This window comes from Equus caballus, chromosome 15, assembly GCF_041296265.1.
Source record: "Equus caballus isolate H_3958 breed thoroughbred chromosome 15, TB-T2T, whole genome shotgun sequence".
NCBI classification, from domain to species: domain Eukaryota; kingdom Metazoa; phylum Chordata; class Mammalia; order Perissodactyla; family Equidae; genus Equus; species Equus caballus.
This window is the reverse complement of record NC_091698.1, coordinates 51,548,271-51,620,359: the sequence shown is the minus strand read 5'-3', so window position 1 is coordinate 51,620,359 and position 72,089 is coordinate 51,548,271. Positions and strand designations below refer to the sequence as shown.

Sequence of the window (72,089 nt, the reverse complement as noted above, 5' to 3'; positions counted from 1 at the left end):
CAACGAGGAGGGCTGCCCATATGGGAGGGGTGCGGCAGCATTTCAAAAGCCTTCTAAAAGGAAACACAACCATTTCTGATGACCGAGGTTGAGAGGCACGATCTCAACATAACCCTAAGTTCAGCACACAGTGAACTTGAAACCGGGGTCAATAGAGCAAGCGGATCTTTTGAGCACAGTGGTTCAGCCTCACATCTGCTTTCTTCCCTTACATGAAGACTGTCTTGACTAGTGGAAATGATGGATGCAAATTCTCTCAAGTGGCCGTGAGGGTACAACGTTCCAGGTCCTATAAAAAATCCAGTCCCTTGGACATCCTTGTGCAGGCTCTCATTACAAGGCGGGCTGCCTCTCTTCAGGATTTGGAGGTCTGAAAGCACGAACATCATTTGCAGAGGTGGGAACGTCTCTGTACGAGCGGAGGGGGTTCCCCTGACTGGATCGTGGACCACAGAGGACAGAGACTTGCTGGAATAGACGTTCCATGAGGATGGGGATTTTGTCTGTTTTGTTCACTTCTTCATCCCTAATGCCTAGAACAGGGACCAGCACATAGCGAGCCCTCACTAAATATTTAGTGAAAGAAAGAATGAAGGAATATCTTCTTTCTTTTTTCTGTTCACCTTCTCCTGATTTATCCCCTAAGGAGGAGTGAATAGTGGTAAGCAGTAAGTATGGCTGACTCTGAGCACTCATGACAAAACTGCCAAAATTCTTCCTGGCCACGAATTTCAGGACACTTAGCATGAAGATTTAGGCAAGCTAGTATTCAAGGGCTGACTTGGCATGGTTTGCGAGGCAGAATAGAATGGGAGAAAGAATTCAGACTTTGGCCACAGACAGACCTGAGTTTGGGGCTGGAATATGTCTCTTTCTTGCTCTGTGACATTGGGTAAATTAATTAGCCTCTTTGATACACAATTTCTTCTTGTATAAAGTGGGAATAATGACAGGTATCCTACAGATTTTTATATTAGAGATTTTATAGCTAAAGCCTGGCATAGGATAGAAGCGACATAAATGATTATTATTATTGTTGTATTATCATTACTATGCTATCAATACTATTACAATACACAGTATTATTATTGTTACTTCTTTCTCACACTCACTGGCCACCAAGGAATTAATTCCCTGTGAACTACAACATTTTGTGACAGAAACTGCCCAGGATTTGATGGGTTCTAGTCCTATCCACCCTTAGCTAGTTGTGTAACCCAGGGTAAGCCACTTAACTTTTGAATCTCACTTTCCTTATCTGTAAAGTAAGGGAAATAATTATGCTAATTCTAACTGGGCGGGAGCACCCAAGAAAGCAGAGCTATGAGAATGATTACCTTGCGAAGTTTTTGTAGCCTTGGATAATTCATGTGACGCTGCTTGGTCAACTGTTAAATATCACACAAATGTCAGTTGTTAGTTCATTTGAGCTCCACACATGCTTATTGAATATCTGCGATGTGCCAGACACTATGCTAAGTACAAGTAGGAACAGAAAAACAAGACACAACTCCTGCTTCTGAGGAGCTTTTAATCTGATGGAGGAGATGGTCCTGTGAACAGAGCACGATGATGGGGAAGTTCGTGCTTCTTCATTTTGCTCATTGTTCCATGTTGGCACCTTAAAGAAAGGATTTGGTGGACGTAGAAGTTGGGACACCTGGTGAGGGGTTTTCTCCTCCCCTTGCATTTGTACAGAGAGTTGGCAGCACGTTGTGCTACCTAATTTCTCCAATTGCATTAGAACCGTTGTAGGAGACTCATGAAGTCAGTGCCTCCACCGTCTCTTGCTTTTGCTCAGGAAAGTGGCCGTGAACTGCAGTCTCCTCTTCCAAGTCTCTCCATAGTCTCAGCATCCACCACGATGTCGTGGGGACACTGCTTGGAAGGAGCTCCAGTGTAGCTTATGATGAATGGATGGAGATTGCTTTGGAGACAGTGTCCATGTCTTCTCCATTTATACATCCTCAGTATCAAGCACATGGCATGGCACTTGGAAGGACTATAGTCAATTGCTGAATGAATGAATGATATAAACAGAACTGACCTTAGCTCTCTGAAGTTCCCTCTCTTCCAAACCTTTCTACTTTACCTCCTAAAATCCCCCTTTTGGGATGAGTTCTTTCTTACACAATCTCTAAACTGCCATCCACTTCCTAGTTAGCTGAAAACGTGGCTTTCCCCTGAGCACATGGCTTTTTCTGCAGCTGGTTTCTGCCACCTACATAACATGACTCCCATCTGGGAGATACCATCAATATCTTCCTGACTCCTTCAGGATCCCTTTAAGACTATGACCTTGCCACTATTATTACATATAAAATCACTTTTGCTTCCTTGTGGCTCATGCTATCCAATTATACTACCCTCTGCCTCTCCTTATTGTAATTTTTCACCCTCTGCCTCATTCCTTCTTTGATATTGAAGATACTGGTATCTGGCTCAATCTTCTTTTCTATCCCCAAATTAAGATCTTCCATCATCCAGGGTGAAAACATCATCCACGTGATGACCCAGTAACACCTTGGCCGCTCAGTTCCTTGATCACTTCAGTTCCTAATTTTAGCTTCCACTTGGCTTCATCCATCTACTCCCATGGCTACTCTCTAAACTTTGGTGTTACCCAACCTCTTTGTTGATGAAACCACTGGCATTCTAAAATCTAAACTTCTCTTCCTGACCTTCTAGGGCCTCTCAAAGCCCCTCCCATTCAGGTCACTTAGCATTTTCCAGCTCTCCAGCTCTCTGGTTTTCTTCACTTTCTTCTTTACTCATGCATCCCATTGTCCATTTTCAACTATTTTTTGAAAGCTTCTTCAACTTCTTGGGCTCATTATCCTTTTAACTCATATGCCAAGTAAGACCTCCAACCATGAGTTCTTGACCCACTGTCTTCTCCAGGCCAGCTGCTGAGCAAATGAGGCTGCTAAAAATTCGAGTTCTCCACTCTCACTGAGTTTGGCAGTCCTTTTTCTATGTTCCCAGTCAGCTCTTTATCTGTTTATCTTATTTTTCATGACAGCTGTAACAAATCTCTTCTACCATCTTTACATGTCTTAGCCAACCATTTTCTCATTTATCTTTGTAGATGACCTTGTCTCTGACTTCACAGAGAAAGTGGAAGGCATAAGATGGTAACTCCCTCAGGTTCCTGCACCCAAATTTATCTGTCTGCAACCGTGCCTCCCTAGCCCCCACCAAGCCTTCCTCCTCAGTGCTGCCAGGGAAATGCTTCTAAAGTTCAAAGATGATCACACTGCTGTCTGCCTAATGCTGTTCAAAACCTCCCCTTCTGCCCGTAGAAAATCTCCAGGCTTCTCCATTAGACTTAAAATTGTTCTTAATGATTTAGCGCCGGTTTGCCTTTCCAGCTTCATTTATTACTAATCCACGATCCCACCTCTACTTTCCAACTGCACACACTTTTTGAAATTCTATGCACTCTCTTACTTCCTGGCCTTTGCACATATTATGCCTGCTGCCTAGAATTCTCTCTTCTACCCCTCACCACCCTTGTCCAGCTAACTCCCACTCATCTTTGATGTCCCAGCTGAGACCCTTCTTCCTCAAGAAAGCTTCCCTGACTGTACCAAGCCTTCCAGTGATGTGTGCTCTTCATCTGTCCATCTGCTCCTGATTTTAGTGCTTATTACTGTCGGTTTGAATAACCTGCTTTGCTGTAAAATACAATAAGATCCTTGAAGGCAGAGTGGTTACTTGTTTACCTTTGTCTCCCGAGCACCTGGAAGAGCACTCGCTGCACGGAAGATACTCAATAAATATTTGGAGAATTTGTACCGAATGAACAAGATAATGTCTTGGCTGAACCTTGAAAGATTGCAACTTGAAAGACAGCCACAAGAAGAACTATGGAAAGGGCACGCCTGGCAGAAGGAGCTGAGTGAGCGAGGCAGCTCAGGGATCATGTCTCAGGAGAGGGCAGAAATGTGGTGAGACGGATAGGTAGGAACCTAGAGGATTTTTGAGATTTATAGGATCAGAGCTTCTAGAGGCAGTTGAACAGAATTTGACAATCATTTCAGTGAACCCACAACGGATGGTTGATTGGATTGGTGAGTCGTCTAATTAATTGGTCAGTTCAATGAAATAGCACATTGACTATGAACCTTAGATTGTAAAGCTCAGTGATGACCCAACAAATGCCCCATCAACATTCTTAAAATAAGAAAGAGTTAGGAAGAAGAGTATTAAATCTCGCTCACAACCAAGTCTTTCTTTAATTTGGGAAATTCTTACTTATTGTCTGTTCAAGTATAGCTTCTGTGTCGTTTCCTTCTTTCCTTAACCTGGGAGGTTAGAGCAGAGATCTGCAAACTTTTCTGTGAAGGGCCATATAGAAAATGTAAATAAGCTGTGTGGGCCCTTCTGTTCTCATTGCAGTAGTTCCCCCTTATCTACAGTTTTCCTTTCTGAGGTTTTAGTTATCTGTAGTCAAACATGGTCCAAAAATATTAGGTGGAAAATTCCAGAAATAAACAATTTACAAGTTTTAAATTGCATGCCATTCTGAGTAGTGTGATGTCACGCTATCCAACTCTGTCCTGCCCAGATGCGAATCATCTCTTTGTCCAGAGTATCCACATGGTATGTGCTACCTGCCCGTTGGTCACTTAGTAGCTATCTCAGTTATCAGATCGACCATTGCCATATCACACTGCTTGTGTACAAACAACTCTTATGTTACTTAATAATGGCCCCAAAGCACAAGAGTGGTGATGCTGGCAGTTTGGATATGCCAAAGAGAAGCCGTAAGGTGCTTCTTTTACAAGAAAAAGTGAAAATTCGACTTAATAAGAAAAGAAAAAAATCATATGCTGAGGTTGCTGAGATCTATAGTAACTGTTATTACAGTATATTGTTATAACTGTTCTATTTTATTGTTAGTTGTTGTTAATCTCTTACTGTGCCTAATTTATAAATTAAGCTTTATCATAGGTATGTATGAATGTATAGGAAAAAATAGTATATCTATAGAGTTCAGTAACATCCACGGTTTCAGGCATCCACTGGGCATCTTGGAACAGCCTCCAGCCCCTTGGATAAGGGAGACTGCACTCAATTCTACCACTGTAGTCTGAAAGCAGTCAGAAACTGTGTGGCTGTGTTCCAAATCAACTTTATTTATGGATTCTGAAAATTAAATTTTTATGTAATTTTCATGTGTCACAAAATAGTATTATTTTTTTGATTTCTTCCAATCAGTCAAAACTGTGAAAACCATTCTTAGCTCACAGGCTGTGCAAACACAGGCAGAAGGCTGGACTTGGCCTGTGGGTCCTAGTTTGCTGATCTCGGTGTAGAGTATCTCAGTCTAGAATCTGTATCTCTTAGCTATTCTTTCATGTTGTTACATTGGTCTCTCTGTGCTTTGCTCTGGACAAATTCCTCTATAATATCTCTAATTCCAGAATTCTGTTCTAGATTGTATCTGGTCTAGATTTTAACTTCCTTATATAATGACTACATTTTGTATTTTTAATATTTCTAATGGGTTCTTTTTCAGACTCACATATTCTTATATTGTATCTATTCTTGTTTCACAATTTTTTGTTCTCTTTTAAACAAAGACTGTTATTTTATTTTTAATTGAGTACCTTAAATATACTTATTTTAAAGTTTTCATCATGCTGTTCTATAAAATCAATTTTATCTGGCATGAATTCACACTCCTAGTGCTAATGTTTCCAGATGTCTTTCTTAGCACTAGACTATCTCATATGTTTTGGGATTCTGTTATATAGGCTCATTTTGGGGGAGGTGGGTCCCCAACTATATTTCTCTCCCTCATTGATCACCTTTCCTTGCCTGGTGGGTTTGTGGTTACCTCTACTTTACTCTTTGCTCCTTCTGCCCCGAGTTCAGGATCAGGTCTTATAATAGCATTTTGTATTCCTTCTTAAGATGATATTAGGAATATGACCGATCCAGGCACTGAGTCAATGGATGGTTTAGCTCAGTCCTTGTTGATGAAGCTGGATATGCCCCTGCCCTTTGCCTGAGGTCTCTAGCCACAGAGCTAGGCAAAATAGGGAAGTATTCTCCCACTCCCACTCTCAGTTTCATCTCATCCAAGGGGAGCCTCAGTTCAGTCCCTAATTTCAACCTCTCGTTTTACAGGGAGCTGACTTCCGGGCTCCAGTATTTCCTTCCAGACCTGGAACCGAGTTGGCCCGTTGCTCCAGCCAAGCTCACCTCTTTGCATTTCTGGTTCAGGACTGGTTAACTATTGAGCTCAGTTGTGACTTAGTATTATCCCTGCAGATTTGGAGAAAGGGATTGCATCAAAATGCTGTCACTCTTTACCATCTTTACTAGAAATAAATTTTCTCATATACCCTTTGGTTTAACTGACAGAATGTAAGCAACTTGAGGGAGGGCCACTGTCCATCCTGTTGACCACTATATTACCAGTGCTAATCACAGAGTAACTGCTAAATTAATGTTTATGGAAAGAATAGCCATTGAAGAAGTGATATAGAAAATGACAAATGAACAATCTAGATATTCATTAAAATCAAATCTTGTTCTTTATACAAATTGCACTTTTATCTGATGACAAGCCTAATTAGCACCACACTCACCTATCCATTTATTCCATGTATCCAATCCTTTGGAGGTATTTGTGGAAGTCAGGCACGGCCGTGTATTTGTAAGTTATTCTTCTGCTTCCCATTAGCATTAGTCTTTGCACCTGTGAGCAAAAATAAATAGAGCTATGTAAATACAAGTATTATCATCACTTTTATTACAACATTATTATGCTACAAGTGGTATCTACTGTAAGGTAAAAATAAAGGGAGTTGAAGCAATGACAGAGGCATTTCTTGATGTCCAGTTTGGCTGTTTTTGCCATATGGGAGGCATACACCAATATACCAGTGGAGACCTTCACTGAAGTTCCAGCACTTCTGTGGCTTCCTAAAGCTGCTTTCTGCTTTAGTTCAAAAGTGTTTGTGGAATACACATAGCCAGGGCCTAATCCCTACTTCAAGACTTCTAGGAGTGTAGAAGCTCTAACTGTCTACTTGGGTAAATGGTCTCCAACCTTGCGGGAGCCTAGGGACTAGAAGCCTGGTAGGCTGGCCAGGGAAGATCACACATTAGTAAGTCAAAGACTCTCCATGGTCCCTTGTCTAATTTGACAAGGTTCCAGAGACCACAGCTCCATCTTCTGAATTCTACTTTCTGTGGGACCCAGAGAACAAGGACTTGCCACTTCTGCCAAGACCTTCCTGGCAAGTTGAGAGGCAGCTGTATCCTTGGGGAAGGTGGACAACGTGTCGACTGCTCCTATCTCTGTTGGAAGTGCACGGAGCTTGTTGAGCCCATCACAGGGAGATTTTTCTGACAGAGAGGCAGCGAATATGTGTTAGGTATTATTATTAAGAGCTAGTATGCTCCCATTCCAAACCATGTTAAGTGCTGGAGAACAATTTATATTGCCAGCTAGCATAGTAATATTGGGAGCTTACTGAGATGACAGAGTAATCTTGTTAGCTAGACTACTTTTCTATATTGAAAACATAAAGTATTCTGCATCAAATCATATAATCTACATTTTCCCTTTCTCTCTTTAATTTGATTATGAACTATTACTGTGCTTTGCCATAAAATATGAAACTTTTACATTTTGATAGTTTTTCAAATGCTGATTTTACTTTCTGTGCAAATACTTCATATCTTTTCAGCATAATTATTTAGCAGCCTTTTCGGGTTAATTATTGTCATTAACAATATGAGTCCTGTGAGGGAATATCAATTAAAATATGCACAGCTGAACTTTCAAATGAGTAAATAATTTAGTTTTGGAAAATGACTGGAAACAGCAGGGTAACAGTCAAAAGGGGAACAATTATTTTAATGCTTATTTGACAAATGAGTCATTTTTACAGCAAATTAGATTCTTATCATAGCACCCCTACTGGTTACCACAGGAAAGCTGTTAACATGAGTTTTTAAAATAAAAGCTGTTAAGTTATGCATGCAAAGTTAAAGAAATCATTTGTATGAAGAAAAGGTGATTAGGATATGCATTGTTAGCTGATGGAATACTGCCACTGGGATCTAATTAGGGCCATAAATCACACAAAATGATGTGTGTATATAGGATTTGAAGCATCGGAGTGATGCATGCCATCGACAGTGAGATGGATGGTTCCCCCACCCTGACTTTCATGGCTGTCCTTGCCTTTGTGCTGGCCAGATCCTAAAGTCCTACTCAAAGACAGGGTGGAGTGGGGATCTGAGCCCCAGGAGCTTACCACTGTAATGGATGCTGGGAAAATTCCAAGATGGACCTCCATTCCTTCCCATTAAGGGAAAGCTCAGGAAAAACAGAATGGTGGCCTTGAGGATGAATAAACTTGAGAGGAGCTCCAACTTGTATTTTGTCAATTTAAGTGAGTTTGTTTTCTATTTTTAATTTAGTAATTCCAGAAGTAAAGAGAAAGGAAAAAAGGAAGGAAGAAAGGAACGAAGATAGATATTTATAGAAATCGTGTATCATTTCTAAGATATGAAGAGCACCTGCTCTAGAGCCCATATCATTCAGCATAGGGTTGAGGCAAAGCCTGTTTGTAGATTTTTGGAGTTCTGAAAGCAGGTAAGCACATGCATCACTTCCCCAGATCTTTCGCTGGTGTGTTTTGAATTGCTTCCTTGACTCTCCTTACACCATTATGCCATGGACCTCATTCTACTGGCCACAGAATTGGTACCACATTCCTCAACCTGTGTGGGAAGGTGCTCCCTCTCTTCCCTGGACAGAGTAAGTTGAACTGGGGTAGCCTACCAGTCATAAAAATGGACCCCAAGAAATGATCTAGGCCATTCCCAGGTCTGCTGCATCAGCATTACCTGGGAAAGTTAGAATTGCAAATTCTCGGGCCCCACTCCAGATGTACTGAGTCAGAATCTCTGGGGTTGGGGCCCAGCAATCTGTGTTTTCACAGGTCCTTCAGGGGGCTCTGACACATGTTCAGGTTTGAGAGGCACCGAACTAGGCTAGGGCCTGGAAGAACTAAACTGACACTAATTCTTTCAGGTGATTACCAAAACGATTCCAAGAAGTCTCCAGGATTTAAGAGCCCTTATAAGACATCAACCACTACTCGTCCAGAGGAGTGAACGCAGAAGTGGAATGAAGCAAGTGAGTCCACTGGGTGACCCCCATCTGTGGTGGATGATCTGTGTATGTGAGTTAAACCAACAGTTTCTGAACAAGAATCAAACTTTGTTCCTATCGGGAGCTTCATACTGGTTGGTCCCCTTTAGATCCTGGGAATTCCTGGAATACCACTTTCATAATCCCAAACATGACACATCCATGTTCCCAATACATTTTGGAATAATGACACCCAGAGTCAGCCTAATGCTCCTCCAACTCTTAAATCACTTTCTTTTAGCAGCTTCCCCTCCCCTCCTCTAGCTCTTTCTGGTTCTCAGTTTCTTCATGTCCTTGCCAGCCAGAGCCTCCACTGGCAGGTTATAATTAGCCCTAGAGCCCTTACCAGTGACTCCTAGTCAATCAAAACTTACCTGTCTTACATTCCTTCCCCTCAAAGCCCTGAGGGGTAACTATAATCAACACGACACATCAATCACCATGAGCTGTTAATGCCTGATTGCCATGTGTTAACTACACACTACATTTTAGGGAAGTGCTGCGGCAGATTCCCTGACAATCTAGGGGAGAAGAGATCGTCAGCATGCAAAGGCCTTCCTACAATGTCAGAATTATAGAGTCCACTGTCTGGGCTGCCATATTATTCTATCTAATTGCTAGGACTGACCCCCATGATGCACTGTTCTTTGCTGGTTTCATTACTTGCTGATGGCACCTGTTTTAATGTAAGAGTCAAAGCAATTTCAACTTTGCCTTGTTAGGAAGGTTTTTGAAGGATGTCAGAGCAGTCTTGGATGTAGCTGACAACCTCCATGGAGCCTGGCTGTTCACATTGACTATGCCTCTGAATATGGCCCCAGATTTTCCAATGTATATGACATTTGGGATGGGTTGGGGTGTCCTTGATTTGGTGCTCTGGGGAAAGTGAGAGGTCGTCTATGTTTCTAGTGTATATGGCACCTCTTACTGATTTTGAGTCAATAGTTACATTCTCACACAGGGAAACAAGTAGATTCATCAGAAATTTCAGAATCTGTAGCAAGAAGGCATACTGAGAGTGCATGGACTAGGAATAGAAGCTAAATGAAAATTAATTATTGGTCACTGCCAAGGTCATTTTTCTTATCCTTTCAATCTATCATCAATCAATGATTCAAACAGTCTATGCATCTTGATTGCACACATTTCATTAAACTCAAGGTGCTGTGGTAAACCATCTGAAAGCGAAAAATAAGTATCAGATGCTGTCCTTGCCCTCAAGGATCTCACAGTTTGATCAGCACAGGTATTCCCAAAGCAGTGTGGTATGAGACGGGGTAAAAGAGGGGTGGGCACTCATGAGAATCGTCTGGAGAGATTTTTCAAAATCGAATTGCCTTGCTATCACCCTATATCTTCTGGATAAAGTCACTGGGAGCAAAGCCACCCCAACATCTGCACTTTGAAAGCACTTCTGCAGGTAATTCTGATGCATGGCTCTGTTTAAGGACCCTGGGTTAATGAGATAAGGCACACAATCACACGAAGGATCAAATAGCAACATGGGCCATAGGAAAGATTTCCTAGTGGCACGTGAAGGCGAGCCGAGTACAAGGCAAGAGCAGTGTGCACTGGAGGGGTCCGAGGGCCTTACAGATGTGAAGTCTGAGTTAGGCTTGAAGGACAGGTAGGTTTGAACAGAAGAAGATAGAACAAGGGTGTTTCTTCTTCCTTACTGGTCATCCTTCTCACCCAAATTGGATGAGTCATTAAAACTACATTTTATACTTATGAAAAGGCAAATCCTCAAACCTTATCCTAGAGCTAAAGGATCATGTTTTCTTGCAGCAGATCTAGGGAAAAAGTATTTTGAACAACTGGCCCAGGTAACTCCAATAGGCAAACAATTTTGTCAAAAACCGCACTCTGTCTTGACTTCACAGATCTTGCTGGGATTTTCACATTGTGAAGCAGGAAGTGAAACAATATGGTACTAATGCTTCACTTGAGAATGGTGGGGAATGATGATGGGAAGGTTGTTAGGGTTCACAATACGGCAAGCCTTCGATGCCAATTCATAAATTTTGGATTTTATAAATTTTGAATTTTATAAGTACGAGAGTGCCTTTAAGCTTTTTTGAGTAGCAGAAATCCAAAATAATATATTATTTTTCAATAGAGGTTGAGTGCACTATCCAGCCTGATGGAGCAGTTCCAAGGGAAGGGGTGGGGAGGCAGTGAAAGCAGCTTAGCTAGCCAGAGTCCATGCGGGGAAGCTTCTGTTTTAGTATGAACTCAAGAGCCTGAGAAAAACTACAAATGTTATAAGACACAGGTTGGAACTTATACATAGAGGGTCAACAGTGGCATAAACATGATTGCTTTCACTTGCTATTCCACGGAGATGCCCATGGGGGGCTGAGCACAGCTGGACACTGCGGGTCATACTCTAGGAGAGGAACTCTGCTCTCCTGTTTCCCTCTCTTTTGATAGGTATTTTGGGAGTTGGGGGGCCTCTGACCAAGAGTATGAGAATGAGGGCTTTTGCTGTCATGAGCATGTCCTGCTGGGGAGGATAGACATCTTGCAGCCAATGTTAGCTGCTCCAGAAGGAGTGACATAGCTGTGCTGATGGCACCTGGAAACTTAGTGGGAAGATGAGACTGTTCAGGGCAGGAGGAGCCATCGGACTAGCTAGCTTTTTGCCAGGCAATCCAGAAAGGACTGCCAGCGTCGGCCGGTGTCAACCTCGTTATTCTTCGTGGAGCACTCACCCAAGGTTGGGAGGGGAGGGCGGGTTGGGAATGGAAGGTGTACTTTTTCCCTAATGCCTGTCCTTCATCTAAATGCTGTGCAATCCTGTAAAGGAACAATTAAAGAAGAAAACTTTCCAGGGAATCATTCAATGAAAGCCCCTTCTCCCTCTTACGTCATGGGTGTTTCCACGGGCAGGACAGTCTCTGAGAGTTTTTAATTAGAGGAGGCGGCACGCTCAGGTAAGCCACTCTTCAGATTCCTTCCCAAGCAAACTCATCACTCTATAAATAAACCTGTAGTCACTTTTACATGAGCGTATTTAGTATATTGGCATCGTCTCTGAAGATCAGGGCAAAAGAAAATAGGATTTCGTTCTGTCAGTTAGGATTTTGTTCATCTGCGTGCTACAGAAAGCTGGATTTTGGTGGCTTTGACAAACTAGGAGTCTGTTATTCTCCCATAACAAGAAGGTCAGAAGTAAGTGATTGCTGAAGTTGGTTCAGAGGCTCAACAATGTCAAGGCTGACACCTCTGGGGTCCTCTTGGTTGCCCTTTCTCTTATGGGCTGTGGCAAGAAGCACATTAGGCACACTCATGTCTTTTTCTCAGAATAATAAAAGCATTACAGAAGCCTCTTCCTCTGCCCTAGCTGACCTCTGACCTTTGTCCCAGACTTGGGAACACAGATACCCTTAGCTTTAACAAAAGTTGAGAAAATGAGGCATTTCTCCTTCCAGCCTTCATGGAAGAGAGTGGCAAGGGAGAAGGGCATTAGAAATGACTTTTGGGTTCCCAAATATCAGCGTCTGCCTTACTACTCAGACTCATTAAAGCATAGCTGTGATTCTCAACCTTGCTCGCACATTATAATCAGCCAAGGGAGCTTTAAAAATCCAGAAGCCTGGACCACTCCGTAGGCCAATTTCATTCAGATCTCTGGGGCTGGGACACGGGTATCAGTGTTTTTTAAAGCTGCTCAGGCCACGTCAGGTGCAGTGAAGGTTGAGAACTACTGATGTAGCCCACTCCTTAGGATATTTTTTTTCACAGCTTCCCCAGGTAATGTTGATGCAGATGACTCATAAATCCTTTAGAAAGACACCATTAAACTCTGATTCATTGACACATTTACTTATTTATTAATTCAGAAGTATCTACTGGATGCCTCCCAGGTTGATATGTACAGGAGAAAAGTAGGAATGGATTTATACCCTTCAGTTACTTCCAATGCCTTCTGATCATATAGGGATTTACGATTTAAAAAGAAAGCCACTTTTATATACACTATCTCATTTAAACCTCAGAGGAAGGCTTTCAGATATTATTATTTCAGTTTAAGAGCCAAAGAAACTTGATACTCAAGAAGGTGAAGTGAGCTGCTCCAAGTGACTTAGCATTGGATTGGCGTGTGGCAGAAGCGTCACTGGGAAAGAGGTTTTCAATCTCTATATTTGGTTGTCTGTCTAATGGAAGATAAAACCCACATATGTATCACAGCTAAGTCACTGTGCAAACTGGAATACATTTTGCAGATGTGCCCAAAGTGAGAGACTCAGGAATATGGCAAATGTTGATTGACCAATTACTTTCTAGAAGCATCATTCTTAGTGCTATGTTGCCTGCATTCACTCATTAGATCTTTATAACAAGCCTATTTGAATGTTACTATTATTTGCACATTACTTACAAGGAAACTGGGGATTTAATTACTTGTCTAAGGTGATAGTGTGAGTAAGGAGATAGGACTTGAACCCCCGCATCTGGTTCCAGACCTGTGCTCTTAACTCAAAGCTGCCTTGTACAGTTTAGCAGGTTTTTCACCGCATACAGGGGCCCAGCCAAGAGGGCTAGTGTGAGATGAAATAAAGCCTAAGCTCAGTTCACCAAGCCTCCACCCTGGCACAGAGTTGTCTGGTCCCAGAGGGACACTGTTTCTGTAATTCCTGTTCAGGTAACATGTGGACTGTGTGTGTCCCAGTCTTAACCACTACCCATTGCCTTTTTGACATGGCTTCATTGCATTCATTCCTCTAGTCACTCACCCACCCACTTATTCCCAAATATCTATAGAGGGCCTTCGGTTCTAGGGAATCTCTGGGAAACATTGACCAATATAGACTCCAGGCCTTTCCTGCTGATATATATGCATATTGCTCATTAGAGCATTCCATAGCCACACACCAGAAGGATGATTGTAGAAATTCTTTTTCATCAAAGCAATGTATAAGGAGTAGGAAATCAGTCTGGAAAACTTATGATGAAAAGCAATAATCTCCCACCCTGCCACCCAGTCCCCAGCCCTCTCAGAGGCTCCTTTGACTCTGGTTTGACACTTGGTAATTCACAAAGCATCCTGTACCTTGAAGACGCTCTCGGGCTGTCTGCTCAAGTCCTATCTGGCTGAGGGAGGCCAACGGGGTTGAATCAGAATGTGAGTTCTGGCTTCCCCCGTGTAGGTAGGCCCTCAGAAACTTTAACATACTGAAACATACTGTAACTTTCTATCTCCCCTCTTCCTTCTCTTTTCCTCTCTGGTTTTCTCTCTCTCTGCTATGCTTTTTGTACATAGAATGATGTCTGCCATACAGTAGGCACTTAATAAATATTTGTGAGTAAGTAAAGGTGGCCATAGCAATTATGGCTAATATTTATGTAGGAGCTGTCAATTTTCAAAGTGCTTTTCATGTAGTTAGTCTCATTCAATCTCAATAACAAGCTATGAATTTAATAGTATTATTAGTATTGAATCCATCTATACATATGGAAATTGTGTTTCCATGACATAAAATAACTTATCCATGTGACAAAATGGTAGGCAAGTGCCTGAATGGACCTTCCACTGAAAACAAATAAATGTGCTGAAGAAAATTTTAAGAAATCTTTCTATCATTTGTCCACACACTTGCAAGAAATTAAGGAATAGTCAGGCATAGAGCTGGAGGAAGGTGGGAGCCCAGTTACTGCCATAATGGCATTTTCTGGGTAAAAGTGAGCATCATTTTTCAAGGCTTTGTGGGGCTTGGGGTTTGGAAGACAAAACTCAGGGCCCCTCCAACGTGAGAATCTAATAGGAGACCCTCCAGAAATCTGGGGCTCTGTCTGGCTACACTTGCACTGTACAGTGAATTAAAAATAAAATGAATGACCTCCTGTCCACTCAGGGACCTGAAGGAAAACTGTCCCAAACCTTGACATTGAAGCAGTGGGGGTAAAACTTCCCTGAAAGTTGATAACTACAAACCATCTCTCATGATGCTTTGCGAACCAAATTCACATCACCTGGGTGGCCTAAAATGTCTCACAAATTTTTCTGACGTTTTCCAGCGTTGGTAATGTCTCCATTCACTGACAGAAGTGAACACTAATCTCTTTTTGAGGAATCCACCTTCATCCTAGGCCTCAAAGCTTTTCCATAGGTAAAATTCTGAGGGTAATTACCTCTTTATAGTCAAAAATCATTAAACCTACAAAGAAGTAAGACACCACCAGCAAGACTCAGCAGAAGCAACAGACCCCAAAATAAGACCTGAACAAACCTTCAGGTTTTGGAAAGATCAGCCACAGAACATAAAATAATATGTCTTAAAAGGTGAAGTAAAGTATGAGTAAAGAGCAAGCAGATTGGTAAAAGGAATTTCTAGAAATAAAAAGTACAGTAATATTATAAAGACCATTTTTACATTTAATGTTACAACATTAACATGCTTTTATACCATTTCTGTTATAAAGTCTTCATCTGTGTAAAACACTCTGCTGATAATGATATTTGCTTCAGACGTTTCTTTCTCTTTCCCTGACATTTCTGTTTGGATATCAATTTATACACGACCATAATGCTCAAGTCCTCTCTGAGTTTCAAGTACCAAACCCAGTGAGAAGGGACGCGTGTCTGGGTTTAATGACTTGATAGCACTCTCTGAGAGGTGAGTCAGCACGCGAATGTTTATTCCCCACGAGGCAGTGATAATAATACCCCCTTCATAGAGTTGTTCTGTGTGGAGAGAGTGGTTAAGAGCTTGCCTACTGGAGTCAGACTCACTAGGCTCACATCCTGTCTCTACCACTCATTAGCTGTGTGACCTTAAGTTTTTCATTCTTTCTGTGCCTGGGTTTCCTCATTTGCAGAAAGGGGATCCTAACAGCACATGTCTTACCATGTTGTTGAGGGGGGGCGAATGGGCCAACACGTATCAAGTGCCCTGCACTTGGCTGGCCCACCATCAATGTTAACTTATTGTGACTATATAGTGTATTGGTGTCTGGTACATGACAGGCAGCCCATAAATGATGTTCTATTAAGTATTATTATTCTTAATCAGAAATCATTTGAATTTATTTTGTTAAGGATGGCATCTCTTAATGTTAAGCTGGAAAGTGCCTTACCTTTCAACTAGTTCAATCCCCTAACTTTACAGGCAAAAACCTCCAGAGCGGCAGTCTTCTGGCTTCTAGATCTGTGGAAATGGCTGTGAAGGAGAGAGAGAAACATACAACGATTTTAAACATGAGTGGCTGAATCAAACCTTTATTCTTCTGCAATAGAAAGACACTTTTGTGTCTCAACGGACTTTTTCTTACGGAGCAGCACTGTCCACGGGCCGGCTGGGATTGCCAGGAACAGGCAGAGGTTTTAGGAGATGCCGAATGCAGGAGCTGCTCCCATCTCCTGGGACCACGGCTGGAGCAGGTGGGTGGGGAGCTCTGTCAGCAGAAGTGCGGGCAGAGCCAGGCAGTGAGAGAAGCTTTGACAGGAAGGAGGGGTTATGAGAGACTGAGGAAATAGAGGTAGAGGAGGGGGAGAGACTGTAAAAGAAGAGGAAAGGAGAGGTTTAGATGTTTGTATTAGTAGAAGAAAACCTCGGTGGCCGATTTATTAGTAATATTACTTTAAAAACCTTTCCATTTTTACTTTCTTCTGGAGGCTATGTACATAGCTGTTTTGAGTTTGAATGGATTGTAATCTATGCCCCCAGAGCAATACGGAATACTCCCCTGTCGTAAAGCCAATTTAAGTCTCAGTCAAAAAACTCACATAACTTTTCCTTGTAAAAGATAACTGTTCTGTGTGAGAGGTATAGGTGGCTTCAGAAAACAGTTTCCAAGCCTTTTAAAAAAAGTATCCTTGAGACAGTTTGCCAGGCTGGAAGATCTTTGTATATCACTAAGGTAGCTGAGAGCTTGATGTAACTAATTAAGTCCTCCACAGAAATTAGTTCTAGCAAATTCTGCCAGATGCTTTTATTGGAAATAGCTGCTTGGGGATTAGGAGAGTTGGGACAAAAGAATAAAATGGAAACTTAACTACTTGTAGTTGCAGAGAAATAGAAAATAAGGCTTGCGTACTCTCTGCTGTCACATGAAGAGAAAGGAAGAAGAGGCTTTGAGCACTGAATTCATTCCAACAGCCTGGATGAGGCGCCTAGAATGTCTGTTAGTGAGACAGAGAGAGAATATATGGATGTTAGCGAAGCCCGGAGGGCTCTTTGGATTTGAGGAAGCTTAGAAGTTTTGGACAAATTGCCAAGAGGGGATTTTGATGCCAAGCTTAGCAATTCAGATAAGGTGATTTAAAGAAAGCTAAGAATTAGTGGAAAAGGTACTTAGTTGTACCTTAGATGTTTGTTTCTTTAAAATTTGCTGTAAAATATAATCTTTGAGATCATTCATTTAAACACGGCTAATGGTATCTCATACATGGAAGACAATTCTTATTTCTACTTAGGATTTTCATTCTGAAGGAATTTATGTTATGGAATAAGGAAATATATTATTAGGTGACTGCAAGTGTAGTTGTTTTTGATGTATCAGTGGTGGGAAAATAAGTTGGTAAAGAGACCTAATAATTCTATAAAGAGGAAGGTGTTAGTAGGGCTCTACTTCTAAACGGTAGGCAAAGCAAAAGGTTTTTGTTTGAATCAGTTGACTGTAGCCGGACCACCACTTGGTGGCAGCATACTTAAAATATGGCTACTACTTTTTGAGTTGGGGTGATGAATAAAGTTCTTTTAAAACTTGAAACTGTGAAATAAAGGTTATGAAGTGACAAAAAAAAGTTATAGCAATAGTGTTTGAATGGCTTAAACATGGTGAAGAAAATATAAAGTATTTCTTGTGCTACTAGGAATGAACACAGGGCTGGAAGAGGTGGGGTTTTTTTTGCTATATTCTGTCTAGTTCTTTAACTTGTGCCTATTTGTGTTGGGTCTTTGCCTCAAATTTTTTATTTGGTGTATCTATAGCCCCTATATTTGAGTCATTTTTAAAGGTATCGTTTTCTTTCCGTTTTGGGGGGTGGGGAGAAAAAACCTCGAGTTATGATTAATCACTCTTCTGTAGACCAAGGAAATCATTCTCTCTTTTGACTCTTTAATTACTGGATCACAGATTTAAGTGGGGGAAAAATATGGATATTTACTTCACTCTAAAGAGGAAACGTATTTCAAAGTCGGAGGAAGATTTTTTGTTTGGTAGCTTGTTTTTGTTTGTTCTTAACATGAAAACCTATGAGTTGAACTAAATGAACCACTGGCTTGTTTTAGGCTTAGCTTGAAGAGTATTTTGCTGTTTTGGATTTGTCTGGTTCAATCTTACGACAAAAATATACAAGCTCAACACTAACTGAAGCAAGGGATGGCACTGGGTCTAAATTTTGGGGAAAAAATATTTCCGTTGATGACATCACTAAAAATGCTAATATTTGTGTTTGCTGCATTCTACCCTAATGTCGTGTTCTTAGTTTGGTAGATTGAAGTTCCTCATAGGAAATAACAAGAAATGTTGAAAATGTAAATATAGAGACATAAAACATCTTTAATTTATGACATCCTGAAATAAATTATTTTATTTTTGCTCCTATTTATTGGAACGTACTTAGTGCCTCTCAGCCTTTTTCTGCACTTGATCACATGGGGATTTATAATCCTAGATTTATTGGGCTCATCTAGTTCTCTTCCTCCCAAATGAGAACCCAAGGCACAGAGTGTCAACGCCTGGCTCCCTGGCTGCCACCTACTTCAGGTGGCAACAGGGTCCGGTTGATGAATCCTGCCCACAAGTCAAGCGTGGGATTATGATCCAGAGCGGATAGCTGGGTAATGATTCGCTACGTTGTAAGACACTTCCAAATGCTGGCCTTGAGTAGCCTCTAAACAGCCATCCCACAGTAAAGTGAACCCCAGGAAAGTCTGTCTGCTCACTTTCTGAGGTCATGCCATGTGCCTCAGGGATAGACGTCCTCTAAAATGGAGAGAAAAAATTAGTATTTAAAGCCAATTCTGGCTTTAGCCTCTCCTGCCTTTTGAGAAGGGTGACATATTTGTATCAGGAGGACCAAGAATATTGACACTATGTCCTTCCCCTGGCCGGTCCTAACAGGGGGCTGGAAAGTGGGAGGTGTGGAACACGTGTTGCGCGATGTCCAGAAGGCTGTGGGGTGGTCACAGTTCAGCCTGTGGGGAAGGGGAGGAGGGGCGGCGACAGGAACTGGAGGGAGGGCATCATTCTGCAAAACAAAACGGAAGGATTCTTCTTCTTTTTTCTTTAGTGCCTAGAGGTCAGGGAGACTGGGAGGAGAGGAGAGTCATGCCATGCGACCTGAGATTTATTGACAGAGTGGTCAAAAAACCTTCGAGAGAAATAGGGCTCTGACATTCAAATGTACATGATTTGCAACACTGTGCTGCAAACATCCCACATCACTGAGTCAAATCCCCAACACACACATGTGCATTGTGAGAGTGGTTCGTGTTCTTTGTCTTAGTTTTGTAGCAATCAGGAACAGTGCTGAGTTCCCTACCAGGCTTGGTACAAAGCACGGAGAAAGGGGACAGCTGTGTCTGCCGGGCTGGTGTGAGATTCAGGTGGATCAGCCCGCGGAGCTGGCACTTAGACCAGAGGTGCCCACATAAACCCCAGGGAATGTGCAGAATCTTGGGGAGGACAAGAAATAGAAGCCCTGAGCTTCAAGTTCAGATAGATAGGTAGGTAGGTAGATTATTTTCACCAGTAGGTGACTGCCATGTGTTAGAGGGCCCTTGTTAGGTATCATGCAATGATAGAAAAAGAATAACACTTGGGTCCTTCTCCAAAAAGACCATGAGCCAAGTTGGGAAAATTCATTTATTACTCCCAATGTGATAGCAATATCACTTTGTGTTTTCTGATATAGTGAGAACAGAAAGTGCTGAAGCAGAAGCAGCTTGGAAAAAAACTGAGAAGGTGGTACCTTTGTGGCTTTCTTCTAAGTAGAATTAGAGTCAGCAAAATAATGGAAAGCTTTGTTCAGAGCCATGAATGAAGCTTTCCATCTCTCTAGGACTTGCCTCCTTCCCCATGCTTCCTTAACAAACCCCAGAAGAGAACAGTGGGAATTAGTGATGACTTCAGACTGAGGAATGGTGACTCGGAGTAGCTACCACCTGATAGCACCCCAATAACAGCCTGAAAAGGTAACATTTGCTTGGAGCTTGATTATCTAAGCTCTTTGCAGTGATTAATGTATTTAATTTCCACAAAATACCTATGAAGCTCAAAGAGGTCAAGCAAACCATCCAAGATCATGCAGCCAGTTGACAACTAAAATGCATTGGTGAGCCCTTTGGTTGGCCAGTCTATGTCATCGTTTCTTAACAGGGGTGGCACCAACCTCCAAGGGACATTTGGAATTTTGGGGGAGCAATTTTGGTTGTCACAGTGATCAGTGGGCAGGAACAGCAATGCAAGGACAGTCTTATGCTACAGAGAACCGCCCTGCATCCTGACGGCTTATAAATATCCTGCTGGACGTTCCCGTAGATAAAACACTTGGACCTGGTTAAACAACATCCTGTATCAGTCGCATTTGGGGCTGTGCGTTCTCAGTGGTTTGCTCTACACAGGCAAGCATCTGGGGCCCGCCTGGTGGTGCAGCGGTTACGTTCTCATGTTCCGCTTCTTGGCTGCCCGGGGTTCGCCAGTTTGGATCCCAGGTGCAGACAGGGCACCACTTGGCAAAAACCATGCTGTGGTAGGCATCCCATGTATAAAGTAGAGGAAGATGGGCATGGATGTTAACTCAGGGCCAGTCTTCCTCAGCAAAAAGAGGAGGATTGGCAGTAGTTAGCTCAGGGCTAATCTTCCTCAAAAAACAACAACAACAAAAGTAAAGAGGCAAGCATCTAAGGATTTCCCTGTCCCTTCCAGGATAGTCGTGTCCCAGCAGTGATGCATGAAATACGTATTTTTTTGTATAAATTACCCATCTTTTACTTCTCCTTTACATGATAGCTACGACATCAAATTTTTGAATTAGGTATATAGTAGGTTATCTTATCTATAAATTTCATTTTAAGAGAGGGAGGAAGCTGTTTCAAAATGTTTGTTGTAAGAAAGGGGGGCTCTGTGGATGTCAGAGATCAAACGAACGGTGCCACTGAGGGCACTGCTCTCAGGAGAGAGGTTGCAAACTTCTGGTTCGCAGGCTAAATTCAGCCCACAGATGCATTTGGTGTGGTCCGCAGAGGATTGCAAAATGTGGTCAAATGTGTTGCCAACATTTAGAACTAGATTTTTCACAAAATTACATTTCTGACTTCTTTGGAAAATTCTGACAATCTAGCGATACAGGGACACAAAGGGTCCTGGTGGCCCTACCTGCTTTGTAGGGTCATCTACTCTCCAAGTCAGCGTGGTCCTAACCTGGCCAACTTGACTCACTGAAGTTTCTGCCTGGTCTCCATGGACAACTACCTTTGCGACAAGGAGACACAGGGTGACTTGCTTGGTGAAAGTGACCGTGCTGCTGGTCACCTTCTTTTTCTGTTCTGCATCGTGTAAGTTGTGCTGAAAAGACTAGAACCCACCTTCGTCCGTCTGCAGTGTAAATGCCCCACCACAGGGCGCCCTCACCTTCCTAATGCACCAGCTACCTAATTCCCGTGTCCAAGTGGCTCCTGCCCGGAGATTTGGTCCCACACTTGTGGTTTAGACATGAAGTTTTGCTCTCCATGCCTAGCGTGCTGAGCCATCCCCTCCCCCAGCATCCCCGTGGTTAATACATTTTATAACCACCTCTTCCCCTTTGCTTTTCTTTGTCATGTTAATTTGGCATTTGGGTTTTGAAGTTAACGTCAAAAGAGATGAAGCCTAATAGTTGAGAACTTTTTAAGAAAAGGGGAACATGAGATACCTTTAAAATCATTTGTCATAATTTTTTCCTGTACAGGTTTCAGTTATTGTATTTTCTGGCTATAGATAAGGAGGAAATGATTAAAGTCTTAAAAAAATGGACTGTCTAGAAGGGATTAAGAATGCTACACATCAGCAAGGAAACTGAATAAATTTTGAAATCAAATTCATGGAGCACAGTAAGAAGCTCTGAAAGTTTGTAAAATGAAAGGTAAGGCAAATTATTTGTATTTGGTTTTATTTCTGAGCCCCCAAACTGGTCTTCGGCCTCTCCGTGATATTTTGTTCTCTTCTTGGGGGTCCGACTCTCCACCTGTTGGAATCCTGCCCAGATCCTCAGACCGGCTTGGGGAGGTCTCTGCCCCATGTAGGGAGAGGCCTGTTGGGGCGGTCACCAGCATCCGCTGCTTCGCTAATAACGGTCTAGCGACTCAGTCACCCCTGAGAGCACGTGCTCTCCTCTGCTTAAATATACAGGAGATGAGAAAAGCATATGGTTAGGATGAAGCTAAAACCCCATTTTAATAAATGCCTCTGCAGCTCCTCCCATTCTGTGGGTCAGCCCTCACCAACCAAGTCTGTTGAACAAGAAACTGTCGTAGTGAGTGACCTGTGTCTTCTCATTGCCTGTACCAGCTCAGGGATTTTAAAAAATAAGCACTTGATAATACACGTGGAAAGAGTGAACGAGCAAGTGAATTTTTGTTAGCTCTAATCCACTCTCAAGATATTCACTTCTTTTTCTTTTTAATATTATTTTTTTTTTTAAGGAAGATTAGCCCTGAGCTAACTGCTGCCAATCCTCCTCATTTTGCTGAGGAAGATGGGCCCTGAGCGAACATCAGGGCCCATCTTCCTCCACTTTATATGTGGGACACCACCACAGCATGGCTTGCCAAGCAGTGTGTAGGTCCGCACCCAGGATCCGATCCAGCAAACCCCAGGCCGCCGAAGCGGAATGTGCAAACTTAACCACAGCACCACTGGGCTGGCCTCGAGATAGTCATTTCTTTACAGCTTCATTATCTCTCTCATTCATCCATCCAACAAATATATGGCGAACATCCACTCCCTGTAGGCACTGTTCCAGCTACGGAGGATAGAGTAGGGATAAGATAGGTTCATGCCCTCACAGAGCTGCACTTTAGGGAGACAGATGATAGAACAGGAAGTAAAAAAGTGGGGCAAATGCAGATAGGGAGAGGTGCACAGAGGAGGATAAAACATGGGCTATGGGAGGAAATGAGTGGGGATGGGGCTGGTTCGGACTGGATGGTCAGGGAAGGCTGCAGAGATGAGATGAGATTTGAGAAGATTTGAATGAAAAGAAGGAGCTAGGGATGCAAATATCTGGGGATGCAGTGCTCCAGGGAGGGGCAATAGCAACTGTGCTAAGGTAGGAGTAAGTCTGGTGAGTTCAAGGAACCCAAAGAAAGGGAGAGCAGGAGACAGTGAGATGGGAGAGGCACAGGTGGGCCGTGGAAGAGCCGGACGTACTAAGACGACAGAAGAAGGCTGGTGGAGGGCTCCAGGCAGCGGATACTATGATGGGATGACTCTTTGCTAGGAATAGTCTAGGGACAAATGGAAAATAAGTCGTGGTGCATTCATGTAATGGAATACGCTACAGTAGAGCAAACAGATGAAATATATAGATCCATACTCGTACTGTATGGATGCATCTCAAAAACAGAATGTTGAGTAAAAGAAGTCAGTCACAGAAGAACATTATTCCATTTATGTTAGTTCAAAAACAGACAAAACTAAATCATAAATTTTGGGAGAGCACTTTGGGTTCACTAAAACATAAAGATAAATGGCATCTTTATTTAGTACATCCACGTATATAAATGCATAGAAAAAGAAGTGGACTGATAAAAACCAAAACTTATGACAGTGGGTACCCCAGATGAGGGAAATGGAACGAGGTGGGAAGAAACGAGATGGTGAAGAGATATTTAAATCTTATCTGTAAGGTTTGAATTTCACACCAATAGTGTATGCATTGTTTTCCTGTGTCTGCTGTAATAAGTTGCCACAAATTCAGTGGCTTAAAACAACACACATTTATTCTCTCACTGTTCTGAAGCCTAGAAGCCTGAAATCAGTTTCAGTGGACTGAAATCAAGGTGTTGGCAGGGCTGTGTCTCTAAGGAGAATCTGTTCCTTGTCTCTTCCAGCTTCTTATGGCTGCCAGCATTCCTTGGCTAGTGTCTGCATCACTCCAGTCTCTGCCTCGTGGTCACATTGCCGTCCTCATTTCTTTGTGTGTTTAATCTCCCTCTGCTTTTCTCTTATAGGGACACTTGTAATGGTGTTTAAGGCCCACTCGGATAATCCAAGATCATTTTCTTGTCTCAAGATCCTTAATCACATCTACAAGGACCCTTTTTCCAACCAAATAAGGTCAGATTTACAGGCCCAGAGTTAAGAAGTGGATATCTTTTGTGGGGCCATTTTCAACCTCCAATAGTGCATTTCTGTACTTGTTATACAATTAAAAAGAAAAATAATATTTTGAAGGATGAGAGCAAAACAATGCCCCTGGCTGCTGTGTGAAGACCAGGCAGGAGGTGATTGGACTCACCCAGGTGAGAGGTGGCGGTAGCCTGGACTCGAGCAGAGGTGATGGAGATGAGATGAGAAGGGTGGAAGGAACTGAGTTATAGTCTGGAGGTAGTTTTTAGGAGTGGCTGGTGGGTCCGATACAGAGGAAGAGGACAAAGGAAGAAACAAGGATGACTTAGACGTTTATGGCTTGAGAAGCTGAGAGGTGCCATGTACTGAGGTGGGGAACAGGTGGGGAGGAGCAGGTTTACAGGGACGTTTGGGCATTTCAGCTATAGCGTGCTTGTGATGTGCTAAATATATTTTCCGCTTTTTGAAAAATGATGGGAATCACTGAGCTGAGAGGATTTAGTGTTTTAATAAGTTGAGTGATTTCTCCTTGTGAGTTCTCAAGGTCTGGGAAGGAGGTTTGGTACGATGACAAGGAAGGCAACAGGTTTAGCAGAGGTTTTGCAGAGCACCTGGCTCCTTCTGCAGCTTGAGTGACATGAGGAAGAATGTAGACAATGACTGTTCAAGTGACAGCAGGTGGCAATGGGCCGGTCTTGGGTTCTGAGGTCTGTGGGTGTAGCTCTCTCGTTCCTGACACTGATATTTGCTCAGTGCAGTGACTGGAGCTCTAATTTTGTAGCTTCCCCCTGCGTACATGACTATAGGACAAATGAATATCCTCTTTGCATCTTCTCACCTTCCCCTCAAAGAGCAACAACACTGTTTATAGAAAACAAATTGCTTTATTTTGCAAATTCAGTACTTCTCCCTGGCCTAGCAGGGGCTTTGGAGTCTGGTGGAGGGCAGGTGTCAGGTCAGAGGCCAGCTCTGCTGCTTATCGCGGGGACCCTGGCCTTGTTCCCCAACCTCTCCAGGCCTGCCCTTCCTCAGGGGACGGCTGTGAGGGTCAGAGTACGTGCTCGGGCAGTGTTGGATCTTCTTGCTGTTTCCAGCTCAGCTTCACAGCCTTGGCCTCCCTGTAGTTTACTTTTATTTGAAAAATCTAAAGCATTACATTTCCGCCATGAGAAAAACAAGCCCCAAATAACCCAGACACCTTTGTTTCTCCACCCTACGCAAAAGGCTACCTTTAAAGACTGCTTATAAGTGAACAATGGTAATATTCCTTCCAATGGCTTTCAATATTTTCTGTCCTAAGAGGTATTTGTTTTTACTTTGTCCCAATACACTCAGTTGCTGTTATCTGGAAAATCATTGCAAAACAACTCACCTGCTTTAGAGGGCATTCTCTAGGTCCCTGAGGCAAAACTGGGGATGATTACTGAGGGCGCTTATCAGGGAACAGAGATCTGTCACCCAACCCTTCTCTAGGATTCCTCAGCCCAGACTTTGCAAACAGGTCAGCAGAGAGCCCGTGAAGTTTCATCTGGTTTGGGTTCTTTGTTTCTAAGGCTGGATCGTGTCCTGTTCATCTTTTTGACTCCCTATCCTCTCCCCCCAGTTTTTTTAAAGAAAGCAAATCCAGCAAGGAAATTCCATGAAACCACTGCTGTCGTATGGATTACCAAATAAGGTCTGGCCTAAGTTTGCAAATGAAGACAACCCAAACTGAATTTAGAAACATCTTATCTGTAAACGTCAAATACCTGAAATACATGCCCGTTAAAGAGTTGTTTAAGGATATGAGACATGGTCGTAGAAGAAGGAAGAGCCATGGCCGTCATGAGCTGTTATTTCTGTTTTGTTTTGCTTCTTCGTCTTTGCTTTTCAGGTGAAGTGAGATTTTTTCCCCTAGAATCTGGTGACTGACAATTTGCTGCCTTTTCTCTCAGATGCTAAAACTCCTGAGTTCCCAGGCTGCTTCTCTTCTCAGTTAAGGACACTATCCTTTCCCTAGTCATGGGTTGAGAGCTCACTGTGAAGACAGAAGGTCCTTCTTTCTTTCTTCTAACTTGCTTTCTTAAAATGAGCTCTAGACTGGGCCTTGGAGAGACCTAGGCCTCCCCCTTTCTCCCTTGCAGTCATTTCCCGAGACAGCTCTGATAGAGTCCTGGAAATCCATGTCTTTCAGGTCACAGTGTAACTGTGTCTTCCGAAAGGTTTAACTCATGGGTTCTCTAAATGCAGTGCCCACACCAGCAACATCAGCGTCACCTGGGAACTTGTTAGAAAGGCAAATTCCTGGGCCCCACCCCAGATCTCCTAAATCAGACCCTCTAGGGCTGGAGTCAATCTGCGCTTTCACAAGCTCTATAGGGGATTCTGAGGCATGCTGAGGTTTGAGAGCCACTCTGCAAAAATCCAGATAAATTTAATCGGAAGTTACTTATTCTCTCACCTCCTTCCAGTTCTACTTTTAGAGATTTCCGAATTAGACAAACAGGGTCAAATGCCTGGCCGGTCCCCTAAGGCTGGCAGAAATGCCCCTCCTAGGGTCCAAGCTCTCCACAAGATGAACATCTGGAACCTTTATTCTGTATCTTCAACCTGGGTGAGTGGGCGGTGGAAGGGAAAGTAACTATCCCTTTTCTGTTTGAAAATACTTAGCTTGAGTGATGTGAAGATTTCAGTAGGTCTGTGACAAGATCAAAGACCATAAATTATTTAACAGTGGTTCTACTTTTGTGGAATTATTTAAAGTATCATCATTGCAGTTCAGCTTCCCAGCCTTCATTTTCAAGTCTGGAATTCTGTTGGGAGCTATCATAATCACTGAAGAGTATAATATTACAGGCTGGGTATAAAAATATCTTTTTAATGACTAGCAAATTAGTGAAACGTCTTGACCTGAGTGGAGACCAAATAGAACATGGTGTTTTTACGAAGAGGGGAAAGGACTAAATTGTCACCACATTGTTATTCTTGTCGAATTCTCCACTCCTTAAAATATCAGTTGATTAGAAAAAAATTTGTAACAAGGTGCATCAGTGTAAGTGACGAAGGGCCGTGTGGCATCCAGAGGTATCCTGGAACTCTAGCAGTTTTGTTTTGGTTTTGATTTTAGCATGCACAGTCTGAAAGTCAGCCTCAGGTGATTCCTTACATTGATCCCATAGGAATGGAGGATTCTTCTCGCCTTCTCACCTGACCAGGACAGTAGGACCAGAGCTCATAGGCCAAAAAAAAAAAAAAAGAAAAAAAAGCTTTCTAAGACATTAGGCAAATGGCCTCTCTATAATTTTGTCCTGTAAATCAAACAATTACTTGTTACACATATTTTCCACTTTGTTATAACTTCCCTAATATTTAACCTAAGGAGTTGTAAATTGAGCCGTGTGGATTTATGTTTCAAAATAGCATATGTTCTGTTCACTGCAAAGGCAGAACGGGTTTTGCCAAGTTGATAACCTCACGGGTTTAGGATTTTGAACCAAAAACTTGAAATTCTTGTGGTGTCATGACTATTTGCAAAAGCAGTCTGAAGAGATGACCTGGACATCAATTAACCCCTTCTGACCCAGCATCTTAATGAATTAATTTAAAACGGTCAACCAGATGTACCATAGTCCCCTTGGAATCCACCTGCATTCAAAGTGAAGTGTCCAATGCACCTAATTAATTCATGCATTTGAGGCTTTATGACTCTGTACTCAGTTGTTTTTTAACTAGAAATAATATACACGAAATGTGCCTCATGTTCAGTGGGCCAAGGGCAAAAATGTAAAGATTTATTGTACAGTCTGTAAAATGCTATCTGTATTATCTTTTAACCCACCGTGCTTGTGCCTTGTGCAAATTTATTCAAGGAAGATACTTCCTGATGAAAGCTGGAACATTTTGTTAATTTTCCCCCAAATGGTCTGGCATTGTTGTGCAACTGCTTTCAGAGGACTGCCCCCATACCTGCTGGAGCCTCAGACGCCCTAGCTGTGAGAATGAAGAAGGGCCACTGCTCCCTGCCTTCTCTCTTGCCCTGTCACTCTATTCCTTGCCTAGCAGTAAGTCCTCAGTATGCCACAGGCGACCCAAAGAATCCATACCTGGGGTGGGGGGGTGCCTTGTTGATCCCGAGGCTGTCAGGTCAATCACAGGATTCTCACACCCCTGTGGGATGATCACAGGCTCCCAGGAGTGGAGGGACCTTGGAGTTCACTCAGTTCTTCCCGTCCATTTAAAGTCACTCAAAAGATTATCCAGAGACTCTTAGAAAGCCTTTGGTGACTCATTCCCTAGGAAAGGCTTGTTTTTCTGCTCTTCTCGTTCTACAACAGCAGCTCTGTGCTAAAGCATCTTAACCCACGTCATCTTAATTAATCCCTCTGCTTATATATTTCAATTGGCTGATAGAGCCCAGATTTAGAACTAAGGACTTGGATTCTAAGTTTAACTTCCCTCTACGCTCTGCTGCCTCTTAATAAGTCCTAAATCCATAGCAACTAGTATTTTGAGGGTACCTCCCAGCGCAGGGACACTTTCTCATAGAACCTGATGGATGTAACCCTCACGAGAGCCCCAAGAGGTGAGTGTATTAAATCCATTTTATGGATGTGGATTTTGAGGCCTGAGAGATTAAACTCTTTGTGTAAGATCACCCAGCTATGAGATGAAGTTAGGATTTGAACTCTTATGGCTGTTGCCAAAACCATTTCCTTTCATGTTTATATAGATTTCTTGATGCGTAACCCAAAGCTCATCTGCCGTTATTGTTTATTTCTATCCTTTCTTCTACAGATTCAAGACCTATTCAGGACAGAAGCTTTGGGGCTGAGTGTACATCATTTGTTCATTTACTACTTCCATTTACTAAATGGATAAGTACATATACTTAATTTTGTGTATCAAATTGTTAATTATAACACATGTATAAAATGAGTCACCATATTTACATGCTTAGACTAGTGTTTGGTGCATAGCACACAATAGGTACTCATTATTTTCATTCATTTATTCATTCATCATTTGTCGAGTTCTTGCTCTGTGCCCATCACTGAGAAGTCTCTATTGGGGAAACAAAAATAAATAGTACCTGTCACCTTTTATTTCCCTCACATTGCACTTCTCTCTCTTAGCTCCTAGAATGTAGTTTTGATAGGGTCAGGGAGATACCTATCTCATTCCTGTTTGAATCTCCAGTGCCTGGCACAGGGCCTCATGTATTTTAAGGACATAAAAAATGTTTTTTGAACAAATACATGAATGCTTGGACATTGGAGATTTGGTAAGGGTTTTTAATCATCTCAATCTAGAAATCAAATCATACCATTCAGGTTGGGTCATTGTGATTATTTCGTTCTGTTGGCTGTCTGGATGGCACCCATTCACAGTGTGTCTGATGAATGTCCCCTTCCGTCTGTGCTGTGGAGGCACACACTCATCCTAGCTGATGCCCAGGGAGGTGGCCTCCAGGCCCAAATCCGTAAAGACCCTGACAGTCATAGGAAACCCTGGCCCCTGGTGGGGCCAAATGTAATTGGGGCTTAAGGAAGTTTACTCAGGGCTGGACAGGCATGCTTGGGAGTGATCTGTTTGTAGGTTTCAGCCACTCCCTAAAGGGAAGGTCCTGCCCCAGCCTCCCCAGTGCTGAGATGTGAGCTCCATTCCAGAACTCTCCCTACGCTTGCTTTGTAGCTCTGGGCCAACTCCCCAGTACCCCGGGTACTTCTCGGTTTGCCATCTCAGGAGGGTGGTTGTGCTTTGGCCTTTGCAGGTTGGGTGGGGAGGGAGAGCTATAGGATGTGGAGGTTAGGGGTATTTCTGAATGCTTTGACATACTTTGCAACTATTAGCTCCAAATAAACTGAGCTCCCGGAGTGAAGGGCAGAGTGAGCAGCTGCCTGAGTGTTGTAAAGACTGGGGTCAGCTCAGCTTGAACACCTCCTTTTATGTGCTGCAGACCTTGCCAGCAGGACTCCGGCTTGCCCAATCGTGCACTGCTGCACAATTTCCACAGAACATAGATCACAAGTGCAGAAATTTGCCCTGGGATTCCTTCCCAAGCATAGCATGCAACAGTGAGCATGGTTACAGTGAGCAAGGAAGGTGTCAGCCCCACCTTACAGTTGGCACACGTGACACAGAGAGGAAAAGGGCTTGTCCACCCTGGCTCAGGCCTGAGAGGAGGCCAAGGATTGAATTCTCTCACCTCATCATCATAAGAGCTGCTAGTTTTGAGCACCTACTGTATGCCATGCTCTTTAGATAGATTGTGTCATTTAAATGAATCTTTTTGCCAGTCCTATAGAGTTCCAATTGAGAACCTTTTCCTCCAGTGCACTTTTTTTCTCTTAGGATAGGGCAGTTACACCTTGGTGAGGTTAAATATTTTCCCTGCAGAAAATAGAGAAGAACTGGGAACTGAACCTAGTTTTGACTCCAAAGCTCATGTTCTGAACCACTTTAGCATCCCACCTCATTTTCCACGAGGCTCCCCACTGGAGCACCACCACTTTGAAAGCTAATGTAAGAGTTGAGGACAGATGTCTTTGTAGCTGTCTTATTCTTCCATATCTTCCTTCCTGAAAAAAACTGACATTGAGCTGTGCAGCCAAAGTCACACCAACTTCAAATAGTGGAAAGGGGTTGTCATGTCCTATGTTCTCTCTGGGTTGGCTTCCAACAGGTTTCCGTAGAAACTCTTTTTGTGTATATGAGAAACAAAACTAATACATTTCTCCTCTCCACCACTGCCACCTCACCCCACCAAAAGTGAATACAAAAGAGTGAGAGCAGAAACACAGCAAATGTGTCTCTCTGGATGGTCGGTGGAAAATGTACTTAAATTCCAAATGGAGACTGGGTGAATTCTGACACTGAGTTTAACATAAAAGATCTCCAGATCTCATTGTGCTACTCCAGCCAATAAGAAACTGAATTTCCACTCTCCTCTCATGGGTTAGCCATTTTACCATCACAGTGACAAGCTTACCTTCTGCAGCTCAAACTCTGAGGAAAATTGGAGAACACTCAGTCTTGCTTTCTTTGAGAAAGAGAACTCTGACTATAGTTGAGCTGACTGGAAAATGCTCATATAACCGGGAAATAATGTCAAATTTAAAGCATCACTTTCTCTTTTGTAAAAGATTTAGCTTCCAAGTAGTGTAACTATAAGGAGCAATTTGATCAAGAAATTGAATTTCTATCAGGATAGTACAAGGGAGCAGGAATTATGAAATGTCTAGAGATGACGTGAGATCCCATTTCAAGGGGCAGATGGCAAAGTGAGGAAGTGGGGACAGCTTGGGTCTTCAGAGTCAGACCTGGGTCCATAGCTTAGTTTTGCTATGTGCCACCTGCAGGATATTAGGGAAATTACTTAAATTCTCTAAGCTTCAGTTTCTTCATCTGCAAAATGAAAGTGATACCTACTCTGTAGGGCCGTGATGAGGATTAAATGACAGAGCATGACAGTGTAAAGCTCCTGAAATAAAGTGAATCCTCAAGAAGTGTTAGTTCTTTCTCCTCATTTCCTTTCCTCTCTCCTATAGGAAAACCCATCTCTCTCTGTTGGAGGATAACCCTCCCAGAATGTACTAGTTTGTTAGGGCTGCTGTAACAAAGTAACACAAACTCATGGGCTTGAGCAACAGAAATTTATCGTCTTGCAGTTCTGAAGGCTAGAAGTCCGAGATGGAGGTGTAGACAAGGTTGGTTTCTGCTAGGTCTGTGAGGAAGTTGCATGCTTTTCCCTTATCTTCTGGCAGTGTGCTGACCATCTTTGGCTTTCCTTGGCTTGAAGAAGCATCACCCCAAATTCTGCCTTCATTGTCACACGGCATTCTCCTGTGCATTTGTCTCCAAATTTCCCCTTTTTATAAGGGCACCCGTCATATTGAATTAAGGTCTGCCCAAATGAACTCATTTTAACTTGATAACCTCTGTAAAGACCCTATCTCCTAATAAGGTAACATCCTGAGGTAGTGGGAGTTAGACTCTTCACATATGAATTTGGAGGTGATGCAATTCAACCCATAATACAGGGCAAGTTGGTACGATGCTGGTTGGAGTAACAATATAGTGGATTAGAATTTCAATGTTTTTAAGGGGATTTTGTCTATGTTAGCTGCAGGCTGACTTAACTACCTAATGACTTCCTTTAAATTATGGCCTCTTTGGGAAAAATGGAGTTACTGCAACAACAGCAGGAAATGAGTTTCTAGTGAGCCATAGGGACAAGACTCACCCCTACAAGTACTAAGACTGACTTTACACGCATACTTTATGACTGGGCAGATAGAGCGAATATTGCTTGTAGGGATGAAGAAACGGTTGAAGGTAGGAAGTTATATCTCCAGATAGCAGAAAAGTTAAAAATAATTGGTTTTGATATAAATTTTCAGTTGACATCATGTAGTCTCTTCCAATTCAATCATAAAAGCATGGAATTTTATACTTGACACTTTTTAATTGCTTACAATGTAACAGGAACATTCTTGTTACCTTGTTTGATTCCTAAAACAACTTGTAAGGTAGCTGTTTACAGATAAGGAAACTGAGGCACAGACAGATTAAGAGACTTGTGGGTTGTGGGTCCTTTGACTTCAAGTGCTCTTTCTTATACATAGTTACCCTGGTTGAGAAGCTTTCCCTGGGTGAGAGTGCAGAGGAAACATGGTCCGATACAGTAGCACTGGAATTTACCAAGCATCTCTGCCTTGACGAAAATTACAAGGCCTTTTGCATGTGGCAATATAGCCCACGGGAGACTATTCCAATTGCAACTAAGCCAATCTTATCATCCATGGTTTGTCTACACAGTAGCTCATTTGGCAGAAACACAGGAGTATTGGTTACTCTGATTACAGTGACTTTGGGGACCATGACTGATCAGTTTAGACCAAAATTCCAGTCACTATAGTTCTGGAAACTTGCACCGCCATAGCGAATGTAGAAACAGTCACAGTCAGAAATTGCATCCATCACACATACATTCTGTTTATTGTTGGAACCTGAATAGATTGGTGGTTTTGACTTTCCACAGTTACCATTACACGTAAGACAAGAGTTCCAGCCTGCTGTGGACTGAAACCATCCCTTTGAGGGCCCTCGAGTCATGGCTTACCCTCTGAATAAGATTACCAGTGAGAGGCTTAGTGATAGGTACACTTTAGATTTCTAATTGAAGTGGTGGAGAAAGGAACCTCCCTTGTTCTAACGTCTGTGGACAGTGTTGCTGCTGAGGACACTTCTGTTGTTATCTTCTAGAGCTTTCTGGATATCCATTGTTTTTAGACATAAATGCATGCAATTCCCTTGAGAAGTCCTTATCTACAATCACTGTCAAGTGAAGTTTGAGAAACTTCATCCTTTGGTACTGCTATGTTCCATCTAGCCTCCCTTGTCAACATCCCTGCATGGAAAAAGAAAGGGTTTCAGACATATCAAACAGACCCCAAATCATTTTTTCCTTTCTTAGATTTTAAGTTTCAGTGGGAACAAATAGCCTTAAAATTGGATAGAGCCACATAACTTATTCAATGCCACGGGGGCAACTTTTCATTGTTTACTTCCCAAACATGGCAGTTTGGCATTTTGTGACATAGTTACGGCTCTGGTGTGTATTGTGTCCTTTGAGATTTAAAAAAGGTACCAGGTAGAGGTGGTCACATGGGGGTGTCTCAGGTACCACACAGCCTTCTGCCCTTTCCCCTTTCCTTGACTCAGTCTCAGATTTAAGCTGACATTCCTACCCACATGGGGTCCTTGTGGCAGCTGCAAAGCCCAGATGTCCAGCTGGAGAAATGTGGTCTGTATCCTGTTCATCTGACAGACGTGTGAGTCTGGGATAAGAGAAGTTGGCAGCTAAGTTGTCGCTCCTCATATTCCTTTGAGTTGCTCATGGCGGGTATGCTGGGAGTTTCCAACATGTTTCTTTCACATTCTGAAAGATACGATAGGGAAAAATAGAAATGAATTGTCTGTTCAAATCCTGAAATAATTTATCTGTTGAGGTAACGGTCAATGGTGAAAAACAGATTTGGAGTAACTTTCCCCAAATTATTGATTGTGCGAATGAGAAAGAACAGTATTTAAATTAATAGGAAAACTAAAACCTAACTAGTAAATATGATGTGAGCCAGAAACAAAAATGTGCCTACTAAATATGAATATTTAGAACTGATTAATGATTTAAAAGATTTCTTTATGAACTATGTTAAAGGCTTGAACTCTAGTTCATGCAGAAGGACAGTCACAGCCCTAGAAACTAGTGTCTTCAGAAAGGTGAAAACATTTTCAATATTGAGGCCTGATAGCACCCTTTCACGCTATTGGATTTCACTGCCTTCACAGTTTAGATTTTATGTGCTGCTGATAAGAGGGTATTTTCCCTGTGTTGATTATTTATAAAGATTTATTCAGATGTCTTTTATAAAATATTTTTGAGATCTTTATTGATTATGAGTCTGTTCATATCCCTATCAGTTACATTGGAATCTTTTATCTTTAAGCAAGGTATTAGTGACTGATAAAGCAAGCTGGAGAGCATGGGTGATGTTTTACAACTACACTGTCTAATACAGTAACCACTATAAATAATGTGTCTATTTAAATTAAAACTATGTAAAATTAAAAATTCAGTTCAAGTGTATTGCACGGCGCAGATATAGAACCTTCTATCACTGAAGAAAATTCTACTGGACAGCTCTTATCTAGAAAGCTTCTTGCTCTTTTGAATAAAGAAACTTTGAAAAACTGTCTTCCTTTGCTAACCAGTATTTTCATGAGCTTTCTGCTTACCCTAAAAGATAACAGAAAAGCGGGTCTGTGTTGTCAGACAGGAAAATACTAAATAGCTTTTTCTTGTGGAAAACATGATTCTCCATTGTGATTCAGTATTTAAATGGTAGGGCAGCAGCTAGTTTGTGGCAATCTGTGTGGATACTGAGAACTGGCATCTGAGAATTGTAGTCCCAGAGGTTAGGAAACTTTTCTCTAAAGGGCGAAGATGGTAAATATTTCAGGTTTTGTGGGCTATACCATCTCTGTTGTGAACACTCAGCTCTGCCATTGGTGTGCAAAAGCAGCCTTAACAACAGGTAAACAAATGTAGCTGTGTTCCAAGAAAACTTTATTGACCAAAATAGGCGTGGGAGATAGTTGGCCCATACGTGTCCTAGAATACTTTTTATACTCCCTCATATCTCAGAATTTGACCAAGAGTGTAATCAATATATTGGCTGAGGCTAACCAATGCCTGCTCACTAATTCTCACTAGACTGCTGTGATTAAAATGCAGACAGCCACCCATTTTAAACCTGCCTCCTTTGGGATCTGCCCAGAGAAATACATACTGTTAGCTTCCCTACAATGCCTGTCTTCGACATTAGATAAATGGTTTCATTTTTAGTTGTGTGTGTGTATTACAGTGCCAATCTCAGGAGAGCAAGTCTTTTAGGAAAAAGAGGGCCTTGGAGAATGTGCATGGGTATTAGGCTGAGATTTGTTTGTTTGGTTGGTTTTAGTTTTTATTTTTGTTGTTATATCGAGTCCTACATGACGTGAATATGGTACTTAGACTAGTAAGACTACGCCTGCTTCAAGATGCTCGCGAAAGAGATGAGCTACTGTCCTGCAATGGCCACTTTGGTGCTTTTCAACATTCCCTTCGTGTGTCAGCGTTAGACGGCTCTGGGAATCATTCCAGAAGGCCCAGCCTAGAACCTGCTTCTTCAGCCCACCCAGGGATTTTGAAAGCACCTGATTCCCTGTGTTAAGTCTCTTGCAGCATCAAATATCTGAAGTATCTGTTTCCTACACTGAATACTGATACAACAGTGTATATCATTTTTATAAATTTTGGAATGTGTCTAAATTAATCATTTTTGGAAGATTGTATCTCTAAATGAGTCTCCAGCTCCAGTTTTCTGAACCTAGGTTTACCTTTTCACCACCCTTTTCGAAGTATCTTGGATGGTACTCCTCACCCACTTCCTAGATGTGAAATTCTTCCCTGAGGGATGGGAGCCTGAAGTCAATCGGCCCTTGAGAGAGTCAGGGACCGCTGTGTGCTATGCATACAGGTCTTGGAGTAGATACGAATGATGAAACTGAATACTAAGATCATATGCTCTAACGCTGCCATTAAAACCGGAAGGGACCACAATTCGTTTGAAGCAAGAACCTATCAATCTTCAGTAACATGTATCCAATACGGTCCCGTGGCATAATTGTGCCGTGAGCTTCAAAGCCTTTGCTATGTTTGCAAAATGCATTAAAGAGACAACTCATCACCTGACTTTTATGTTTTCAAATTAGATTGTTTCTGTACACTGGGATCCAGCCAGCTCACATGAGTCTTTCCTTTGATCTGCTTAACATTTCCCAAAATGCCATCTTGACCCTCTTATCTAGATCCCTGAAAGAGCAGAGGTTTTCGATGTACTCTGTGCACAGCCTTGTCCAGATTGGATTCCCAGCCTTAGCGTTTACGTGATATTCACAATGCACCTCGGAGAGCTTTTTCTTTTTAATTGTGATTCAGTGGAATGCCAGTGAGAAGTTTAAAAAGAAAAAAAAAACACATTACAAAGCATAAGGCTTTATGATTAATTACCTTGAGTTCAGATATAATTTAAACATATTGACTTGTCTGAAATAAGTGCCAGACAGTGGAGCTGGGGAGACAGGAAGTGCCTGGTGAGACTGCTGAAACAGGCTGGAGGAGAAGTCCAAGCGAGGAAGGACATCATCATTTAACTGTTGCCCACAACCGGGCAGAACACGGCCACAACTGCTGATGATCAGTGGAATCAAAGGGATAAATTATGGCTGCGCCCTGCCTTTGAAATTAACGGAAAGTTAGTCGATACTTCAACTTTGCACAATCCTAAAAAATTGGTTCTGAGACAATCCATTACGAATGATTTTTTTTTCCCTTCCTATACATGATCTGTGCAGAGACTTCTCTGAGGGGCTGGAGTTGCTTTGCTAATCCCAACCTCCTCCTTCTGAACTGGTGGGGTTTCAGAATCCCTGCTTGGCTGGGACCCCTGAGCTGGAGGAAGAATGGTGTTGGCAGTGGGGATGGGCTGCAAATTCCTCAGCATGAATGAAGCCTTAGGCCCAGCACGATGGCCCTTTATTTGGGAAACCAGGCTGCTCCCAGTGCTTTCTGTAGCTGGGCTGTGAGAAAGAACGAAAGTGATTTCTTTGCAGCAAACTGGGACCAGATGCGTTTCTCTGTGTAGAAAGTTTAGAAATCCAACCAGCTGCTTTCAGTTTTTGATAATGGATTATGGTGTCGAGGGGCCCGCGCTAACTTTGATACCCATGCATAGGAAAGCAGAATGTGAGCATTTGGGCTAACCTCACTGGTGGATTTTTAACACATCCGGGGCACACGTGATTCAGCATTCCCTTGAAGCCGAGCGTTACTGTTTAATGCCATCTGGGTAACAGCAATATCGTCCAAGGAGGCCTGGTCACAGACTCCCATTCATCTCTTAGGCTGGCTCCACAGTCTTCGCGGAGGTTCCTCAATTCAGCACTGAGAGCTGAATTCTGATTCGTGTCCCTGAAGTTTCTGGAGAGCTTGGGATCCAGCCTGCTGCTCCTCTCCCGCACACTGAGGCTCTCTTGAAGCCTGCAGCTGTGCAAAAATTTCACACCTACGGTGCGAGCAGCAGCAATTGCCTCTTGGCTGGCTTTCAGATAAACTTCTGTCTTGTCTCTGATACTAAAACCCGAGCTCCAGGCTGTGGAGGAGAAGGCGTGTTTGTGGCTGACTTCACCCTTCCCGAGTGACTGACGTGGAGGAGCGGGGAGGGGGCCCGTTCAGCTCCGTGAGGTCTCTGGCCAAGGCTGACTGTACAGGTGGTCTTCTGCGTGCATCCTTTAAGTCAGGCCAGAGAGCCCAGAAAGCCAATCAGAACTCAGAGAAGATTCCAAGGATTTCAGGAACTGATTTCATAACATAAAATAGAATTTGACCATCTTTTTTTTTTTTTCTCCCCAAAGCCCCAGTACATGGTCGTATGTTCTAGCTGTAAGTCTTCCTATTCTTCTGTGTGAGCTGCCGCCAGAGAATGGCAACTGACAGATGGGTGGTATGGTTCCATGACCAGGAAACGAACCTGGGCCGCCGAAGCAGTGAGGGTGTTAAAATTTAACCACTAAGCATCAGGGCTGGCTCAGAAGTTGGCCATGTTATTTGACAAAATTTTGGATAAAAGAACTATATTAGTGTGTGTGTATGTGTATTTAACTGGAGATTTATTTTAAGAGAGTGGCTCACATGATTATGGAGGCTGGCAAGTCTGAAATCTGCTGGCTAGGTTAGTAGGCTGGAGACCAAGGGAAGAGACGATGTTGTAGCTTGAGTCTGACGGCTGTCTGCTGGCAAAATGCCCTCTTCCTCAGGGGACCTCAGTGTTTCTTCTAAGGTCTTCAACTGATTGGACAAGGCCCACCCACATTAGGTAGGGTGATCTAATTTACTCAAAGTCTACTGATTTAAATGTCAAAAGGCATTTCATCTAAAAAAAGCCTTTGTAGCGACCTCCACATAGTATTTGACCCAATACCTGGGTACCATGGCCTAGCCAAGTTGACACATAAAATTAACCATCACAAGACCTAAGGGTGAGAATATTTATATTTGTTTGTTTTTCCCTGAATACCAAAAGAACCGGGACATGAAAGAAGTCTCCATATCATATGAAATGGTAGAACCGAATGTATTCATCACACATCCATATATGCACACACGCATACATGCACACACACATACATGCACACACGCATACATGCACACACGCATACATGCACACACACACTCCTATGGGCTCCAAGTGCATCCACGTCAAAGCACAAACGAGATTCAGGACAAAAGCAATTCGTTAAAAAGGAAATCAAAGGGACACAGTCCCCTGTGTCCCATACATTTCCCCTGTCTGGATAAGCAACGGGAAAATTGGCCCTGGAAGCTCTCCACAACCTTCCATCTCTCCTGTTGGAATTTCCTAAGGTGAAAGTCTGATTTTTTAAAACTGTTGCAGCTCAAATATCACTCTGTCCGAGGAAGAAAACTTTGCACAGCGATAGTCCCTTTTGTTTATGAAAGTCCTTGAGGATGACGGATCACTGTAGAGAGAATTCTCTTCAAAGAATCTCAGCTTAATCTTAAAGAGCAACAGCGATCCTCATTCCAGTGGGGAGAGAACCTTGGTCTGAGAAATGGCCAAGATTGTGTTTTTTGAAGATGCGTACATTTTAGTGGAATTAGGTATACTTTTATAGTAAAACATAATAACGAACAAAAAGCTTTCTCTTCTTTCCGAGCATCTAGAAGAAAGTATAGCAAATGTTTGGTGATGTTGAAAAAAAGCTACCTGACAGTTTTCTTTTCTTCCTCTGCCTTTTGGCCAAGAATTGGACAGCTATTCTGTAGAACCAGCCTCTGGATAGTTCTTCTTTGTCTAGGAGGAAGATACAAATTCAAGGACCTATGTCAACTCCGTCTGCAGTGATATTTTTCAGTCTGGTTATAACTAAGCCATTGTTTGGCCACTAGTGTAAGATTCCTCAGGGACTGGGACCGGAGGGCTTGTCAGGTGCCCTCCCTGGCCCAAAGGCCCTGATTTTGTTCTCAAATAGTTGGACTTCAGCTTCCCCGCATTTCTGACAGTTGTAGTATCCCACAGCCTTTCAGACAACTGAGTAGAGTGTCTGAACACGGGCGATGACCACCAGCTCCTTCCTTCATGTTAGGAAAAAGATAGAACCGCAAGTTGCCACAAAGGCCCTGGCTGGTTGTCTCTTGCGTAGGGGTGCCAGATTCAGCAAATAAAAATCCATAACATTTAGTTGAATTTGAATTTCAGATAAACACCAAATGATTTGTTAATATGAGTGTCCTATGCAATGTTTGGGACATACTTATGCTAAAAAGTATTCGTTATTCATCTGAAATTCAAATTTAACTGGAAATTCTGTATTTTGTTTGGCAGTCTTATCCTTGAGGGGTTCTCTTTTGACTGCATTCCAGGCTAACCTGGATCTCATTTTATTGCCTGTGAGTGTGTCTCCCAAAGTCATTTTCCCGTGACGTTTCTGCTTCCTACTGTTCTACAGAGGTGCCTGGAGAGGCTGCTGTTTTCTTATCTTGGCATATGCTTCCCTGCTTCCCAGTCATTGCCCAGGCTTTATCTCCACCTGGAATACTTAAATCACCAATTTTCTTTATTTCTTAGTTCTTCCCGAGACGCCAAGAGGATTTGGGGGCAGCAGGGAGTCTGTGCTGTGAAAAGAGGCTGCAGATGTAGATGCATTCGGGACCCATTAGGCCATAGAAATGTTGGAAGCAGGACAGGTGATGTCCAATAGATAATGGTGGGCTCTGTGTCCAACAGCAGAGCGCAGCCCTTCCAGAAGACATTTCCAAAGATTCACAAATCGCTCTGCTGGCCAAAAGAGCTTGTCTGCTCAGCTAATGTGCTTGCATTTCCTGGTTTAAAGCAAAGTACTTCCCAAAGTCTTTTCCTTGGAACATATAGGTCTTGCAGAATATTAAAAGGAATTTGAGAAACATCGTGTGTCACCTCTTGAGTATCAACGCAAAGCTTGATAACTAGATCTAAGTTCCAGGAAGGCAGGAAGGACATCTGTTATATTATCTGCTTTAACCCCAGAGCTTAGCATACAGAAACCTCTCAATAAATATTTGTTGAATGAATAAATGGAGAATGAAATCTTAGTCATTTTCTAGCCTCCATTGTCTCGTTCATCATGAGAAACCAATGTTTTGCATATAAACTTTGGATGAAAACCAAGCTGTACAAGATTGTTAAAGATTCTTATGGTTGAGAAATTAATTAAATTTAACATATGATACCTAAACTCTGAACCTGAGTCTTGCTAGCTCAGTCTGGCCCTGAGATGTGTTTTATTTGGCCAATGCAGGGTTTTAGAAAAATTTAAACTTTCATGCCTTGAGACAGACATGAGTCGATGGCCCACCACTGTCCTCACTACTCCCTATTGTCTCATTAGTTCTCTCCCCTTACATCATTTACCTGGCTTTGGAGGCATTTGAGTTTCAATGTCAACTAGGGGATGATTCATCAACTTTAAGGACACAGATTTTGATGTAAGACAGTTTTAGATTAAGAGTCACAGATCTTCCATTCGCTAACTGTATGACTTTGGACAAGTTATTTACCTAAGCCTCAGGTTCCTCATTTGTAAAGAAATGCTGATGATACTAGTACTTCTTTTGTAGAGCTGTTAAGACTATCAAATGATATAATAAATATAAACTACTTAGTATATGTCTGGCACACAGTAAATATCCTACAAATGTTATTTGTGCAACAGTAATAGTTGTTATTGTTTTGGTTTCATATATATGAAGGCCAAGTTCTAGAATTAATGGAATGACTTTCAAGAAGCCCAGAAATGAGATTATATCTATCTCTCCTTTTCAGAATTCTAGAAAGAAGACAGATGATGAATGAATATACTTGCCTGTTTAGTTTTGCTCACTGATAAATTCCAAGCACCTAGCAATGTGCCTAACATATAGTAAATGCTCAACAAGGATTTAGTGAAATATATGAATGAACTGTAGACTTCTGGATGGAGCTCATTAGGATCACACGACCTCATGAATTTCAGTGGCTTGGCTTCCTCTAACTAATCCCTAGGCTTGGGCAATCAGTCTCTGGGTAAAGAGAGAACACTGCCTTACAACACGAATTGGAGCCAAGGTCTACATATAAAATACTTAGGAAAGCCTCCAAGAAGATCTCCATTGACCCTTGTAACCCCTTTTGAAACTCTTCCCACTCTGAATCAGGGCTAGTCTACGTGACCAATAGAATACAGCAGAAATGACAGTATGTGACTTGCAGGACTCAGCCAAAAACATGTATTGCAGCTTATGTCTTGGTTTTGCTTGCTCTGGGGGAAGCCAGCCAGTCTGCTGTGAAGATACCCATGCAGCTCTGTGGTGAAGCCTATGGGGAGAGGAACTGAGGCCTTCTGCGAATACACTTGCCAGCTGTGTAAGTGAGTTACATGCAATAAAATCCTCCAGCCCCAGTTAAGCTTTCAGATAATGCCAGCTGAGGCTGGCATCTGATGCAGCCTCAAGAGGGACTTGGAGCCAGAACCGTTCAGCCAAGCCACACTTGAATTCCTGACACACAGAAACTTGGGGGAATGCCCAGAAAAATAATTATTGGTGTTTTAAGCCACTAAATTTTGGGATAATTTGTTACGCAGCAATAGGTAACTAATACAATGGGGATTTGATTCTGACTGGCATTTCAGACACTGTGTTCCAGATACATTATCATTGAAGTACAATGAACACTGACATAAAGTAGTTTTATGTCCATATTGACAGGTATTTCATAGACTGTCACATTTATCATGGCCCCAAACAGGTCCCAAGATGTATGTGGCTTGGAGGGAGCAGCCCTACCGTGCTGACTGCAACTCCTAAAGCCAATTTTTTGGGAAATGGAGAGCCCCAAGGAGTGATAAGAAAAAACACCACTGAACAAATGAGTCAGATGAAGCAGGGGACAAAGAAACACCACCGAGACCTCCTATTTGCAAGGCATTGAGGATAAAAAGAGCGATGAGTCAGGCTCACTGTTCTTTCCGAATCCTGCGCAGGACAGAATGCATACATGAGGAGTTAATTAGCAATTCATAGTATTCAGACTGTGGCCAGCTCACACCTGCAGTACCGTGGTCTATTCTTCCTGTGACATATTTAGAAGGTTATTGACAAGTAAGAGGACATCCAGAGGACGTGCTCTCTGAGGAAATAGGGGTGTTGTGTGTGGAGGAGGGAAGCCCAGGCAAAATGAAGATGGCTGCCTTGAAATATCTGAAGGACATCACAAGGGAGATAGATGAACCTGCTCTGACTTCTTCTTGAGCACAGAACAAAGACCAGTAAGTGAACTTACAGGAGGTTAGCAGCTCAACAATGAACTTTTTGTCAAAGCTGCCCGGCGTAATGGAGGAAGCCACCGTCACTGATGGTTGCAAGCAGTGGGTGATGGCCATTGTTTAGTGATGCCATAAATGGGTTTGCTGAAAGATGTAAAAGATCATCTGACCTCTGAGCTTTCTCATAACTCCACGATGTGAGGAGGCTATGGCTGAAAATGGTAAGTGGAAGGATAAAAGCTCTTGTATCACACAGCATAGTAGGAAAGGCAGGGGCTTTGGAGTCAGACAGAAGAGGTTTAACTCCTGAATCCACCATGAAAAGGCACATTAATCCAGGTAAATTACTAAACTTCCCCATCCTCAGTTTCCTCTATGTAAGAGGAGGTACGATAATGCCTGCTTAATGAGCTCATTGTGAAAGCAGACATAGTGAGCTGGCACATGACAAGCATGTGGTACGTTAAGGAGTTCACTAGATGATCGCTCTTAATGTTATATCGTGAGATTTATTGGGCTTGGACACAGCAAAGATCATAGCTAGAACACTGCCAGACTGGTCCTTTAGGCAGTTGGGGAAAGTCATGACCTCTAGAACTACAAAAAAAGGGCTCCCCTGTGTTCTTCCCAAGTCTGCCTGCTATGCCACATTTGCAAAGACCTACCGATGCCTTCCACAAGCGTTGCCACCAACACCTCCCTTCCACTGGTCCTTGGGTCAGAACATGTAGGCAGTGAGACCCTTCTACCCAACATGCAGGGCTGTTTTACAATGGAATAGAAGGTGAGGAGAGGCAAGGAAAGGACCTGACTCCATTGGCATGCTAAAGACTTGGCTTAGCTGGCTTCATGAAGTTCGACCTATTTCAATCAGGACAATGGCGTCAAGTAGCCAAGTGCAGCCAGTGGCCAACTCCTTCCAGCCTATACACTGCTACCAGATACTTCTTCCTAGAACACAAGTCCAATTACACCTCTCTTCTGTTCAAAAGCAATCAATGACTTTGCAGGCTGCCTGCAGACTGTGTTCCTCCTGTTAGGATTCAAACACCTGCACACTATAACTTTGCCATAGTTTTTCAGCCTTCCTTACAAGTGTTCTTACAAAACACAGCCTTCCCTGTGTTTCAGGTAAACAGAATAACTCACTGTCCTTTAAGTGTGTGCCACACTCCTTGGCCTTCAAACCCTACTATTCCCTCTCTTTTAATTTTGTAATTTAGATGTAGAAAGGCATATGTACAGCTTAAAGATTAATAAAATTCACAACTGTGTATCTACCATGAAGGGCAAGAAATAGAAGCCCACTGAGTGTCCTCCAGCTGTGTCTTCTCTGCTGCTCTCTCAGATGACACTACTATCCTAACTTTCATTTCCCTCATTCCCTTGTCCCCCCCCCCCCCCCCCCCACCTTTTGGTAGTTATTTTACTTACATCTGTGTTTCTGTAAAAACACACACACACACACTGGCACAAACCTCACTGCATAAGGAAAGGATGGGTAGGATTACTGCTCTCTGATGGAAGTCACAGGACTTAAGCTGGTTAGAGCTTCTGGGTCGTGTCTGGTTTGAGCCCCTTCTGAGGAGAAGTCCGCTAGCAGGGCAACTGGCAGGGAGGTGGTTCAGTCAGAAATACGGTCAGGGGAAGCTGCGATGGGCTGAATTGTGTGGCCCCCAAGTTCATATGTTGAAGCCCAAACTCCCAGTACCTCAGAATGTGGAGATAGGGCCTTTTAAAAGGGTATTAAGTTAAAACGAGGCCTTTGGGGCAGGCCTAATCCAATCTGACTTGTATCCTTATAAGAAGAGGAAATTCAGACACAGACACCAGGGACGTGCATGCACAGAGGAAGGACCATGTGAGGACACAGTGAGAAGGCGGCCATCTGCCAGCCAAGGAGAGAGGCCCCGGGAGAAACCAGATCTGCCAACACCTTGACCTTGGACTTCCAGACTCCAGAGCTGTGAGAAAATACATTTCTGTTGTTTAAGCCTCGCCATCTGTGGTATTTTGTCGTGGCAGCCGGAGCAGACTAACACAGGAGTGGACGCTTTCTGTGTTCTACCTTACCTCCACCTTTCAGGGGCAGGTCTTCTGTGAGTGAAATGGGCTCCCTCACCTGATCTGGCTGGCAAAGCATGGGAAACAGAATATTGACTTGCAAAAGTGAGAACAAGCCAAGTACAGCTAAGAATCTGGGCCGGGGGCACCTGGGCACTCTGTCTTCAGGTTGAAAGGACAGTACAGTGGTATCGGAGATCTTAGTGATGAGAGCCCTTGATAGATATTTTTTTCTTGAGTCAAGCTGTTCCTATCTGGGCTGGTTGCCTCCACATCTAGTGCTCAGCTGGTATCCTGGGGTCCCCCTTCAAAACCCTCCTGAACTTTCTTGTTGGAAATTTGTGGGATCTGCTTTCTGTCTCTGGCGTTCTGAAATTTTCCAGGGATGTGGGTGTGCTCCCACTCTATGTGTAGGTACATCGTGAGCTTTTTAGCCTGACAGCTTCCATTCTGTAGTGATGGACCTTTTGTCTTGGTTATTTTGCTTCTATTTTATTTCTTCTCTCTTTCTGAAACTCTCATTATTAACATGCTCAATTCCCTGGTTTGGCCTGTGATTGTCTTTTTGTTTGTTTTCCAACTCTTTTTTTTCCTCAGTCTATTTTCTGAGAGTTTTTTTCAACTTTATATTCTAGCCTTTACTTTGAGTTTTAAAAGTTTCTGCTTATATAACTGGATGCATCACAATCCCTGACTTCAAAACATACCACAAAGCTGTAGTAATCAAAACAGCATGGTACTGGTACATAAACAGGCACAGATCAATGGAACAGATTTGAAAGCCCAGAAAGAAAACCACACGTCTATGGACAGCTAGTCTTTGACGAAGGAACCAAAACAAAAACACACAACAGAGAAAGGAAAGTCTCTTCAATAAATGGTATTGGGAAAATTGGACAGCCACGTGCAAAAGGATAAAAGTAGACCATTATCTTTTGCCATACACAAAAATAAACTCAAAACGGATCAAAGACTTGAAGGTAAGACCTGAAAGCATAAACCTTCTAGAAGAAAATATAAGTAGTATACTCTTTGACGCTGGTCTTAAAAGGATCTTTTTGAATACCATGTCTTCTCCAACAAGGGAAACGAAAGAAAAAATAAACAAGTGGAACTTCATCAGACTAAAGAGCTTCCACAAGGCAAAGGAAACCAAGATCAAAACAAAAAGACAACCCACCAATTGGGAGACAATATTTGCAAGTCGTATATCCAACAAGGGGTTAATCTCCACAATATATAAAGAACTCACACAACTGAACAAAAAACCACACAACTAGATGAAAAAAATGAGCAGAGGATATGAGCAGACATTTATCCAAAGAAGATATACAGATGGCCAATAGACACATGAAAAAATGGTCAACATCACTAATCATCAGGGAAATGCAAACTAAAACCACACTAAGATATTATATTACACCCATTAAAAAGGCTATAATAGTCAAGACAAAAAAACAGCAAATGTTGGAGAGGTTGTGGAGAAAAGGGAACCCTCATACACTGCTGGTGGGAATGCAAACTGGTGGGGCCACTGTGGGAAACAGTATGGAGATTCCTGAAAAAGCTAAAAATCGAACTACCATATGACCCAGCAACCCTACCACTAGGTATCTATCCAAAGAACTTGAAATCAACAATTCAAAGAGACTTATGCACCCCTATGTTCACGGCAGCATTATTCACAATAGCCAAGAAGTGGAAGCAACCCAAGAGCTCATTGACTGATGATTGGATAAAGAAGATGTGGTATATACATGCAATGGAATACTACTCAGCCACAAAAAAAGGACAAAATCATCACATTCACAATGATGTGGATGGAACTGGAGGGTATTATGTTAAGCAAAATAAGCCAGACTGGGAAAGACAAATACCATATAACTTCACTCATATGTGGAAGATAAGCAAACACAAAGACAAAGAGAACAGTTCATCGGTTCCTAGGGGAAGGGGGTAAGGGAAAGGCACAAAGGGTGAAGGCGAGCACTTATGTAGTGACTGACAAATAACGTACCACTGAAATTTCACAATCTTGTAAACTATTATGACCTCAATAAAAAAAATTCTTACAAAGCAAAAAATAAAATTCTGCTTATATATTTTTAATTTTCAAGAGCTCTTTTTTATTTCCTAAGTGTTTCTTTTTTAAAGAGATTTCTAGTTTTGCTTCACAGATACAATACATTGTCTTGTCTCTCTGAAGATACCACTGATTTCTTTTGAAGTTTCTGTGTGTGTGTGTGTGTGTGTGTGTGTGTGTTGGTGTCCACTTTTCACATTAGAAGCTTTCTTAGATATGTGTCTGGTCATTCTTGCCTGTCTGCTCATGCAACTAAACAGTTGGTAGAAATTCTGGGCATTTGGGTGTGACTTGCCCACTCTTGAGCCTCACTATAGAGTAATTTTGCCTGTTGTGGGAGAAAGGCCTGAAGTCAATATCTGTGTATCTTTCATCTTGAGCTGATCAGCTTCCCTGGAGGAGATTTTCTAACCTCTTCCACGGAAGATGAGAGTTCGGCTGCCAACGTTCTGGGATCCAGTGGGAGGTGAGGGCTTGGGGTCTCAGCATGAGTATGCATATGGTTCCCTTGGCACAATACCCTTGCCCTCAGCGGTGATGGCACTCCCTAATCTGGAGGCCCTCTGTTACATCTTCTCCAGAGAAAATTCCTCCAGGCTTCTCACTCGATTGGGAGGGGAAGCCTCACAGTATGGGAGTGTGGGAAAGAAATTAGCAATTATAATACATCTCAACAAATAAAAACAAAAATATTCACCAAACGTCTTTTCCTAATCTTTCTTCCTTTAATCCTGCCTTCATCCCCCATTCCAGAGGGATCTGGTGCTGCCCTTTGCTGAATCTTTTGAGGATTCTGCAGCGTAAACAGGGTCAGATCTCTGCTTTCCCCACTACCACTGTTAGGTCTGCTCAACCACTTACCTGCTTTCCAGCTTCCAGAGGTTAGTTGTCACTGTCTCCTCTCTGTTGATATCTTTTGCAAAAGAAATCCCTTGACTATGGTTTTAGGGGTTTCTGGATGGAATAAAATCAGATGTGTATTCAATATACCATATTAACCCAATGATTTCCCTGTTTCCTGACTATATTCTCTCCTCATCTGGATTATTTCCTGTATTTTGGCTATGAAAATCTCAGCTATTGTAAAGGTCCAGCTCAAATACCAGCTCCTCCATTAAGTTGTTCCAACGTGGAAAGCCTTGCTATTTTTCTTACAGCATTACCTTACTCTGATACCTCCCTCCCACACACCAACACACACACACACACACACACACATTACAGGGTGACAGGTAAATAATAATAAAAGATTTATTGATATTACATTAAGATATATGATATCACATTATCTATGTGTTCAGACTTTAAGGTCACTCTCTGGTTTATTACCTCTGCTGATCATGGGCAGAGCAGGAAGATCGAGTCTGGGTGCCAGCTCTGGCAATTTCTCTTTGTGAGTCCTTGGACAAGTCTGTGTGCTTCAGTTTCCTCATCCAAAAACAGAACTTATAAAATTAGGAGATGGAAACATAACCTATAGAATTAGTCATAATGAAAAATTAGATTCAAAACACACGGAAGGCATGCCCTCTCTCTCCCTCTACATGTATATATCCAGCTATTACTGTTATTATTATTCCCTTTCTCAGTCATAGTGGGTTGTTTTTTTTTTAATTCAAAGGAGTTTATTGAATGTGGAGCATACCATGGTAATGTAATGTGCTGTGAGGTCTCAGCGAGTATTTTTTATGACTCATCTGGGTGCTCTCTGGGATTAGGTGTTTGAAGAGTATTTGTTGAGTTGAATAAAACATCTCAATATTTTTTTTTTTGTTTTTTGGGAAGGAGATTGCTGCTGAGCTAACATTTGTGCCAATGTTCCTCTATTTTGTATGTGGGATGCCTCCACAGCATGGCTTGATGAGCTGTGTGTAGGTCTGCCCCCGGAATCCAAACGTGTGAACCCTGGCCGCTGAAGCTGAGCATGCAAACTTAACTGCTATGCCACTGGGCCGGCCCCAAATCATCTCAATATTTAGGGAGATGTTGTAAACGAAGCCACAAGTGCACAGTCACGCATGTGTGTTTTGGTCATTGGAGAGGTTGTTATGCTCTATCTGTTCCAGAATATTGAGAAAAAGCAATTCTTCCAGGAGTTTAGCTTGTCTTTCCTTCTGAAGACCATACAACTGTATGCTTTTGGCTTAAATGCTATAGTGCCCTAAAGCTGGAGAAAGCAAAACGTAGAGTTTGGTGTAACCACGTGCAAAGTAGGATGACATTTCCTCTCATGGTTTTAGGAGCTTTATGAGCCTCAACGTATTAAAGACAATTTTCAACTTTGGAAAACCGCCCTGTTGAATCATGATGATCTGGAACTCTGTCTCACTCTCTCTGCTCTGTGTGTGTGCGCATGTGTGTGTGTGTACTGTTTAGTATTTGTGTTGCTTGTTTACTACGGCTATTTACGTGAACATGGGAGCTTTGCTGCTTATGAACACATGAACTCTTGTTCACCTGTGGTCTTAATTCTGAGTTTATGGAATCACAATGTGAATTGACATGGAAACAATTGTGATGTCACAAGCTGAACAGTTCAGGGGGTTAATCAACAGAAGGATCAGATGGACTTCTAAGCAGCAAAGACCCTTTCATCATGTGCATGTTCTTAGTAATCAAAACCACAGAAGGAGAGACATAGAATGTAAAGACTCCGACACATTAGCCTCCACTATGTTGCTCAACACGATCCTTCTCAAAACCTTCCATGAAGGATTTGTGTCTTGTTAACACAGTCAGTAAGAGGGAGACCAGGAAACCACAACAAAATGATCTCTCTTTTTTGAGCAGCAGGATCCAAACATTTTGCTTTAAAGGGCTGATTAGTGAGTTTGTATACAATCTAACCCTCTTGAATTATTACATTGTAACAGTTCCTTTTGTTTGCCCACCTTTTCTTCTGCCTGTAGCACCCTATGTCAGTGCCTCTCAAACTTAATTGTACACGTGAGTCACCTGGGGATGTCGTCAAACTACAGATTCTGAGTCAGTAGGTCTGGATGGGAGGGCAGGATTCTGCCCATCTAACAAGCTCCCAGGTGATGCTGATGTGACTGGCCATCAGACCACCTTGAGTTACGAGGGCTTTAAAGTCAGAATTCAACTTTAAGTCAAAATAAGGATCTTATGGCTGAAAGCTTCTAGGAACACTTACCCTCTGGTTACCAACAATATTACTGTGTTTCCCAAATTCTAAGCCACGTGTTTCTTCACATTTTAACTTTTCTGAAATTGGTGTGTGACAATCATATCAAAAAATTTTACAGCTACTGAACAATGAGTAAGTTGTGACACATGGGTGGCTGTGTGAATATATATGAAAATTACGGTTAGTAGAACTTTGTTCATCCATTGGTCACCTCAGTTATCCACATTGGTGGCACCACATGAGGGTCAAGTTTTAACTTACATTTGTTCATGAATACTTTCATAAAATACTTGGTTCCACATTGAATTCATATGGAACACTTAAAAAAATGTCCGTGCCTGGGTCCCAGACCCAGAGATTCTGAGGCAATCGTTCTCCCCAGATGATTCTAAAATGCAGCAAACTTTGAGAATCATTGAGTTAAAACATCTTCACAATGATCATGTGGTTACAGAACACTGAAGCAGGAGGTTCTTGTGTACATGTCAGGCCATGTAAAGGAGGAGAAACGGCCACATCTCTTAGAAGACATCGTAGACTTCTTCAAGTACTCTCAGCCAGGTGACAATTGACTCTCAATGGCAGCTTCCTGGTTGTGTTCCAGAGATATTGTTTCATATGTATTGATATATCAAAACTGTGACTTTACCCAAGTTGAAAATGTAGATGAAATCCAGGTTTCATTCGGTGTGCCTCAAAATCATGCCATCCTTAAGGAGACAGCGGTCAAAGTCACGAGCACAGGTTATGAAAAGCCGTGTGCTATTGTGATACTAAGCATGGCTACATATGGCCACGAATGGGTCCAAATAGTTCTTTCATCCTTAATGTGAAGAAAGTTTGGATTTAAATTTAGATTGTGATACTCAATAGGAAAGGCCCCATGTGGCAAGAGGAAAACCCAAGGTCTACAGTTCCACCCTGAATATGACCCAGAGCTGAGCTGGACCTTGAGGGAGAACTGTTGCCTAGAGAGACTAGCAAGGCTGAGCCATAGTTGTGGGGTTCCCAGCCTCAGCAAAGACCCTTGCACCTGCAGCCACGTCGGACAGTTCACATAAACACTCACAACTTCCATCTCAAGCGCCTGACCTCCTCTAAGCCCAGCTTCTCCTTTTGTGTTCTGCTTGTCATCCACCTTCTCAGAGATTTCCATTCCATAATTATTACTGTTCTCCCCGAAGTCACCAATTTCTCTCTATCTATGGGATTACTCCCATTAGTATATAAAAAAGCTTGATATTATTTCTTAAAAAACAACAATAAAACTCCTTTTCACATCAAAATTTCCCAAAAGTACTTCCTAAAATTACTTTCTCACTTTCCATTCTTTCTTCAAACAACCCAAACATTCCATCACAACCCTGAAATGGCTGTTATTGGGGTCAACAATGACTTACCTTTTGTTAATAACCCATTATCTGTCCTCATTTTATTTTTAAAATTTTGTTGACACTGTGGGCCATTCCCTCTTTCTTGAAATCCTCTCTTCTCTAGATTACCCTAATCCCACATTCACCTGGTTTTCCTTCTACTGCAGTGGTCTCCTACTCTCTTCATTCCTCCCAAATTCCAAACTTCTGACCGTTGTCTTTAGCCCTTTGCTCTTTTCACTGTCTGTTTGGTGATCTCCTCAAGTCCCTGGAGAATAAATCCAAACCATTTCATACTGAAATGCTGAGCTTCTGACTCCCTCATCCAATGACCTCCTCAATACCTCCCCTTGAATAACTAGGAGGTGTATCAAAATTAAGATCCCAGGAAAGCACTCTTGTTTCCTCTCAATTCTAAAGCCACTCCACCATCCCTACCCCTAGTCTTTTCTTTTCTTGGACTACCATATTCCCAGTTGCTCAGGCCTAAAATCTCCATTAATTCCTTTCTTTTCTTTCTTCTCTCCACCCCTTCCATGAGTAAGTCCCATCAGCTCTAGCTCAAGACATGTCCCAAATCAGAACATGTCTCGTCGTCTCCACTGTCACAATCCTGGTCCAAAGTACTTTCTGCCTAAACAATGCCATGCCTTCCTAATTGGTCTCCCTGCCTCTGCCTTTGCCCTCTGCTTTCCTTTCCTCCTCTCTCAGGGCAGCCAGAGGGACCTTCTAACGCATAAATCGGACCACATCACTCCTTTCCCTGAAACCCTTCAATGCCTCCCCGCAGCCTAAGTCTCTGTACAATCTAAACTCCTTGCCATGATTTCTAAGACTTTACCTAGCCTGGTTTTGGCTTACCGCTTGGTTTTTGTTTTATCTTTGTATTTGGAGAGTATTTGTCTAGAAAAACTTTTTTTTTCCAAAGATTTTGTTTTTCCTTTTTCTCCCCAAAGCCCACCAGTACAGAGTTGTGTATTTTTAGTTGTGGGTCCCTCTAGTTGCGGCATGTGGGACGCCGCCTCAGCGTGGCCTGATGAGCCATGCCATGTCCGCGCCCAGGATCCGAAGCAGGGAAACCCTGGGCTGCCGAAGCGGAGCAGGAGAACTTGACCACTCGGCCACAGGGCCGGCCCCTGGAAAAACTTTTTATGTTCTTCAACTTGCAATGATTTTTTGCCACTATATTTTAGATGTCTGTCTTGAAAACGGCATATCACTGGATTTTGTTCTTCTTTTGTAATTTGATCTGCTAAACTCTATCAAAACTGATTAGTTTATTATATTTCTTGCCATTATAAATATATTTGGATTAATTTCTACAATCTATGTTTTGCTTTCTCTCTGTCCAAATTTTTCTGTGCCTGTTTTTCTTCTTAGATCGATAGAATTATTTTTGTATGTTTTTAAAAATTTCCACCCTTTTCTTGTGTGGAAGCTATCTACTCTGTGTCTGGTCATATTAAAATGTTTTAAAAGTAAGGTTCATTAAGGTAAAAGTCACCCTTTTGGGGTATACAATTCTGTTAATTAAATTCACCCTTTTTAGGTATACAATTCTATTAATTTTGATAAACGTAAACGGTCATGTAACCATCACCACATCAAGATGTACAATGTTTCCACCATCCCCGAAAGCTACCTCATGACCCTTTGTGGTCAGTTATCTTGTTCACATGTCCTCTCTAGCTACAACTGATCTGTTTCTTGTGCCTATAATTTTGCCTATTCCAAAATGTCGCTGAAATGGAATCATAGAGAATGTTCCCTTGTGAGTCTGCTTCCTTCACTCAGCATAATAGGCTTGCGATTCATGCCGTTATTGCCTGTATCAGTAGTTCCCTTTGACTGCTGAGTAGTGTTTCATTGTACAGATATACTATTGTTGTTTATCCACTCACCAGCTGATGGACTTTTGGGGTATTTCCAATTCTTGGTGATTATGAATAAAACTGATATAAACATTTCATACAGATTTGTATGTATCTATATATTTTTATTTCTCTTGGGTAAATATCGAGGAGTAAGATTGCTGGGCTGTATAGCAGGTGTGTGTTTAAGATGATGAGAAACTCCCAAACTGTTTTCCAAAGGGGCTGTCCTATTTTGCCTTGCCACCCCCAAAGAATGAGAGGTTCTAATGCTCTGTATCTTTGTTGGCACTTAGTATTTTCAGGGTTTTATCTTTTAGTCATCCTAATAGGTGAGCAGTGTATTTTATTATGGCTTTAATTTGCATGGCTCAGATGACTAGTGATATTGAACATCTTTCTTTTTTTTTCCTGAGGAAGATTAGCCTCCAGCTAACATCTGTGCCTGTCTTCCTATACTTTATATGTGGGTGGCTGCCACAGTGTGGCTGACGAGTAGTATAAGTCTACACCCAGGAACTGAACTGGTGAACCTGGGCCACCAGAGCAAAGCATGCCGAACTTAATCACTAGGCCACAGGGCCGGCCCCTTGAACATCTTTTTATGTGCTTAATTGCCATCCTTATAGCTTTTCTGGTAAAGTGCAGCTCACAAATTTTGATGTATTTTCATTTAACTCAATTCTGAATATTTTCTAATTTCCCTTGTGACTTCCACTATGAAAAATGAGTTATTTAGAACTTTATTATTTAATGTCCAAATGTTTAGGCATTTTCTAAATATTTTTTTTCTATTGGTTTCTAATTTAATTTTATTGTGGTCAGAGACATACTTTATACAATTTCAATTGTACAATTAAATTTGTTGAGTTTGTTTTAATGTCCAGAGTGTGGTCTATCTTGGTGAATGTTCCATGTTCACTTGAATATTTAGTCTTTCTCTTGTACTTGAGGATTAATTTCTGCCATTAATCCCAGAAAAACATCCCTCTTCAAAAATTTATTCTCTCACAGTCACTATGATGGCTACAACCAAAATTCTGTTAATAATAAGTGTTGACAAGGATGTGGAGAAATTAGAACACTCATACACTGCTGGTGGGAATGTAAAATGGTGCAGCCACTTTGGAAAGCAATCAGACGACTCCTCAAATAAAGCATAGAGTAACCCCATGAATCAGCAATTCCACTCCTAGTTAGATGCCCAAGAGAAATGAAAAATTTGTACATGGATGTTTATAGCAGGACTATTCCAAATAGCTAAAAAATAAAAAGTGAAATGTCCATCAGCTGATGAATGGATAAATAAATGTGGTATATCCACATAAGTAATGGAATATTATTTAGCCATAAAAAGGAATTAAATACTGATATCTAGTATAATATGGATGAACCTTGAAAACATGCTAATCTACAGAAAGTAGATTAGTGATTGCTTAAGGTTGGAGGTGGGGCTGGTGCATAGGGAGGTGATAGCTAAAGGGTATGGGGCTTCTGTTTCAAGTGAGGCAAATGCCCTAACGTGGACTGTGGTAGTTGCATATGTCTGTGAATATACTAAAAAACATTGAATATATGCTTTAAATGGGTGAATTATACGGTATGTGAGTTATATTTCAATAAAGCTGTTGCAGAAAATAATTCTTCCTTTTTCTCTCTGGTCTCTTCTGGGACTACAAATAGACATATAAGGAACTGGTTCCAATATCCTACTGGTTACATCTTTCTGATAGGAACATTAATAATAACTTAATCTAATTCATAGTCCATATTTGTATTTCCTCAATTGTCACTAAAATGTTTTTTACGGTATTTTTCAAAAACCAAGTCCAATCAAGGTTTGCAAATTGCGTTTGGTTATTATGTCTTTTTAGACACATTTAATCTAAAACAATCCCATCTTCTTTTCTTGTTTTTTGTGATATTGACCTTTTTTGAATAATCCAGGCCACTTGTTAATGGGAAATCATGCACTGAGCTTTTAATGTTAACTATTATATTTTTCATTTCCAGAAATTCTATTTGTTTCTTTTTTTTCAAATTGATCATTTGAAATGTTTGTTTTTGCTCATATTTTTTGTTTCATTTTTAACTTGTTTAAATATTTTGTATATAGCTACGTATATTCTGTGTCTAGGAATGCCATCATCTGAAGTTCTTGGAAGTCTAAATGTCTGTGTGTTGTCTCTGGTGGCTTACAGTAGACTGGTTCCTTAGGAATTTAGCAATTTTCAATCAAGAGCTGCTATTTCACTGAAGTAGGGTCCTGAGGGACCAAAATAGACGGCACGTTCCTCTAAAAAAATTCGTATTTCCTTTTACAGGGATCTAAGGGGACAGACATAGGGCCATTTTAGTTTAATTGCTCAGTTTGAGGTTTCCATACTATTCAAGATAGAATAAATTCGAACACCAGACAATTCTTTTTTCCACATGGAATTGCGATTGAGAGATACGTTTCCATTATAGCTGCTTTTTCTAGCACCTTTTCCCCTACTCTCTTCTTTCCTGGAGGAGTGGGGGCCTCATCCTCTTCTCTCCATCTTGTATGTGCCCAATCCTGTTCCCCCATGTGATCATTAATCCCCAAAGCCCCAACTCCTAATAACATTTGCCCCAGGGCAGACCCAGCTTCCCCCTTAGCTCACAACTCTGGTTTCAGTCCACTGGGCAGCTTTCCACCCATGTGGATCTACCTTACTTTCATGCAATTTCAGCTACGCATTAAAAAATATGTTGTAATTGGTTCAGCACTAGGGGTTCCGCGCAGGAGGATTTTCAGAGTGGCTGATCTGCCACACTGCTGGAAGCAAAATTCCCTCCCTAGCTCCATGACCTCACCTCCCTTGAATCTTACCTTCCTCAGTCTGCTCTGGCCACGCTGGCCTTCTTTCTATAACTCAAACATATAAAGCTCACAGCTGTCTCAGAGCCTTTTCACCTGTTATTTGTTTTCCTTAAAAGGCTCTTTCCTCCAATTCTTCACGTGGTTGCACTTTGTCACCATTCAGGTCTCAGCTCAAATGTCCCATCCTCAGATTCTTCCCCGATCACTCTGTTGCTTTCTCTGTCTTTAGCTTATTACATCTTCTACATACAACTTTCCCGAACTTACAATTGATTTGTTTATGTTTTATCCTTTAGAATGTAAGCTGGGAAAGGGCAGGGAATCATGTTCTGGAAAAGTACTTGGCACACATAGACATTCTAAAAATAAATATTTGTTGACTGGTTGGGTAATATCCCTTTTCTTTATCTTCTGCTGAGATACCTCCCTATTATCTCTTTCAGGCTGGAAAGCAGGATCATTTTCACAGTCACAATAGCCAGCCTACTATAGCAGGGTCACCACAGAAGTGCCATCCTGTGTATTCCAATGGGCAAATAATCTGTGTGTGTGTGTCTGTGTGCATGAGTATAAATGTAAGTGTAGAAAATGTGTGCCTGCACAACCCACATCCACAACCCCTAGAATCATCAAAACACAAAAACTATGATTTACTCTCCGCCTTTGCACTGCAGGTGCGAATGTTGTGGAATGATTTCTTCTTTAATTCATAGCTCAGTGCCATTAGATAGTTTTTAAGAGCTCTGCAGCTATGGATCCAAATTTCTCCTGATGCTCAAAACACTGGAATGGGTCTTTCTGGTTGCAGGTAAGTGATTAACTCACTTATGGAAGTTTCTTTGAAATGTACAAGTTTGATTTTTGACTCTGAATGAATAAATGGTTATCCTTTCACTGAAAGTGCTAAGTATTTTTGTAGGTGTAATAGGACACCAATGGTATTGATGATCAAAAGAGTATTTAAGACCCAAGAATTCTGAGTCAGGATAGATGTGTGACTCATATGTTATACAGAGGTGATATTAAAAATATTTAACGACCATCGTGGTGTGGATGCCGGCCATTCCACGGGAGTGGGAAGTCCCCTGCTGTGCCAGGTCAGATTGGTGGAGAGGCATCAGCGGGTTCAAAGCAGCAGCTGTTTAAAAGCTGATATGGCTGTATTTCAATATTTTAACAACCAGTATGTATTGGCCAAATGTCAGCCTTGATCTTATGGGATTGTGGCTGGCGTGAGCTTCTGGGGACCTTAGAAATCATCTAGTTCCAAAGTTTTTATATTTGTTCTTAAACTGTGGAAACTAATAAACTATAGTTTGTTTGTAAACTATTCCTAAACTTTTTCAAATAATGCCTCTTAGTCCCTTTCCCATACATTAGGACTGGTTTCATCAATGTATGTTCATGAATTTTAGAAAGCTTAGCTATTTATATCTCTTTCTCAGAAGCCTGTGTGCTTTCAAAAACCTTTTAAAAATGACTAGCCATGAGGAATTATCTCTACAGAGAATCTCCCATCTACTAAATGAACAGCTATAATCTCTATTTCTCCATTATGGGTGAACACAAGCACAGTTAATCCAGAAACCCAAATTTAGCCTGAAGGTTTAGTTTAGCCTTCTGCTTCTTCAAGTCTTTTACTAGAACTGCATATAAATTTATGGGAGGGTCGTCCTCTTTCTTCCTTTCTCCTGACCACCTGATTTGGGGGTTGCTGTGATACCATGGAAAAAGCCTGACTTTCAGAGTCTGAAGATTTGTGGAGAAGACGAAAAAGGCAGTTTCGAGCAAGTACCTGCAATATACAGCAGCTGCTTAAAAATGTTTGTTGAACCTGAGGTATAAGTGGGCAGGGAAATGTCAGTCAAGAGAAAATGAAAGAAGGTAAACGCTTTAATAATTCACCACCTGGATAATCAGACTCAGTACTCAGTGTCCACGAATTCGCTCCGCCTTTTGATGGAACCCAGGCACACAGTAGGTTTGCTGTTGTACTACATGTTTCTTATCCAGATACAAAGTCCTGACACCTGGCCTGGGATCTTCCCAAAACACTTTCAGGATTCCAACGATGGTTTTTCCAAAAATTTGGCCAACATGGGGGAATTAATTAACAACCATATCAAAGGGAAATAGAAATACATTTCTTATAATTTTACTGGAACTTCAGTTCAAAAAAGCAAGGAACTTTTTCATTTCATCAAGTCCAGACTGTGTCATCTCTTGAGGAAAGGAGGTGGGTATAAATTCGGCATTTTGCAGCAGGAATGAAACAATTAACAGAAATACTGCCTTTGCCGTAAGAGGAACAGCAGTGAAAGTTTGGGAGGGGGTGTGCTAGGGAAGGGCACGAAAGAAAAACTGTTTTACAAATGAGATTTCTTTAGCTTCCAGAAATAGAGAAAGTAGTTTACATACTCCTGCACATCTGTGTAGACTTGCAAAATGTGCCTTGCCTAATTCTTAGGTTATACTGTTTATGCGATTGGTATGCAGAAGACCAACGCCATTTTAATATTTATGTTGTTAACAAACTCCTGTCCCAGCCTCTGCTTATAATGGTGGATCGGGACAAGCACTAGAATTTCAAAGATCATCACATTTAGTGTCGGAAGGGACACCAGATAGCAACTCCTATTCTTTGGGAGAAAAAAGATCTCTTTTCTAGCTTCAGTGGAAAATGCCTTTATTTTCTAGGAAATGTCAGTAAGAAGGTCACAAACCATGTTGAAGGAAAAATTCTCTGTTGGAAACCACAGAATTCTGTGTTGAGGGCTGGGCTTAGAAATTCAGACCCAAGTACGCTGCCAGGTTATTATAAGGACATTCCACAGAAGAAAAAAGAACCTCCTTCCAGATGGAATGTCCCTGGGATTTTTCCCACATTGTTTTTGTTATTGTTGCCTTTTTCAAAGTTTTCAAATACTGCAGCAATTTTGAATTCACATCGGTTTCTCCTCTTCCCCTCAGGATGCGTAGCTTGTGTTTCCACGGTCAATTGCTTGCGCACATTCATCTCTTCTTCCCTCCTGCTCAGTGCACAGCTCTTTGCTCCACATCTTCCCTGCAGATCCTAAAAATCATTTCCCTTGACCCAGAGTTTCTGTTACAGAAAAGCCTGATCCCTTGGCCTCAGCTGCTGTGCATCCCACAGCCCCTTCTGGGAATGAGGACTCCCTCTGTGGTCCCTTCTGGCTCCCCATCTCCATGACCATATTACCATCCAAACGGCTAGCCACCTCTCTAAACGTGGGGTGAAGCATCAGCAAGGCTGTCACTCTATTAAAAAAGAGGGCTTTCCTCACTCTCTGAATTTTTCTGTGATTTCTTAGGTAGAGCTAGAGCTCCCATTTCTTTTGAAAATAACTTTTCTTAAAAAGGGTAAATATACTGAAGCACCTAATGTGTTTACCAGTTCATTTCACTTTGTGTGTGTGTGTGTGTGTGTGAGGAAGATTGTTGCTGAGCTAACAACTGTGCCAAGCTTCCTCAATTTTCTGTGGGATGCCGCCACAGCATGGCCTGACGAGCAGTGCCAGGTCTGTGCCCGGGATCGGAACTGGCGAACCCCAGGCTGCCGAAGTGGAGCACGTGAATCTAACCACTATGCAACTGGGCCGGCCCCTAATTTCACTTTTGATCCAACAATTACCTATAAGAATATAGCGAGCTCAAGTTGCCTATTCATAAAGAAGTGTGTGTGAGTGGAAGGCTGTCTTTGGAGTACATAAGGAGCTGAGGATGTGGAGCTCTGTGACGGCACAGCCTCAGCTCACCACTCGCCAGCTCCAGGCTGCACTGGAGGCTGGAGACCTCACGCTCTGCCCCCTGTGCTTGGCTGGAATTCTAGTTTACACAAGTTTGAGGGGCACGCATTTCCACAGAGCTCCTCTCCAGTCCCGATTCCTTTTTCTCTGTGATCTCCTGTTAGTGCTTGGTCTGGGAATAATTTAAAAGTGAATGAGAACAGCAATGAGGCAAGTGGGTGTTTCTCTTTCCTTCTCTTCTTTCCACTTCACTCTCTTATTTTCTACTCCCTTTGTCTTCCCCTTCTCTTATGTCTCAACTTACCCCTCTGTTCAAAACAGAAGGCTGTGTGCTGTGGTTAAAGGCCATCCCAGGAGGGCTGACAGGGAGGCAGGGCACCAAGCTGGGAAGGCCACCTTGCTGGCCATGCATCCCCATAGGGCTCAGACTTGGAAGTTGTCGCCAAACCAGGTCCTATATAAGCCTCAGAGAGACATCCAAGGACTGAAAGAAGGCACGACTATCCTATCCTGCCTGGAGTGTGCTAAGCCTTAATTTAAAAAAAAATCCCTAATTATCTTGCAAAGAGCACAATTTAAGTTGCTAAATACAAATGTGTAAGATACACGAAAATCTTTGTAAATTTGTTTGGTATTTCTTTCTTTCTTTAATATATTCCAAGCCTCTCCTCCCCCTAAAAAGGAAAAGGCTGAAGGGAGGAAGGGAGGGAGGGAGAGAAGAAGGAAAGAAGGAAGGAAGGAAGGAGATTTGAAAGGAAGGAAGGATGGAGATGTGAAAGGAAGGAAGAAGTGGGCATAGACGGGCCATCTCTCCACTCTGAGAGGCCCTGGCTGTGGGGTAACAGGAACAGGGAAGGGTCAGCCAACTCAGTGCTCCTCCCACTCCACCACTGACTGGCCTGGGGCCCGGAAATGTCCCCTTTCTGAGCCTTGCCATACTCAGGTGTGGACTGAGCTGATAGGCTAGAGGTCTATATGGTCTTTTCCAGAGGTGGTAACTTTCCACGATTGTGACAGACCCTTTGAAGAAGCAATGTCTTTAAAGTTAGAGCTTCACACTCTGGATTTTCATGGAGAAGGAAGAAAGGACCCTATTATTTTTCCCTGCCTTGCCCTGGAGATGCTTAGAGAGAAAGCATTTGTCAAACATCACTTGGAGCAGCCAGGTTTAGCAACATGGCTAAGACAGGCTACCAGGAGTGAAGCCAAGCACGGGATGGAGGACCTAACTAAATCCTCCAGCAGAGGCCTGGGAGACAAGGTTTTTGAGAAGCATTGACTGTGTCAGGAATTGAAATGAGCTGGAGAGGCTGGTGAAAGCAGGATTTCTCATGACAAACGCAGATGTGACCAGCAGGGGGTTTGCCTACAGGAAAAATACAGAAGGAAGTCCTTGGAGAGGCATCCATCATACCCACAAACACTTCCTTTAAAGCTACCTTTAAATAATGGAAAATGCATGTTAACGTGTGTGGACAATGGAAGCCTGCGATAGGCCTCCTGTTGTACAGTACGTGGAGTAACAACTGAGCCTCAGTGTCTGTTGAGAAGCCAGATGTCTGGAGACCGAAGGTGACTGTTAAAATCCGGGCCTGCTTCTCACTTTGTCCATCATGGCAATTCTGACAGTGAATAATTTCCCATTCCCCCTTCAGGGTTTTCCAATTCTACACCCTTTGTACATTCAACCAATAGTGTTTTCAACATTTTAATAAGTCCTGCTCACCATCGACGAGCCAACATGCCCGGGGATCCAGGCTGTGGGAGGTGAGCAGGTTCAGGCAAGGAGTGTAGCAGTGGCTGGGTTGGTATCATCGGAAATGCAAACCTTTGTGCAGCATATTTCAGTAGAGTTTATGTTGATGTTCTCCTAATTAGGGTGTCCATCCAGAAATCTGAAAGTCAGGACAAAATGTTGATAAAATGAAAGACTAACACCTAGAAGGAACGACTGCTGTAGTCTTTGTGTCACTGTGACCACACTAAGGAGAGTGTCTTGCCTGCTGGAAAGTAGGAGTTGAACCAGAAGATAGTCTATGTTCCCTTTAAGGATGATGATGTAAGTATTCAGTCCTATTCCTTAGACCAGCCAGTGCAGACAGAAGGAAGAATGATATTTATATGTTTCATTTATCTAGAGCTTACCATGTCCCAGGCACTTGACCCACTCTATTCCCTTTATTCCCCAAAATAACTCTATAAAGTATAAACAGTTATTCTCTCCACCTGGCAGGTGAGAATACCGAAGTTTTCTCACATAGCTAGAAAGGGGCAGAACCAGGATTCAGATTTTGCCCTGACTATAGAACACTTGCTCCAACCACCAGATACTATTACCCCAACCTTGATTTCTGGAGTTCCTTTACAGAAAAAAAGATGGAGAGTGAGACCAGAGGAGTAGATCATCAGAGCCCAGGGTTATAATTGAGGACCCACCTGAAATTCCACCTAGGATATCTGAGAAAGAAACAAAATGGCTCATTGGTCACTTGTGGTTGTGATTCATTTCTCCAGGGAGTCTGTTTTCAAGAAAGATGCTGACTAGGCCATCAACTACCCTGAGTAGCACAGTCTCTAACGTTGCCAGTCAGATCAACTGTCCCTGCTGGGCCTTCAGTGACGTAACAGCATCAAGCATCAGAAAAGCACGTGGCCATGACCCATTTAGATTAAGTCCACGTGGAAGGAGAGGTCAAGAGTGGATGGTAAGAAGGAATTCTTGGGTAGAGAGCTGGTCTGGGCAGCCAACAAAGAATATGGAATCCCTACCTTAAGGTCTTTAAAAAGGGGTTGGACACCATCTGTTTGGCATGGGACTGAAGGCAAGTGGTCACTTCTATTGCCTTCTAGTTCTAGAATGTCTTATAAAAAGCCTCCCACTTGTGAAATCCCTTAGTAAAGTTTTACTCTTCCTAAACACCTCTTCAACATGACACTCATTGTTCAAGAGCCATCAGTGGCTGCACATAACTACCTCATTCATTGTGACATTTTGTTGGCTACTTGCCTGAGTATTGTTTTGGCTTCACATAGATCATAAGGTACTGGAAGGCAGGGGTCATTTCTTAAATTCTTTTATAATCATTTTTCCCCATTGCCTAACATTCATTCATTTAACAAGTATTTGTTGAGTGCCAACTCTGTGTTAGGCATTGGGTTTGTAACACAGAATAAGGTTGAGCTCTAGTCATTGGAGAGCTTACATCTAAGACACATAGCAAATAAGTGGGATATGCTGTGATTAGTATACAGAGTTTTTACGCGGGAAAGAGGAGTTTTGTATTATTTCTAGATGAATGCTCAATGGAATATTTGTTGAATGAGTGAAATATATGCTTATAGAGTATAACAAATAACGAAAGATGTGCTATACGAAGGCTTATTGTAGCAGAAAGTGTTCATTTTGGGTAGAAGACAAAATGTTGCATGCTTATGTCCCACTTAGCCTGTGTCTTCTAGGATCCCATAATTTTAAGGTTGGAAAGGGCTTTATGCCATTTAGTTGGACCCCTACATTTTTATCAAGGAGAAAACTAAGACCCAGAGAGACTGGCTTGCCTCGGTTTACCGCATCATCACAGCAGAAGCTGCATTTTCTCCTTCCTCACCAGCTCTTTCCTCCAGACAATGCAAACTCAAAGGACCACAGGCTAATGCAGCATCCTTAATAACCCTCGTTATTGCCTTGATTGAGCTTTCCTTAATCAAAGCACAACCCTCGTAGAAGGGAATTTCCAAAAAGCTGCCTGAGGCTGCTGATCAACAATTCATTTTTAGCATTTCTTTTTAAATCGCTCTAAGTCGTTGCACCTGGGTCACAGTGACAGCTGAATAAGGGGGCTGAGCGGCAATGTTCCGGGCACCAGGTTGGTGAGCCCCCTCCGCCATGTATATGCATGAGCTCGCCATTTGCATAAAGTGAAAAAGCATCGCTCCCATTAATCACCGCATTCATCTTAATAATTAGTGGCAATAACGTTGAAGAGCGGTGGTCTCCACATCGATCTCCGAGGCACCATGGGCTATTTCTGCTGCCGATGAATGATCATCAAGAGTGACAAGTTGATGTCTTTGGATCGACCACCCCAGTTCCATGTGCTTTACAGCCTGGCAGCTGGTCAGGAAGCTGGGGTGATCTGTGGGGCTAATGCTGTCCCTCTAACCAGACCAGTAAAAAGGAGTGATGTGACACTGGGGAGGGGGCTTGAGAAAAAGTCCCTGACCACTTTAAGGGGCTCTCTCTCAGCCATATGCATAGTAAACTAGCCGTAACTGCAAAGCAAGAGGCTATTTGTCATATAGATTATGACTCCATGGCTAAGCACTTGAAAGGCTACTACTTGCTCTCAGACCTTCTCCATAAAAGATTGGCTTGGGGTCTGTAATTTGCCAATACTTCTGGGTCAAGAGAAAGCCGTTTCAGATCAGAAATGTAATAGAATGTTTTAAGGCCTGTGGTACAGTGCCAGAAAGGATGGAAGTACTAGTAATTTTCACAGGTTTTTTAAAAAGGCCCTATCAGGTAAAAAAACAGAAATCACAAAGGAATCTACTTGAAGATTTGAAGAGAAACTACAAAGGACTTCATTAATACAAAAGGGAAGATTAGTCAGAGAACAAAAGAATAAGGAAGGAGGCAGGGAATGGAGAGATGGAAGGAATTATAATAATGTGAGACCGGCCAGTAAAAACTAAGGAGGCATTAAAACAAAGACTCCTCAACTTCTTAGATCCATGAGATCATCCTGGATATTTCCCCTCTGTGAGGAGATGGAGACAAAGTGTGAATGACAGGGAAATTCTGGATTTAGACGTAGATGTTTTTAAAATGTAATAACAATTGCGTTTCTCCTGAGGTCCGGGTTCGCAGAGAGCCCCCAGCACGGCAGTAGGGCTGATCTGGGAGATTTGGTAACACTTACTCTTTTGCTCTCAGTTACATTCACCAGGAAAGGTTTGAACCTACATTCGTGAGCCATCCTTCTGCCCTCATTAGAAGGTGAGGTTTACATGATCCACGAAAAATGGATAAAAAGCTCCTAATGAGCGTGCAGGTTTTCCCGATGGCTATTTGTTTTCCTAGGGATTTTTCAAATACAAACTGTGCTCCTCCCTGTCCCCAATGACACAAAGTGATTCCTGTGCTTCCCCTTCACTGCTTATTGGGTCTCTGCGCTCGCGCGTTCTCTCTCAGAGGGGCAGCACGTTGCATCTGGTCAGCGTCTGCACATAAATCATTCTGGAGAAAGAAAAGGTTTAATTTATTCAAGCAACTGACTCTTTTGTAGACAACTGGTTGACCTCAGCAATTCTTTTTCCAAGGTATGTGGGGGGGGGGGGGGGGGGTGTGTGTGTGTGTGTGTGTCTGTGTGTGTGTGGTATTGCTAACAGTTTTGTATGAAACACAGCTGACTCAACTTTTGGGACAAAATATATGACTCTCAAAACTGAGCACTTTGAGAATTTTTGTTGCTACACATCCCTTTCTCCTCTTTGCAACGTTATCTGATTTTAGTATCTAGAGAATGGCTTTGTTACAGCTCTGTGCTAGGTTTTGCAGGGAAAGGAAGGGCCCACTTGTAAAACATCTAGGAAACGTGTGTAAACAAACACCAGGGCTGATACTTGTCCTCCTAAATGAAGTCTATAAAGATCGGGTCTTGAACAATCCTTTGAACCAATTCCCACTCCACCCCAGAGATAAAGGATGCTGGGGAAAAAGAAAAAGAGTCTCCTATATACAGGTTTGGAAACAGGACAAGGATGCTGGGATGTGAACAATAGCATTCTTCAAGAGCCCTTACTATGTGGTAGCAGGAGGGGAAAGGAGGAGTGTTAAGTTATGGTAGGATCTGGCATCTTTGACCCCAAGAATTGCAGCATTTGAGCCCACAAAGGAAGAACACAATGGGAGTCACTGGTCTGTCCATCCTGACCTTGGAGTAGGTTAACCCTTCTCAGCCAAGATGGCCACAATCCTAAGGTGTAGAGCGCTTGGCTTGCATCTTCTGGGTCAGCTCTGGGCATTTTGCAAGGCAGGGTCGTCCCTTCGTCCTCTCCTGCCCAGTAAGTCTTGCTGTGCCCTACTGCTCCGCGTCTGGAGTGTACCCCCGTGTTTTTAATTGGATTCTCTGAAATGCGTTTCTGACACTGATTTGGTTACATTATCTTCTATTCTGTTATCAAACAAATTTCCTGTCAAACAAAGGATCAATGTTATTGTAATGTCCTACTTGATGGATTAAATAGGGTATTATTCAACTCTTATTAAACAATCAAGAAAAACACACTGGGACATGCCTTCATTCGCGGCTGCTAACAAATACAGTGTGTGTGATCTGTGATTAAGAAACAAAGAGGCGCAGTTATTTTCAGATTAATTAAACAAACAAGTAGGATTTGGGGACCAGGATTTTTAAAACCCAGTACAATTCTTTGAAACATGTTTGGAAAAGGACATAATTTACTTTAACTACATGAGTGAACACTTAAGAATATAAAATCTTTCAGTGACGCAATTCTGGATTAATTGCCCGGAACTATCGCAGCGCCATAAACAAAACCGTTCCAGGGACGGACCTTTCAGAGGAATTTTTTTTCCTTGTGAGTAAATGTCCATTTAGAGAGCTTTTCTAAATTTAGAAGCAATGTTCATCAATCATTTATAATAAGCGCCGAATCACTCCGCTCAGCTGCCTGCTCGAGACGCGCCCCCCTTGTGGAGAATGCTCCCCTCAGAGTGCTTGCCTTGCTGGACTGGCATTCACTCCATTACCAGGGCCTGACCTTTGTGTTTCTCAGACTTTGCTCTCGAGATGCCCAGAGAAAGCAAATATTAAATCAGTTAGAAATCTCTCTCTTATCTCAGCCTGCCTGGCTCTATATTATCTTTAATCTCCCCCCACCCCACCCCCCATCGGCCAGCTTTACATACAGTTGGCTACATTTTGGCTCCTTCTGTCTGATGCTGTTTCCGCTAATGGCTGAAGAAATGGAACATTACACCATTTAACGTGTGTGGGTCACATTAATCACAGAAAATTCTTTTAGTGTCTCAGAAGTAACTGTCAAACTGGACATACTGAATCTATTTAAACTAAAGCATGCCATTTTTTATCTACAGTGATCTTTAATTCCCATAAAAGGGTCAAGAAAATGTGATTAAGTGACAGTTTTAAAATGTACTATAATATTAAATAGCTTGATTAAGTGACAACTATAAAATGTAATACAATATTAAGTATCTGGCTATGTCCCAAAAGAACTTTAAAGTATTTTTGAACGGTTTGGGAATTCACTAACCCGTAATGGGTTACTAAGGATTTTTTTTTTCTTTTTTTTTGGTGGGGACATAAAAATAGTTGAACTTAAAACACACTAAAAAGAATAAAACAAAAACAGCAGCAAAAGCTCGCAGCATTGACAGATAACATAGAGTTGCAGAGTCCCTCTTTGGAGCACCAAAGACTGGGTCTTTGGCAATATGGAGTGATCATTTTAGGATTCTGAATTTACCCATTTTTGACTGGAATTGAAATGCGTGTACCACAAAGAATAGAATCAAAAGTGGTTGTGGCAGAGGGACCTCACAGCTGGATGGAAAGGCCACAGGGTAGTCAATAACATCCCAAGTTACCTCCAAGGGGCTGATCACCAACTCCCCCAGCGGCCAGCTTACCTTGTATATTATGTCTCAGCTCCTATGGGGGGCAGAGTAGGAAACACCAACTTGGCTGAGCTCAGGTCCTCCAGGGTGCCAGCTCTCTCCCCTAGAGTAAGCCAGTAGAGACACTTAAATATAAGATGGGGTCCATACAAGGATCCTTGCTATGTCTGGACTTTACTGAAGGCACTGCAAGGAGACTGAGGTTGGAAGGAGACAATTCTATGCAATGTGTAGGACAAATGATTGGACCAGGTGCCCAGGCCAAATGATTAAAGAAGTTTATGCCACTATCCAGACAATTTAGTAAATCTTGTGTCCTGATTATTTGCTCATATCTTAGCCTGATTTCCTCAGAAAGCAGAACTTGAGGCAAAGGTTTTTATCCTATTAGCGGGTACAACCCCAGGGAGCAGGAATGGGAGGAGAAGAAACCAAGGCAGGGAGAGCCAATATGAGGATGTCTTATTCCGTTGGCTGCCACTAAGTCCTACCAATTGCTTGATCTTGTAAGTTTGTCCCCCAGGAAACCATCTAAACTGCATAACTGGACAGTCCATCTGGGAGGAGAAAGGAGAAAGTCTTATCTGCCAGCTCCCATCTCTCATGAGTCATACGTTTTCCCCAATGTACATCAACTCGTTACTCCCAATTGCATTTGGGTGGGTGCTTGGTGGGCTCTTGGGGCATCCCGTACCTCTGTAGCAACAGGACTCCCCAGATCAGGAAGTGAGGCAGGTCAGGGGGAGCCTGTGATGGCAGTTGAAGCTCATGCAGAGGTGGTTGCTGGAACAAGGAGAGCATGAGCGATCTGAAGTGCCACACAAGGGAGCCCCTATCCAGGTAAGAATCACATAGACATCCTCCTCAGGTAGTCAGATTCACCAGAATGTTCTCATATGCCCCCTGCTGAGAGGACCTCAATTGAATTTTGAAGTGTCTTCCTGGCTTCAGTCCCTAATATAAGCTCCCCTCTATCCCTAGGGAGATTCTGGGCTGGGTACTGTGGACAAGCATACTCTGCTCCTCTAAAAATTGTAAGGTAGATGATAAGTTTTGGTGACGGTTAGCAAGTAGCTATGCCTAGAATTGCAGACGTGGGCCACATGCCCCTTAACAGCCTCCTAGTGTCTCACAGAGAAAAGGGTTGGTTCTGACTTTTAAGGAGACTCTTCAAGAGAAAGATGGAAAGCCATGCTAGACATCACTAGGGGTCCCACAGTGATAGAGACAAATGGCCTTGACACATTTATGGAGGCTCACTCCCTCTTTCTCGGGATGATGATGAAGCTTCATTTGAAGATTTGCTCATCTGTCTAATAAATCAGCTAGGAAAGTTTCCCTGATATTTGCTCGGGACTTTCTTTCCTGTCTTCATTTCAGTCCATTCCTCCAGTTGCTCACCCTCATACTAGGCTACATAAATCTCTTCTCTTTCTTCTGCCCCTTTGTCAACCATTAGCCTGCTCCCCCTCTGTCATTGTTTCACCAGACCATAGATGTAACTCTTCTAATCTTCCCTGATAAATCAGGCTCTCAGAATCACTCCTTTCTGCCCCCTCAAACTCCCTGGAGCTGGGCTATGGGGCTCTGAGCGCCTGGTGCAGACGTTTCTTTTATAATGGGCCCTGAAAGGTTGTCAGCTGCAGATAATTAGGATCTCACTTCCCGCCATAGAGCTGCATATATCTTCCATGCAAAGAACCCCCATCACCTTCAAAAGAATTAACACACGAGGAGGAGATATATGAGGGGGCTGGTGACCGGAGGATGGGGCTGGCTCTTCTGAAGGCCAAAACTGCCTCATGTTTCCTGTGAGAGAGCACTTTCTCTCAGGAGGAGAACCTGACCCTTCTCACTATGTTACGGTAAAAATATCTCATGCCGTGAGTCTGGCTTGTGCAACATAGAGTAGTGAGAAGAATATCTTTTAAAGTAAATTATTTTATAACAGTGCTGTGCCTTTATGCTCTACCCTGTTCCCTCTCTCTCCCTGTTGAGCTAAAATTTAGTCTTGCAGTGAAAACTCAAGTATATTTCGTCTGTAACTTTTATGCTCAAATGCTGATGATAACCGGCCCAGACCACGGTGAGACAAACTGTTCAGTTTTTCTTTAACAGTTGCTGAGAAATATCAAGCATGTAGCTTCAGGAAAACTGGGTGGACTGTCAAGTGGGTGTGACGTCAGAACACAATGTTGGTCCAAAATGCATAGAAAATTCTTCTCAGGCAAATGATCCATGAGACTCGGGGCCTCCCACGGTTAGGAGTGGGGATAATATTGAGAGGGGAGGGAGAAATCAGTGGGATAAGTCTGAGACTGTCTCCCCACACTTCTATCAGAGCAGATTTATTTTTATCCATGCTATATATTCAGATTCTATGTATGATTTTATATTTTAAAAGAGGGGAAAATAAGTCTGAAAACTTCTGGTCCCATCACCTTGTACACGAAGAAGGAGGCCCAGAGATGTTAAGATCACATGGCTTGTGAATGCTAAGCCAAAGTTAGAGTACAAGACCCCCAATCCCTTTTTTTTTCTTTCTTTACCACCGTGCTACATTGTAATCTTCATAATAATGTTCTTGAGTATTGTATTGGGATCATTAGGAGATAGACAGGCCTGTATATTCTCAGAGACTAATGTTGATGATAAAGTGCTGTTCGCGGTCTGAGACGTTCCCACTGACCTGTGCACTTGCAGTGATTTTTCTGGTGGTGGGGACAGGTGTACACTGAGTCACTCTCACAATCGCCATTATCTGAGAGATGATTGGTGAGTCTCAGGGGTGTGATCTTTGACCGTGAACCTCAGCAAAGGCAACCGACGCCTTGAGGGAGAAAGCACGACTTGGCCTCATCAGAGTCACTCCTGGGGCTAACCGTAGAATTTCAGAGAGGCTGGATCATGGCTGTTCCCCAGGCCAACCCACTCCTTTTAAAGCTGAGCGCACTGAGGCCCAGAAAGGTCAATCAGGAGGAGGGAGTTCAGGGCTCGTGGGCAACAGGCATTGATTCTTGTTTCTTGGCTGGATGGAGCTTGATTTGTCTATTTTCCTTCTTCCATTTCCACCAGCACCAGTCCAAGGTAGTAATGTAGGTAAAGGTGTCTGCTCTGCAGACTAAAACTCCCCTTGGTCTGGCTGTTCCAAGTTCTAGATGGAAGAGAGAAAGGGCATGCAGGAAGTTATCCTGTCTGCTTACTTCTCACCCCACTCTATGTCTTGCCTCTGGGTCTTATCTGAAATAAAGATGGTGGTTCAGTCTCAATATGTTAACTCATTTTTCTTACGTCATTTGATTCAGAACTTGGGCGTGGAAGAGGGGTGTTATTTATTAGGTACCCTCACACCTCAAGTCTCAACATCCTACTTTCTAGAACTTATATTACCAGCAGTCTGCTGGCTGGCATCTGCATGAATCTAAGCTAACTTCCCTGTGGAGAATGGAGCCAGCTGGAGTCATTCTTAATAAGAAGCCCAGTGGTTGGCATCATCTGTTGGAATGGGTGAAGACCAAAGTCATAGTGGGTTTTGACTGAGATTCCTTTTCTAAGCGGGATTTTTGAAAACATTTCTTAAGAATAAAACTTGAAACAAATGGGAACCCTTGTTCCCACCAGGACTTAAAATACCAACATATGTATCAAAGAATCTATTCGATTTGATAAGTCAGTTCAAAGTGACCAGGAAATAACAACAAGAAGCCAGGCATGGAAACCAGCATTTGGTGTTTGGAGAACATTAAATGCCATCTGTACACGGGTTGTTCTCCCAAATCCTCAAGTTCTGAAACATTTCTCCTCCCCTTCTGCTTTTCCTTTCTTTTCAGACATTCATTTATTTTTAGAGATACAGAGGGCTTT

At 42.4% G+C, this 72,089-nt stretch overlaps 1 long non-coding RNA gene across 1 annotated transcript; it reads left to right on the top strand.

Moving 5' to 3' along the window:
* Window positions 1–16,465: 16,465 nt before the first annotated feature.
* On the top strand, window positions 16,466–47,582 carry LOC138917851 (uncharacterized). Its single transcript, XR_011426417.1, has 3 exons — window positions 16,466–16,568; window positions 41,926–43,626; window positions 45,212–47,582. It is a non-coding gene; the product is annotated as an uncharacterized lncRNA (long non-coding RNA).
* Window positions 47,583–72,089: the final 24,507 nt, after the last annotated feature.